The 72089-nt window shown below is 38.9% G+C and overlaps 1 protein-coding gene across 2 annotated transcripts; it reads right to left on the bottom strand.

Moving 5' to 3' along the window:
• Positions 1-22577: 22577 nt before the first annotated feature.
• Rpe65 (retinoid isomerohydrolase RPE65) lies at positions 22578-51836 on the bottom strand. Of its 2 annotated transcripts, XM_060393273.1 has the most exons (14): positions 51826-51836; positions 50487-50569; positions 47176-47326; positions 44122-44229; positions 43889-44030; positions 42250-42397; positions 34026-34107; positions 33685-33817; positions 33456-33595; positions 31357-31486; positions 24779-24893; positions 24595-24689; positions 24380-24491; positions 22578-22729 (listed from the first exon to the last, which is right to left on the bottom strand). In XM_060393273.1, exons 1-14 carry the CDS (start codon positions 51834-51836, stop codon positions 22578-22580), a joined length of 1602 nt encoding a protein of 533 aa, XP_060249256.1. The 2 variants fall into 2 exon arrangements, with proteins under 2 accessions (XP_060249256.1, XP_060249258.1); XM_060393275.1 differs by lacking the exon at positions 44122-44229.
• Between the last annotated feature and the right edge of the window lie 20253 nt (positions 51837-72089).

A 72089-nucleotide genomic window follows, 5' to 3' on the forward strand; every position in this document is an offset into this window, starting at 1 on the left:
GACAAAGAGTCACTTTAAAAATGGCAAGGAAATAGGACTAGTAAACCAAATTCTGAAAAATTATACATATATAATAAATATTATAATGTCTCAAATAGCATCAACTTTGTTACTTTGATATGTGACTACTAGTTTGAAGCCAGGCACATTAAACTGCTCTAATGCTAATGGATTTTTGTTTATAACAGAACTAAAAGAAGATTCTCAACAATTCCTATTACCAAAGGGTAGCCTTTTGAACAAAATAAAACAAAACAAAACAAAAAATGGCATAAAAGCTCACAGCCATTTTCCGTTTTAAATTACTGTTTTATTAAAATAGAATTGATAACTGGCAATTATAATTTAAAGTAGTGAGTCCTCAAATAATGGTAATTATTGCCAATTATTTTTAGTATAATATAAAATTTTTGTGTCCATTTTGTTTTCCTCTATTCAGGAGCCACCATGCTTGGAGTTGTGTTATTCATGACTTAATTATTCTACAGATACTTCATTCATATGCATGCAGATATATCTGGCAGCATTGCATTTTAATGAAGATGCTGAGCAGCATGAAGCTGTAATTTCTAAGAGAGAATCCTGTCAAGTCTGAACAATAGAAGCTCCTGGAAAGAACTAGGAAACAGCCCAATCATAAAATTAAAAACCCATTTGAATGTTTTAATTATAATGATTAAGGAGATTTTTTAAGTCTTTTTTTTAATTTTTATTTTTTTAATATTAGTTAAAGTTTGTTAACTTTGTATCCTTGCTGTATCCCACTCCCTCTTTCCCTCCCAATCACATGCTCCTACCCTCATCTCCTCCCTGCCCCTTTCTTTTTTTTTTTTTTTTTTTCAATGCAGTTTATTCAGGAAACTTGAACAATCCTCGGACCCTGGGGAAAGCCAGCCCACAGCTTAAATAGCCTCTGGGTAGCCAACCCAGGCGTGCCACGTGGGCAATGCAGATAGGTCCACATACATGGAAACAAGCCAGATCCTCAGCCTTAGCCAAATATGGAGTTGTTCGTGACAGAGAGCACTCACCATCGGGAAATGTCCAATTCCCATCCAGAAAGGCAAAGAGGATGGACATCAGAAGAAGAAGAAAACAGGAAACAACCTAGGAACCTACCACAGAGGGCCTCTGAAAGCCTCTGCCCTTCAGACTATCAAAGCAGATGCTGAGCCTGATGGGCAACTGTTGGGCAGAGTGAATGGAATTTTAGGTAAGAACTGGGAAATAGTAAGAGCTGGAGAGGACAGGGTCTCCACAAAGAGAGCAACAGAACAAGAAAATTTGAACACAGGGAACTTCCCAGAGACTCATACTCCAACCAAGGACTATTCATGGAGATAACCCAGAACCCCTGCACAGATGTAGCCCAGGGCAGTTCAGAGTCCAATTGGGTTACATAGTAATGTGAAGAGGGACTGCCTCTGACATAATCTGATTGGCCTGCTCTTTGATCACCTCCCTCTGGAGGGGGGGGGGAGCAGCCTTACCAGGCCACAGTAGAGGACAATACAGCCACTTTTGATGTGAACTGACAGACTAAGATCAGAAAGGAGAGGAGAACCTCCCCTATTAGTGGACTTGGGGAGTGGCATGCAAGCAGAGGGAGGAGGGAGGGTGGGATTGGGAGGGGAGGAGGGAGGGGCTTATGGGGGGATGCAGAATGAATAAAGTGTAATTGATGAAAAATTTAAAAAAAAAGGGAAAAATAATTTAAGAACCTTAAATGACTTTCAAAAGTGGATTTTTTAAGTCTTTAGTGAACGTACAGAGTTCACAATTTAGGAACTGCATTTCTGCTGGAGGAAAATGATTTGAGGAAATTGGCTATTTTCAAGAATATGTGGGGTGAGGAGCCTTCAGGGGAGGAGGTCAGGATCAGTCTTCCTTTTGTTAAAAGTCTTCCTTTTGTGACTTCCTTTTATTAAAGAAGTTCTGAGGATGAAATTATCAATTGGATTAATCTTAGAAAAGGCAATGAGGGGAGGAAGGAGAAAGGTTTTTTAGAGCTTTTTTGTTGTTGTTGCCAGATATGTTCATATGAGTACATGAGGTTTAGAATTTTAGCACTGGCTGACTGTTTCCCAAGCTGCAATTACTGATCCTCCAAAAAGTTCAACTTGACTAAAAGCATTTAAGGTCCTTTTTTTTCTCTTCTTAATTGTAGGAATTACCAAAATTTTATTATGGAGTCTGTCTTACCTTCTCAGAAAGAAAAACAACAAAATTGTCAAGAGCACAAACAATTAGCCAGGTAGACTGCGAAATGGGCCAAGATCCACTGTGATGTTCAAGTGTTTTAGGAAAAATGGTGCTACTATAGTTAGAAATTAACAAACATGAAGATCATGGCAGATGGTTCCCTTCCTAATAATCAGCTTTGGATCCCACCTTCTGACATACTAATTTTAAAAGTGAGTGACCCCAAAAACTCTACCAGGGAACTCCTACAGCTGATAAACACCTTCAGCAAAGTGGCAGGATACAAAATTAACTCAAAAAAATCAGTAGCCCTCCTGTATACAAAAGACAAAAGGGCTGAGAAAGAAATTAAGGAAACAACACCCTTCACAATAGCCACAAATGACATAAGGTACCTCGGAGTAACCCTAACCAAGGAAGTCAAAGACTTGTATGAAAAAAATTTCAAATCTCTGAAGAAAGAATTAGAAGAAGATATGAGAAGATGGAAAGATCTCCCATGCTCATGGCTTGGTAGGATTAACATAGTAAAAATGGCCATCTTACCAAAAGCAATCTACAGATTCAATGCAATGCCCATCAAATTACCAACACAATTCTTTACAGACCTGGAAAGGAAAATTCTCAACTTCATATGGAATAACAAGAAACCCAGAATTGCTAAAACAATCCTCTACAATAAAAGATCTTCTGGAGGTATCTCCATCCCTGATCTTAAGTTGTACTATAGAGCAACAGTTTTAAAAATTGCATGGTACTGGCATAGAAACAGAATGGTGGATCAATGGAACCGAACAGAGGACCCAGAAATAAACCCACACACTTACGGACACCTGATCTTTGACAAAGACGCCAAAACCATACAATGGAAAAAAGATAGCATCTTCAACAAATGGTGCTGGTCTAACTGGATGTCTACATGTAGAAAAATGAAAATAGATCCATACTTGTCACCCTGCACAAAACTGAAGTCCAAGTGGATCAAAGACCTCAACATAAAACCAGACACATTAAATCGGCTTGAAAAAAAGTGGGAAATACCCTAGAACTCATTGGTACAGGGGGAAACTTCCTGAACAGAACACCAACAGCACAGGCTCTAAGAGCAACAACCAATAAATGGGACCTCATGAAACTGAAAAGCTTCTGTAAAGCAAAGGACACTGTCATCAAAACAAAGCGACCACCTACAGATTGGGAAAGAATCTTCACCAACCCTTTATCTGACAGAGGACTCATATCCAGTATATATAAAGAACTAAAGAAGCTGAAAAGCAGCAAACCAAGTAATCCACTTAAAAAATGGGGAACAGAGCTAAACAGAGAATTCTCTGTAGAGGAATACCGAATGGCAGAGAAGCACTTAAAGAAATGCTCAACCTCATTAGCCATTAGGGAAATGCAAATCAAAACAACCCTGAGATTTCACCTTACACCCATGAGAATGGCCAAGATCAAAAACTCAAGTGACAACACATGCTGGAGAGGTTGTGGAGAAAGGGGAACCCTTCTCCACTGCTGGTGGGAATGTAAACTTGTACAACCACTCTGGAAATCAATCTGGCGCTTTCTCAGACAACTAGGAATAGCGCTTCCTCAAGATCCAGCCATACCACTACTGGGCAGTTCAGAGTCCAATTGGGTTACATAGTAATGTGAAGAGGGACTGCCTCTGACATAATCTGATTGGCCTGCTCTTTGATCACCTCCCTCTGGGGGGGGGGGAGCAGCCTTACCAGGCCACAGTAAAGGACAATACAGCCACTTTTGATGTGAACTGACAGACTAAGATCAGAAAGGAGAGGAGAACCTCCCCTATTAGTGGACTTGGGGAGTGGCATGCAAGCAGAGGGAGGAGGGAGGGTGGGATTGGGATGGGAGGAGGGAGGGGCTTATGGGGGGATGCAGAATGAATAAAGTGTAATTGATGAAAAATTTAAGAAAAAAGGGAAAAAAGTAATTTAAGAACCTTAAATGACTTTCAAAATTGGAGGAAAACATGGAGTTAGTCAATTGGCATGGAGCACGTCTCGCCCCTGGGGGCAATGGTCTCCTGAACCTACTCAGACCTCGGACACCACCACTGCTAGTTCTAGAACTGACGCAGGATGTTCCAACGAGGGGTTAAGGCTTCTCATAATATTTCCTATAAGCCCACACCTGTTTGTCTATATCCCCCATTTTTATTCATTATTAGCCAGATAGAGCCAAGTAATTGTGGTAATGATACTTGCTTTTTTGCCCAATGCTGGAATGCTAGTAAAGTTAGGTATGCCCTGGTTACTCGCATGCCTCACTGGGTGCCTATGCCCATTGATGCCCCTCACGCTATGACTCTCTTCAGACAGAAAAGGGATCTTGGAACTACAGCCACCATTGTTACTACCATCTCATTGACGGCTGTTGGAGCTACCACCAGGGCATTAGCCATGAGTCATACTGGGCAGACTGCTCAAACCCTGAATAATCATTTAGCCAATGTAGCTCATGCCTTAGTTGTACATAAAGGAATTAATGCTCAACTAAAAGGAAGCTTGATGGTGTTCAATCAGAGGATTGACCTCTTGCAGGAGCAAATTGATACCCTATGGCAAATCGCTCAACCTGGCTGTCAATGAAAGTATGCTGGACTTTGTGTCACTAGCATACAACATGAGAATTTTTCCTGTGCTGCAAATCTGTCTTAACAATTGTCGAGCTATATTTTAGGTAATTGGACTGGAGAATTCGATACTACGATGGAGCAGCTGAGAGTGGCCATTGTCACAGTAAATTCTACCGGAGTGGACGCAGGACTAGCCAGAGGATTATCAACATGGATTGCTGCAGCCATGAATCATCTGAAGGAATGGGCGGGCATGGGAGCGTTAGCAGGCCTTCTGGTGTTGGTCACCTTGGTTTGCCTGTGGTATATATGCAAGATTAGAGTCTCACAACAGTGTGATGCAGCCATGATCATTCAGGCCTTTACAGCCATTGAAGCAGGACATTCTCCCCAAGTATGGTTGGATACCATAAAAAGCTAAAATGATACGCTCAGGATGAGAGGCTAAGCACTGCACTCAGGGTCAGCCGCTTTGGACCCAGAGAAGAGCATGTCTGATTGCATGCGGGTTGATGCCCCAGGTCCCGCCTCTGAGAAAAAGGTATCGGATGGTCTGATGCTCTTTGGGTGGATGACACCTAAATGAACATCTGTACAAAGTCCCAATTTATTTCTAATATCAGAGATCAGACCTCTACTCTTGCCTGATGCGTCTAAAACAAAAAGGGGGAACTGTAGAGAGCTGCGGAATGCTATGCCTTAAAGATGGAGCTGGTTTCCGCCTCCCACCTTCCCGATGGTGAGTGCTCTCTGTCACGAACAACTCCACATTTGGCTAAGGCCGAGGATCTGGCTTGCTTCCATGTATGTGGACCTATCTGCATTGCCCCCGTGGCACGCCTGGGTTGGCTACCCAGAGGCTATTTAAGCTGTGGGCTGGCTTTCCCCGGGGTCCGAGGATTGTTCAATGTTCCTGAATAAACTGCATTGAAAAAAAAAAAAAAGTGAAAAACAGTGACAGGTAAAGGTGGCTGAAATATGGCTGAAATATCATAGTTATTTTTCTTCAAAATTTAAAATGCAACATAAAAGCATAGCGTAGATTTAAGAAAATAGGAGGGGGAACAGGGTGGAGATAGAAGGGCTTTTTGAAGCCTGTTAAGGAAAGACTACTTTCAATAAAGAATGGATATTTTTAACTAACCCACCAGGCAAGATGTTTCCACTAGAATAATGGTGGCTCTCTTAGCTACTTTTGTATTGCTTTGAAGAGACACCATCATCAAGGCAACAGATATATGTTATATATATGTATATATAAAGCATTTAATTGGGGGCTTGCTTATAGTTTCACAGTGTTAGTACATTTCATCATAGCAGAAAGTGTGGTGGCAGGCAAGTGTGACAAAAAACCCACTCCCTGTAATGTACCTTCTCCAACAAGGCCACACCAACTAATTCTTTCTAAATAGTCTACCAAGTGGGAACCAGATATTCAATTATATGAGTCTATGAAGCTATTCTCCTTCCAACCACTACAGTAGCTCTGCTTTCTGAGTGAATTCAAAGCCTATTCCACAGGAAGAATTACATACTAGCTACTGTAAACCTGGATAAAAACTTATAGCTGAGGATGCTACAGGTTTGGGGAGAGGGTAGAGCTTATTACTGATATTAAGTTAAATAGATATGCCTTTTAAAAGCCAAGCTGCCCACTTCTTTCATAAAATTCCATTCACTCTGCCCGTCAGTTGGCCATCATGCTCAGCATCTGCTTTGACAGTCTGCACGGCAAAGGCTTTCAGAGGCCCTCTGTGGCAGGTTCCGAGGTTGTTTCCTGTTTTCTTCTGGCTTTCCGAGGCCCTCTATAGCAGGTTCCTAGGTTGTTTCCTGTTTATGTAAGAAGTGGGAAATAGTAAGAGTGGGAGAGGACAGGAACTCCACAAGGAGAGCAACAGAACAAGAAAATTTGAACACAGGGAACTTCCCAGAGACTCATACTCCAACCAAGGACTATTCATGGAGATAACCTAGAACCCTGACAATGCAGCCACTTCTGATGAGAACTGATAGACTAAGATCAGAAAGAAGGAGAGGAGGACCTCCCTTATCAGTGGACTTGGGGAGGGGCATGCATGCAGAAAGGGGGGAGGGGAGGAGGGAGAGGCTTATGGGGGGATACAAAATGAATAAAGTGTAATTAATAAAAGTTAAATAAAAAATTAAAAAATAAACCAAGCTGTCTTCCAAAAACTTATATTTATATCCTTAGGCTGGTGCTACTATCTGGCTCAGCCAGAGAATTTTCTTGCAGTGGGCAATAGTTAATACAGAGACTCTTTACTTTTTTTTTTTAAATCTTCTTTCATATATTACATAATACAGAGACTCATAATTGTTCAAAATACTGAGAATAAATGATTGTTGAGTACTCAGCCCTAAAAGGGACATCTATATTACCTCCTCCAAAACACAGGGAACATCACTTAAACAAGACATGCATAATGGCAACACCAGTCAATATGTCAAAGTGGGTAGGAAAAATTTCACAGGGCCTCCTGATAAAGAACCACAGGCAATTAATGGTTGCTGAGAAGTGGAGATTCAACTTTCTTCAGGAATAAGACCCATGATAAATATAATTCCAAGTGGTCAGCCTTAATATCAGCAACTCTGAACAGACCTAGCAGGAAATATTACAATAATAAAGAAGAAGTCATGAATTTGAGAGAAAATAGAGAGAGAATTGGAGGAGCTAAAAGGGGGAGTAGAAGGGGTACAAAAGGTGTGCCTACAGTAAGCATGTAAGAAGTTCTCAAAACAAAGCAAAGCAAAATAAAACAAAGTGAGTCTTTGAAGGCATTTCTAGAATTGGCCGGACCCCACTCATTAAACTCTCAAGGGCATGAAAAACTACAAATTTGAAAACTCTCCTTAAAAAGGAAGTTTGTTTTCATTACAGTTTTTTTTTGTTTACTTGTTTATTTTGTGTTTGCTGCATAGGCACCACATATGCATGTGGAGGTCAGAGGATATGAAAGATTTGGTTTTCTCTTTTCACCTTGTGGAACTCAGGACTGAACTGAGATCATCAGTCTTAGTAGCAAACACCTTTACCAGGTGAACCATTTCACTTCCCCGAAAGACTTCCTTTTGAGAAAAGAATATGTTGGTTGCACAGGCTTCCTGGAAAATTGCTTGCCCATGATTGAGTAGTTTAGTTGTTCAAGCACTCACACATCAATAATTGTGGTTATGGTCCACGGTGGCTTTACTGCCTCTTGAGTTGGTGGCATATCTTGGTGCAATATGCACAATGCTATGTTTTCAGACATGGGAAACCAAGGAGTTAAAAAATTATAGTTTCTACCAGATTTCAAAGGAAAGTTTAATAGCTCAAGTAATAAGTAGCAGGGTTCCATACTACTTTTCTCATATGTGTACTTAAGTTTTGTTCTTTATTTTCTTCTCTTTTTTTTCTTTTCTTTTCTCTCTCTCTCTCTTTTAAGTCAGGGTTTCTCTGTGTAGCCTTGGCTGTCCTAGATTTACTTTGTAGACTAGGCTGGCCTTGAACTCACAAAGATCAATCTGTTATGCCCAGTTCGTAAGACCCCCAAAGACCACCAGGAATCGACTCAGCTGCAAATACATGAGGGTTTATTGTATATGTGCTCAAGCCTGGGATCCAAAATTTCCTGTAGAAGCAGGAAAGGAATGAGGCCTTGTGGTCTAGGGGAACAAAGTTTTTAAAGGAAAAAAATGCAAATGGGGAGTTGCATGCCTTGGCATTACATGATTGGGAAGGGAAATTGACTTTTGAAATGATTGGTTTACTTTAGGAGCCTAGACCACAAAAAGTTCTGGCTTGACCATCTAGACTGGTTTCCTAGCAACTGTATCTCTAGTGGGCAGGAAAAGAATGCAGTAAGGCTGGTTCCCCCTCCTGCCCCCTCAGGTGGTTGGACATGTCTCCACCTGCCTAGCCTTCCTTTGTTCAGACTTGTGCTTTAAATTTTAAACAAATACCCAAAATTCTTTGGTCTCTCACATCTGCCTGTACCTCCCTGAGTGCTGGGATTACAGGCATGTACCATCCTGCCCGACTGTGTACTTAAGTTTTAATGATGAGCAAAGTATAAGAGGTTCATGATCTAGGAAGGGCTGAGCATAAGTAGGTAAGGCCCTTACCTACTTTGATTTAATTTAAGGCTCTTACGTACTTTACATTTAATCTCTGGATTAAATGGTAGGAAGCATCATTAAATATTGAAAATGTCTAATATAGTTTGTGGCATAAACTAACAATTCAATAAATGATGAGGCTATTGTTAATTGTTATTACAATTATTTGTTGTTGTTAGTACTGGAATAATAAGTGTGAAAAATAATAAAACTTCAGTAATTGAATAAGTATAGGCTCCAGCTATTAATTCTAAGTGGGGAAGAGAGGGAGAGAGAGAGAGAGAGAGAGAGAGAGAGAGAGAGAGGAGACAAAGTTAGAGACACAGAAAGAGAACAGAGCATGTGAAATGTTTCAATTTAATATTTCCAAATTGGAATGACAAATGACTTAAAATAATGGCAGAATTATCCTAGCAATCTAGGATGCATGTGGGCAATGTACATGGGTCACTGGTATGGAAAACACCAAAGGAGGCATGGCTAGAGATTGGGTTGTTCATTTTTGGTGGTATGCATCTTTCTGTATGATAGCACCATTAAAGGAGATAATTTCAAGTGGTAACATCTCTATTACAAGTAGGAAATACCTAGGCTTTTGTTGGCACGTTGTTCCAATCTAGAAGTGGCACTGAATCCTGTGGTTACAGCAGATGGCCTAGAGTTCCCTGTAGCATCTAGTTGTAGGAAGTAGCTTTTCTCATGAAAATACCAGGTAGCTGTCAGGGGATGTATTGGTCATGTGCTGCCTGTTTAGGATATATGTACTGTGTTGTCCCCATTCTTACAGTCCAGACAAACCTTCCTAGTTTTGGAAAAAAGAACCTGTAGGATTTCTAATTTAGAATGCAGAGACTCATGTGGTGACTCATACATTTAGAAAGATCAGATTAAATAGGGATGATCTCAACAGTGATTCATTGATGGAATCTGAAAAATGAGTAATCTCTATGGATTTGTCCTTGGGAGTCACCAGGCTTAGAGATCTTTAATATCTTTTAAAGAAACTTCTGCTCTCAAAGAAAGAATGAGCCCTCCTGTGGTAGCATTTTGGTAACTACACACAGCCATTTACAACATTTAAAAAAAAACATAAGGTCATTACTTTTTAGTTCCTTTTATACTTGTCTGTAGTTTGTAAAATGCTCCTGTGTTGTGGTGACTCTTGTTAACAAATTATGGAAAGAATGATGTTTTCAGCACCAAAGTGGATATTCATTCAGCGAACCACAGATATTATTCACTATTTTGTAATCTCTGGAAGCTGTTTTTCTTCAGTATCTATTTGTTAGCAAGAACTAACAAGTTCTTAGGAAAAAATGTTTCTAAATTAATTTTATGTGACACAGGAAATAGTTAAAAGTGAGGATGATTTATAATGTAAAAGACCCTCAGATACAATGATTAGTGTATCTCAGTAACAGTTACATGTGGATATAAGATCTACACCCATCCCCCCAAATGGGAATGGTGATGGACCCTTGTAATCTCAGCATAGAAACAGGGGCAAGAAGATTTTGAGTTTGAGGCCAGTCTGGGGCTGCATAAGAAATTCAAAGCCAGTCCAAGTACATAGTGAATACCCTGTTTGAAAATAAATCAAAGGTTAGGTCGATGAGATGGCTCAGTCAGTAAAGGCTCTTGCTGCTTAACCTGATGACTTGAGTTTGACTGGGAAAACATTGTCTTTAGTGTGACTTCTCTGTCATTCCTTTTGTTTCATCAGTGAATCTTAGCTAATATCAGTTATCAAAAGAACTTTTTAAAAAATTCTGTCACCAAACAGCCTGTACCTCATCTCACAGCACTTAATACTACCCCAAATTATTTAATAGCAGGAATATCTCAAATAATTCAGTAAAGCTTCCTGTGTTCTGCTCAATGTTTGGTTGTGGGTCTCAGTTTCTGTTTTGATCTATTGCTGTGTAGAGCCTCTCAGAGGATAGCCATTCTAGGCTATCCTGCAAGCATAGCAGAGTGTCAATAATATTGTCAGGAGTTGACTCTCTCCGTTGGGATAGGTCTCAGATTGGGCCAGGTATTGGTTGCAAATTTCCACACTCTCTGCCGTGTCTTTATCCCTGAACATCTTGTATGTAGGGTAAATTCTGGGTCAAAGTTTTTGGGTGGTTGGTGTTCCCTTCCCTCTACTAGGAGTCCTGTTTGGTTAGAAGGTGGTCTCTTCAGTCTCCTTGACCCCCCCCCACTATGATATCAGCTAGAATCACCACTCCCATATCCTCCCAGGAGCCTACTCTGTTGTAGGTCTCCATCTTGTCTCAGAGATGTCTTCACCCACAGTTTCTCTTCTTTCTGAAGGCCTGCTACCTCCCGCTTCTGGTCTCCCCACATCTGATACCTACCCTCATTTCCCACAGTGTTCCCTCTCCTATCCTGTTCCTTCTCTTCAACCACTTTGACTGTCTCTTCTATTTTCCTTTCTAAGTGAGAGTCAAGCATCCTCCCTTGGACCCTTCTTGTTGCTTAACTTCTTTGGGTATGTGAATTGTAGGATGCTTATCCTGTACTATATAGCTAATATCCACTTATATGTTAGTAATACCAAGTGTGTCTTTCTGGGTCTAGATTACCTCATTCAGGATGATCTTTTCTAGTTTCATCCGTTTGCCTGCAAATTTCATGATTTCCTTGTATTTAATCGCTGAGTAGTATTCCATTGTGTAAAGGTACCACATTTTCTTTATCCATTCTTTGGTTGAGGGACATCTGGCTTATTTCCAGTTTCTGGCTATTACGAATAAAGATGCTATGAAAATAGTTGTGCAAATGTCCTTGTTGGATGTGGGGCAATTCTTGTGTATATTCCCAGAAGTGATAAAGCTGGGTCTTGATGTAGAGCTATTCTCAATTTTCTGAGAAAGTGCCAGATTGATTTCCAAAATGGTTGTACAAGTTTGCACCAGCAATGACAGGTTTAAGATGCAATCTTGGAGACATTTTTATTTGCATTTCCCTGATGACTAAGGACATTGAAAATTTCTTTAAGTGCTTCTTAGCCATTTGAGATTTCTCTGTTTAGAATTCTCTGTTTAGCTCTGTACCTCATTTTTTAATTGAATTATTTGGTTTGTTGATGTTTAAGATCTTGAGTTCTCTATAGATTTTTTTTTCAATTTGTAGGCTGCCATTTTGTTCTGTTGACAGTGTCCTTTGCCTTACAGAAGCTTTTCAGTTTCATGAGGTTCCATTTATTAATTGTTGATATTAGATCCTGAGCCAATGAGGTCAAGGCTCTTCCCTGCTTTCTCTTCTAATAGATTTGGAGTTTCTGTTTTTGTTGTTGTTGTTGTTGAAGTCTTTGATCCAGTTGAACTTTAGTTTTGTGCAGGGTGACAAATGTGGATCTATTTGCATTCTTTTACATGCAGATATACAGTTACACCAGCACCATTTGTTGAAGTTGCTTTCTTTTTTCCATTGTATGGTTTTGACTTCGTTGTCAAAAATCAAGTGTCTGTATGTGTGTGGGTTTAAGTCTGGGTCTTCGATTAGATTCCATCAAACAACCATTCTGTTTCTATGCAAGAACCTTGCAGTTTTTATTACTATTACTCTGTAGTACAGCTCAAAGTCAGGGATGGAGATACTTCTAGAATTTTTTTTATTGTATAGGATTGTTTTAGCTATTCTGAGTTTTTTTTTTATTTCTATATGAAGTTGAGAATTGTTCTTTCAAGGTCTGTAATGAATTGTGTTGATATTTTTTTTTTCAATGCAGTTTATTCAGGAACATTGAACAATCCTCGGACCCCGGGGAAAGCCAGCCCACAGCTTAAATAGCCTCTGGGTAGCCAACCCAGGCGTGCCACGGGGGCAATGCAGATAGGTCCACATACATGGAAGCAAGCCAGATCCTCGGCCTTAGCCAAATGTGGAGTTGTTCGTGACAGAGAGCACTCACCATCGGGAAGGTGGAAGGCGGAAACCAGCTCCATCTTTAAGGCATAGCATTCCGCAGCTCTCTACAGTTCCCCCTTTTTGTTTTAGACGCATCAGGCAAGAGTAGAGGTCTGATCTCTGATATTAGAAATAAATTGGGACTTTGTACAGATGTTCATTTAGGTGTCATCCACCCAAAGAGCATCAGACCCGTCCAATACCTTTTTCTCAGAGGCGGGACCTGGGGCATCAACCCGCATGCAATCAGACATGGTCTTCTCTGGGTCCAAAGCGGCTGACCCTGAGTGCAGTGCTTAGCCTCTCATCCTGAGCGTATCATTTTAGCTTTTTATGGTATCCAGCCATGCTTGGGGAGAATGTCCTGCTTCAATGGCTGTAAAGGCCTGAATGATCATGGCTGCATCACACTGTTGTGAGACTCTAATCTTGCATATATACCACAGGCTGTGTTGATATTTTGATGGGATTTGCATTGATTCTATAGATTGCTTTTGGTAAAATGGTCATTTTCATTATGCTAATCTTACTGATCCATGAGCATGGGAGATCTTTACATCTAATGATATCTTCTTCATTTTTTTTTAAAGACTTAGACTTTCTTGTCATACAAGTTTTGGCTTACTAGGTTAGAGTTACACCAAGATACTTTATACTATTTGTGGCTATTGTGAAAGTTGTTGTTTCCTTAATTTCTTTCTCAGCACATTTGTCATTTGTATACAGAAGGGCTACTGATTTTTTGAGTTAATTTTGTATCAAAAAATGAACTCTTTATTTCCCAAATTTATTGGAAAATTTGTTGCACCGAGAAAACAAATCATTAATACAGACTGATAATGATTGGATTGCTGAAAAGTGCTGATGAAAAAATGAGGAAGGCATGCCAAATAAGCCAGGACACAGTCACAGCTTTTATGGCTCCCCAGTTGGGAGAGAGATATAGGATTCATCCTAAGCTAGAAAGCCATGCTGAGTCCTCTGCTAAAATTTTGGGTGTCAGTTTTGATTACTATCATATCATCCACGGGTAGGAATAGTTTGAATTCTTCCTTTCCAATTTGTAGCTCCTTCATCTCCTTGAGTTGTTTTACTGCTCTAGCTAGAACTATGTTTAAGAGGTATGGAGAGAGTGGGCAGCCTTGCCTTATACCTGAATTTAGTTGGATTGCTTTGATTTTTATCTTTTTTTAAATTGATATTGGCTATTGCCTTGCTGTATATGCTTTTATTGTGCCTGATCTCTCCAAGGTTTTTATCATGAAGGGGTGTTAGACTTTGTCAAAGGAGTTTTCTATATCTAATGAAATGATCATGTGTTTTTTTTCTTTCAGTCTGTTTATATGGTGGATTACATTGATGCATTTTCATAAGTTGAACCATCCTTTTATCCCTGGGATAAAGCTTACTTGATCATGGTGGATGATGTATTTGATGTGTTCTTTGATTCAGTTTGCAAGCATGTTATTGAGAACTTTAGTATCAATGCTCATGAGGGAAATTGGTCCCAAATTATTTTTGTTGGTTGAGGCTTTTTGTGGTTTAAGTATCAGGATGACTGTGGCTTCATAGAATGAGTTTGACAATGTTCTTTCAATTTTTATTTTGTGAAATAGTTTGAGGAGTGTTGGTATTAGCTCTTCCTTGAAAGTCTGGTAGAATTCTGAGCTAAAACCATGTGGCTCTGGGCTTTTTCTTTGTTGATGTTTTGTTTTGTTTCTTGTTTGGGAGATTTTTGATGACTGCTTATATTTTCTTAGTGGTTATAGGGGTGTTTAAACTGTTTGCCTGATCTTGATTTAACTTTGGTTTAACTTTGATTTAACTTTCCTTTAGATTTTTCCAATTTTGTGGAATACAGGCTTTTGAAGTTAAGACCTAATGATTCTTTGGTTTTCCTCAGTATCTGTTGTAATTGTTCTTGTTTTCATTTTTGATAAAAAACCTAGTGGGAAAGTCCATGTCAGATTCAGTCTCTGCTTTACTTACTTGAGGAACCTGCTTTCTTACTTGAGGACCCACATTATGCCTAAGCTGCCCATTGGCTACATTTTGTAAGGGGCTTTAGGTCCTGTGCATGTTCTTTGATGCTTCTGCCTCAGCAAGACCCTCTGTACCCTGTAGAGTTGGCCCTCTTGTTCTTCTTGTGAAGCTCCTGTCAGCTCCAGGTCCTTTTTTGCTCAATGTTTTAGGCTGTGAGTCTCAGCATCTGTTTTGAGGTGTTGCTGGGTAGAGCTTCTCAAATGATAACTATGATAGGCTGCTGACACAATACTACATCTTTCAGGCCTTTTCGAATTAGTGATTCTTTCTTTCCTGAACCCCTTATATTAAAGAGACCAGCCATTCTTTATTCTTTTTAACTCTATGAAAACGTTCAATTCTAGTCTCTGTGTCTCAGACTTTTTTTTTTTTCTCAATCAATGCAGTTTATTCAGGAACCTTGAACAATCATCTGACCCTGGGGAAAGCCAGCCCACAGCTTAAATAGCCTCTGGGTAGCCAACCCCAGCATGCCACGTGGGCAATGCAGATAGGTCCACATACATGGAAGCAAGCCAGATCCTCAGCCTTAGCCAAATGTGGAGTTGTTCGTGACAGAGAGCACTCACCATCGGGAAGGTGGAAGGCAGAAACCAGCTCCATCTTTAAGGCGCGGCATTCCGCAGCTCTCTACAGTTCCCCCTTTTTGTTTTAGATGCATCAGGCAAGAGTAGAGTTCTGATCTCTGATATTAGAAATAAATTGGGACTTTGTTCATTTAGGTGTCATCTACCCAAAGAGCATCAGACCTGTCTGATACCTTTTTCTCAGAGGCGGGACCTGGGGCATCAACCCGTATGCAATCAGACATGCTCTTCTCTGGGTCCAAAGCGGCTGACCCTGAGTGCAGTGCTTAGCCTCACATCGTCTCAGACTTTTTAAGATCTGATTTTCTCTCTCATGTGTGTGTGTGTGTGTGTGTGTGTGTGTGTGTATCCCTGTGTCCATATGTGTGGGTGCCTATGGAATTTTAGACTCTCGCATTCATTTATATAACTGCAAATACTACATTGTGATAACTTGACTTTGGCTTTTCTAGCCTTCCTTGGTCATGCATTTCTGTGTCCTTGCCTTGATCTTATTTTCCTTTACTATGATCCCTATGAGTTTCTGACATTCTATCTTACAACTTGTAGTTTTTTTAACTTTACTCTAAAAAGAATCTGACAACACACAACAATCCACCAACCTTCTTCTATGATCTCTTCCCCTTAAATTCCAAAATCATTTATTTTGGAATAAGTTATTTTCCATTTATGTGTGGACTGTCAACTTCATGAACCTATCTGACATGAAAGTCGTTAAGAGAACATCCAGATCCCACTCTCTTTTGTCCATTTGATACTGTCCTCCAAATCTTCCTCTTTTTCCTTATTTTCTTTGTCAATGGTATCGTCCTTATCATATAAACAAACGTAAGTTTTCATCTTAAAAAATAACTTTTGGATTACGTCTTCCTCAGCCACTCCACTACCATCTTATTCCTCATCAGTTCTTTATTGAAAAGAACATTTAAGACATTTTTGGTCTTAATGCTCTGTTTTCCGTTTTCCTCTTCCTTCTTTTTTGGACTGATTATTAATCCGCCTCTCATTTGGCTTATTATAGCTTTTGCTGTAGTTGAACCCATTTTAAAAATGCATTGTTTGCAGCCACTTCTGATGAGATCTGATAGACTAAGATCAGAAGGAAGGAGAGGAGGACCTCCCCTATCAGTGGACTTGGGGAGAGGCATTTGTGAAGAAGGGGGAGGGAGAGTGGGATCCGGAGGGGAAGAGGTAGGGGCTTATGGGGGAATACAAAGTGAATAAAGTACAATTAATAAAAAAAGGTTAAAAAATAACTAAAAATTAAAAAAAGGATAAAGGAAAAAATGCATTGTCGCCATAATTTTTTGAATATATTTTGCTTATATTTATGCTTTGCTCCTCTTTGTAAACTCCTTCCCATCTCCCTGACACACCCAATTACTGTGTTTAAATGTCCTGGGGAGTCAGAGATGGAGTTGGAGGTGCTTGTGCTTAGCATTTGAGACTTTTATTCTATTTTTTCAGGTCTTATTTTGTTTCATGGCTTTAAATATTTTTTGCTTGATGTGGAAACTTAGCCAATCTGTTCAGTTTTGCTGAGCTTCAAATTTTCTTGCAAAATAAGAACATAGAGTGTATGAGTAGGACTTTGTAGAGCTCCAGCATGATACAATATTTGGAACAGGGAAACTTATTTATTTATTTATCTATCTATTTACTTATTTATTTGACAGTGTTTCTCTGTGTGTATTCATGGCGATCCTGGAACTTATGCTGTAGACCAGGCTAGCCTCAAATTCACATCCACCTGTCTCTGCCTCCAAAGTTCTGGGATTAAAGGCATGTATCACCACCACCCACCATTATTATTCATGGAGGTTTTACAAATCAATTGTAGAAGTTAGTGAGCAGTTAAAAATTTTGTATGTACTCAGACGTGGTACCTAAATAGTATAATAGTGGTGTTATTTGAAATGAAAAAGTAAAGTAATTGGAATATTTTGGGTGTTATCAGAGCCAAGTATTCTAGGAGAAAGTGTTTTATTTCCATGTAGATGTTAACCAATGCTTTATTACTTTTTAAGAAAGCAACTAGGCATCACTGTCTCATCTTTATACCATAAGTGTGGGAATGAAAGAGCTTAGTTCATAGTATGTATCCCATAAGTATTAATTTATTTGTGGCTGCTTTTAGAGATTACCCATATTAAATTTTAATAGATTGGGTGCTCTTCAGGGGATGCATTTAGATTTTTCCCATCTTAGTCATATTTTATTACTAGGAAGAGATACCGTGACCACACTCTGATAAAAGAAAACATTTAATTGGGGCTGGCTTACAATTTATTTTGTTTAGTCTGTTATTGTCATGGCAGTAAGTATGGCAATATGCAATTCCATTCAATGGAAAAAAGACAGCATCTTCAACAAATGGTGCTGGACCAACTGGATGTCTACATGCAGAAAAATGAAAATAGATCCATATTTATCACCCTGCACAAAACTAAAGTCAAAGTGGATCAAGGACCTCAACATAAAACCAGATACCCTAAATCAATTGGAAAAAAAAGTGGGGAACAGCCTAGAACTCATTGGCATAGGAGACAACTTCCTGAACAGAACACCAACAGCACAGGCTCTAAGAGCGACAATCAATAAATGGGACCTCATGAAACTGAAAAGTTTCTGTAAAGCAAAGGGTACCGTCATCAAAACAAAACGACTGCCTACAGATTGGGAAAGAATCTTCACTAACCCTTTATCTGACAGAGGACTAATATCTAGTATATACAAAGAACTAAAGAAGCTGAAAAGCAGCAATCCAAGTAATCCAATTAAAAAATGGGGAACAGAGCTAAACAGAGAATTCTCGGCAGAGGAATATCGAATGGCAGAAAAACACTTAAAGAAATGCTCATCCTCATTAGCCATCAGGGAAATGCAAATCAAAACGACCCTGAGATATCACCTTACACCATCAGAATGGCCAAGATGAAAAACTCAAGCGATAACACATGCTGGAGAGGTTGTGGAGAAAGGGGAACCCTGCTCCACTGCTGGTGGGAATGTAAACTGGTACAACCACTCTGGAAAGCTATCTGGCGCTTTCTAAGACAAATAGGAATAGTGCTTCCTCCAGACCCAGCTATACCACTGCTAGGTATATACCCAAAGTTTGTTCAAGTACACAAAAAGGACACTTGCTCAACCATGTTTATAGCAGCTCTATTTGTAATAGCCAGAACCTGGAAACAACCCAGATGTCCATCAACGGTGGAATGGGTACAGAAATTGTGGTATTTTTATACAATGGAATACTACTCAGCAATCAAAAAGGAGGAAATCATGAAATTTTCAGGCAAATGGTGGGATCTAGAAAAGATCATTCTGAGTGAAATATCCCAGAAGGAGAAAGACAAACATGGGATATACTCACTTATATAGACCTATAAGATATGATAAACATAATGAAATCTATACACCTAAAAAAGATAATCAATTGAGCGGACATGGGGTAAGATGATCAATCCTCGTTTAGAAAGACAGATGGGATGTGCATTGAACGTATGACAGGAGTCTACTGAGCACATCTGAAAGACTCTAACTAGCAGTGTTTTCAAAGCAAAGACTCATGACCAAACCTTTGGCAGAGTACAGGGGATCATAAGAAAGAAGGGGAGTTAGTCTGATGGGGAAAGGATAGGAGCTCCACAAGGACCAAATATATCTGGGCACAGGGTCTTTTCTGAGACTGACATTCAACCAAGGACCATGTATGGATATAACCTAGAACCTCCACTCAGATGTAGCCTGTGGTAGCTCAGTAACCAATTGGTTTCCCAAAGTGAGCGGAACAGGGACTATTTCTAACAGGAACTCGATGACTGGCTCTTTGGTCTCCCCACCCCCGAAGGGAGGAGCAGTCCTGTTAGGCCACAGAGGAGGGCTTTGCAGCCAGTCCTGAAGATACCTGATAAAACAGGATCAGATGAATGGGGAGGAGGTCCCCCCCATCAGTGGACTTGGAAAGGGGCACGGTGGAGATGAGGGAGGGAGGGAGGGACTGGGAGGGAATGAGGGATCGGGACACGGCTGGGATACAGAGTTAATAAAATGTAACTGATAAAAAAAAATAAAATAAATAAAAAAAAGGAAATAAAAAAAAAGTATGGCAATATGCAGGCAAATGTTGTGCTGAAGATATAGCTGAGAGTTCTATATCTGGATCTACAGGCAGCAGGGAGAGAGAGAGAGAGAGAGAGAGAGAGAGGGAGAAACTATCCCAATAACAGTGATATACTTTCTTCAACAAGGCCATACTTCCTCCAACAAGACTACACTTTCTCCATCAAGGCCATACCTACTCCATCAAAGCCATACCAAATCTCTCTCAAGTAGTACCACTCCCTAGTGACCAAACATCCAAATATTGGAGCTTATGGGGGCCATTCCTATTCAAACTACCACACTTCTTATCAGGCCAAATTTAAAAAGCATAGCGTTTTATTCCTTAGATTGTGGGGTATTGGAGTCACACTACCTCAGAAGATGATCTCTCTCTGATGTCTGTTTGCATTTTCTACTTTAGAATGTAGTACAGAGATTTTGTAAAAATTGTCTACAAGGAGAAAATAATTTCCTCTTCCTTTCTTCCTTTCCTTACTTTTTTCTTTTTCTTTCTTTTTGTGATGTTTATTTGATACAGTGTCTTGCTATGTAGACTAGCTGCCTTTAAATTTACTGAGTATGCGTAATAAATAAATAAAATCTTAAAAAATTTTACTTTATATGTCCAGTTGGCTTTGAATTTGTGATTCTCCTTCTTCAGTTTTCCAAGTGCTAGGATCACAGTTTATCCTCAGCTGACAAGTAGCCTCTTGAACATCAGAAGTTTTGTTGTATTATTCCATTGGCTAAGGTAAGTATAAGATACCCAAAATGGAAAAAAAAAAGACCTTACATGTAAGCGGACTGTTATTTTAAATATAACTGTTCATTATCATGTAGAGTTATACTAATTCAAGTGAAATTTTCCTTCTTAAAACAAATTCATTTGTTGCCAGAAGAATCATGGTTCTCTCAGTCTCTCAAGTGGGTAGCTTTTTCTTAAAAAGCAACCTTTTAAAATTAATTTAATCTGAATGTGTTAATTTATCTTACTTTATTATATATATGTACTTCTATCAATTCTGCTCCTTTAGAGAACTTTGAGTACTACATTACCATATATACTTTCATTAATAAAAAGCCTTTAATATTTAACTTAATCTTAGAGACATTATTTGATGGGAGGTCCCATTCATCTACACACAGATTTTTTCATTAAAAAATCAGAAGTAATCATTGCTTACTTTAAATGGAATAAAGCATAGTATGGAATAAGAAAGTTAAAGCTTATGAGCTTGAGAATTTTTAGCCATATATTTATTAGCATATATATGCTAATAATTTAGCAATTATATATAAAAGTAACCATATATATATAATTTCTAAAGAATATATACACAAAGAAATTGTTATGTTGTCCTTGATGGCATTCCAGGTCTAAGAAAAATGTTTATTTTGACACTAAGTACACTTTCTCTTCCTTCACTGAGCAATGTTACAGAGAAATCAAGAATTGAAAGCTTTCTTTTTTAATGTTAAAGAGCAATGTGAAATATGTATGCATATAGCATCCTAAAATCAACTTTCATTATAGAAAAGGCAACTTTTTAATTTTTATTTTTTTCTTCACAATTTATTCACTATATTGCAGCCCCCTCCCTCATCTCCCTTGTCTCACCCTTTCTCCTCTTCCTCTCATACCCTTCCTCTATTCCAATGAAAGGGGGAGTTCTCCACTATTGCCATTTGTCCATAGCTTGTCAAGTCTCATCAGGATTGTTTGAATTCTCTTCCTCCATGGCCTGACAAGGCTGCATCATCATAGAGGAGTGATCAGAGAACAGTCAACAGAGTTCATAATAGAGGCATTATTATATCTGCTTCCCTCACTCAAGAGATCCACATGGAGACTGAGCTGCCAATCTGCCACATCTGAACAGAGGGTCAAGGTCCTCTCTATGCATGGTCTTCTGTTGGTGCATCAGTCTCTGCAGGACCCCTGGGCTCAGATTCTTTTAGTTTTGTTGGTCTCCTTGTGGGGCTTCAGTGCCCTCCATGTCCCTCTAATCCCACCCACTCTTCCTCCATAAGACTCCCTGCACTCTACCCAAAGTTTGACCCTGAGTCTCAGCATCTGCTTAGATCCTCTGTTGGGTGAATCATTTCAGAGGACCCTCTATAGTGACTCCCATCCCGTTTCTTCTCTTCCACCACTTCTGGTGTCTATCCTGTTTGCCATTCTGAATGAGACTTAAGCATCTTCCCTAGCATCCTCCTTAGTGCTTACCTCCTTTAGGTCTGTATATGGCTATCCTATATTATAAGGCTAATATATGTTTATAAGTGAGTGTATACCATGCCTGTCTTTCTGTTTCAGGGTTACCTCACTCAGGATGATCTCTTCTAGTTCCATCCATTTGCCTGCATTTCCTTGTTTTTAATATCTTAGTAGTATTCCATTGTGTAGATGTACCACAATTTCTGTATCTGTTTCTCCATTGAGGGACATTGTTTCCAGATTCTGGCTATTACAAATAAAACTGCTATGAACAAAGTTGAGCAAGAAAAGGCAGCTTTAAAAGTCCATATTCCTTTCCTATGTGATTAGTAAGTGCTTAAAATAGCATCCCAGTTTGTTTATCGCTCAGAGAAAGTCTCATCATATAAATAATCATTTAATTTTTAAAGGAACTACTTGCTCAACTTAGTGATTTCTGAAAAACACCACAAAATTATGTATATCTTCAACAAAAAGCCATGATAGACAGCAAGCTAAAATAAATGGAAATTAATTGTAGATTTGGAGCCAGCTGGCCTTCTTAGTGTCTTGTTAGAATATGTTGATGGTTTTCTTTATTTTTTTAATTAAAATTTACATTTATTTAGTACATGTGGACCTGTAAATACCATGATGGGTGTGTAGAGGTCAAAGGACAACTTCCTGGAGTAAGTTCTGTCCTTTCACAATGTGGCTTACAGAGACTGAATCAGGTTTTCAGACCTGGCAAAAATTGACTTTATCCGAAGCCATTTTTTTCTGACCTGGAGTATGTTCATGATCTTTTGAACAGTCCATGGAATGTAACAGGGATATTAGTCTCCACTTCAGCCCTGGCAATTTCACTCAAGTCTTTGGCATTTAGAATCAGGAGATATGCAGGCTTTTGTCCTACCCCAGGGCTCACCACCACGCTCAGAACCACACCTGTTAATTAAGGCAATTTTGAGAATTTAAAATCAGATCTTGATACAAGTGAATGTATAAAATTATTTAAAAATAAAAAAAATTATTAAAAAAATAAAGATTCAAAATAATCAGGTCTTACGATTATCTGACATTGAAATTATGCAGGTAGCAAGGTGCTATTACATTAACAAATATAGAAAAGCATGTGCCTTAGCTTGTTCTGGTCCTTTAATTATCTGGCCATGTGACCACTTGAAAGAATCCTCTAAAGTCTATCTTCCTGAACTAGCACTATTCCCAGGAAGGGAATGGCTTTGTCTCTCTTACAGTTGTACCACAGTATCTTACTACAATATCAAAGTAGTAACTCATCAATGTTGACTAAGTTAATGGATCTACGTTCTTATCTGTAATATAAGACTAACAAAAAAAGTTATGATCAAGAAAAAATGTATTCTTTAAAACGTTTAAAGCAGAAGGGTGTGTTATAACTGTAATTTTCAAGACCATATTATATGTAAGTTTACTTCTTTTAAACAAAATGAAAACATACCTTTTACTCTTTTTGAAAGAGTGGTGTAAATGTAAAAACTACTAATCAGAAAATGCTCCCACATTTTTTTTTAATTTCATCTTTCTAGAGTTTCCCATATTTTAATCCTGCAGAGTATAATAAATTTCCATGTCCTTGAATTAATGTTTTTAAATCATTTTATTATTTTTATGCACATTGGTGTTTTGCCTGCATGAATATCTGTGTACCACATGTATGTCTGGTGCCCACTGAGGCCAGAAAAAGGTGCTGGATCACCCTAACCTAGAATTGTGAGCTATAATGTGGGTGCTAGAAATTAAACCCTGTCTTTGACAAGTGCAGGCAGTGCTCTTAACCACTGACCCAGCTTTCCAGACCCTCTAACATTAATGCTTAATTGAGAATGATGCTATGTAATAAAGTTGCTCCACTATGTGTTAAGACTCTGGATTCTTTCTTAGCTCAAACTTACTAAAACAGACAGACAGACAGACAGACAGACAAAACTAGAGTCCCAGATGTGTACATTCATTGATTTGCTAGAACATTCTATTTTCTTTCTTAGCATTCCATCTACTTATTCAGAAATACATTTTGGTAAAGAAAGGCAAATATCTAGAATTCTTGCTGTTATGCCCTTTTCTCATCCCTTCTACTCAGAGTTTTACTTTGACACATAAGGTGTTTTACTGTGGTGTTTTGTTTTTGTTCGGTTTGGGGTTTTTTTGTTTGTTTGTTTGTTTTTCATTTTTTTTTCTAGTAGCAATCAATAAGAACTGACCACACATGAAAGTCACTTTCAAAGAAATTTCAGTTCTTGAGTGCTATACCACTCAGCTTAAGAATCATTTTTGAAGCTGGGTGTGGTGGCACATGCCTATAATCCTCGCACTTGGGGAGACAGAGGCTGTCAAATCTCTGGGAGATTGAGGCCAGCCTGGTCAGCAAATTGAGTCTGGTACAGCCAAGACTACACAGAGAAACCACGTTTTAAACAAACAAACAAACAAAAAATAAAAAAACCCACACAAACAAATCACTTTTGAAAGTTAGTGAGTAATTAGACTAATAATAGTAAACACACTGAATTTTGACACAAAGAAAAGTTCAAAAACACTCATTACTTTCATTACCATCATCTTCTTCCAGGCCATCTGGTTGAGAAACAAAGATGGGTTCAGATGGGTAAGAATCTGGCTCTTGCCACATCCAGATTTCTTTAGTTTTGACATTCAGCTTACAGAGCTGCTTATCCCCAAGAAAAAGCAATTAGTTAATTAATAAATTGCTTTACTCAATTAGTACATAACTCAAAAATCTATTGGGTGTCAGTAAGGTGTGTCAGTACCTTGTCTGGAACAAAGTGATTCAACCCAAGTCCATATGCATAGGTGTAAGGTTTTCCTCCACATTTCTGGTAATTGATTTGAGGAAATTCAAAGGCTTCAAAACAGAGTACAGACAGGAAAAATTCAGTATCTTCAAGTAAAACATCAATTCCCTTCTTAGTGATATTTTCTAGATCCTCTTACCTTGACGGGGCCCTGAAAAGAGAACCTCAGGTTCCAGCCAGATGGTTCCGTCACTGCACAGAATGGCTGTTGCAGTTGTATGGGGGAGTGTGACTAAATTCTTGCCTGTGTTGGCCTAAGGAAGAACAGAGACTTCAATGAGCAGGAAAGGAAATTCAAGTATTTATAAATGCTGCCTCTTTTCATAGGTCACCATGAAAGGAGGAACAACAAAAGCAAAGTCTTGAAAGTCTCTCAGATGGTATATTGGTAGGTTATAGGTATCTTGCTGGAAATGCATTGTTCAGGGTTAAATACCTGCCTCTACTTTAATGTGACTGCCATATTGATTAGTTTAAAATTCTGGATAATGGTCTTAGACCTCAGAAAAGGTGGCATGTGACATTACCCTTTCCCAAAAGTCTATTCTTCCATACAGTCAATCCATAAAGTAAATCAGTTACTTGTGTGTTAGGCACCATGCTAGGTATTAGGAAGGCAGGTATATTTAGGGATTCTTTACTCATCTATAAATTTTCTATTACAAATGAAGCTGGCATGACTGAAATCATCTCAGTCACTTAACTACTTCACAAACACTTACTGAGCATCTCCTGTAGACCATGGGTTATATTAGATGTTGGGGAGACAGTTATAAGAAGGGCTTAAATGGCCCATGTGGTATGTGAATGTAGAATTTAGGATGCCCCATAAAAACATTATAGTCAAGGGCTTTTATAATGTTATGGGATAAAAGAGATAAAGTAAGTGGCACTTACTTGTGGGTAGAAAGGACAGGACATTACAGTGGGCTCAGAACACTACTGAGTATGTCACTGTTAAGTGGGTGGAGGAAGGTTTCTGTATTTTTTAAGGAGTCAGAAAAAGACAAAAGCCTGAGAACAGCCTAAAGTTGAAATTTGGCTTCATATTAAAACAAGAACAGGACTTGAAAACTCACAAAGAAATAAGGGCTATCCAAGGAGTAATAGTAATAGTGATAGAGCTACTTAGCATGTTAGAGTAAGTAAGCAGGTGTGTGTGGAAGTGTGTTCCTCTGACAGTGCGGAACAAGTTTGGAAGCCTTGGTAAAATTGGAACCTAAACTAGAGAGAGCAAGACTGTAGGGCTGGAGCTATACCCTGGAAGCATGGAGCATGGCTTCCTGGTTCTACCCCTTCAGAATTTCTGAAGGCTCTGAATTTTAAAGAAGATGGCATGACTTCATGCAGGGGAAGTCAGGAAGAGTGCAATGGAGGAAAGGTGAGCTCAGAACTGACTGCAAAAACTCTATACATACAATGGAAAAGCCAAACTTAGTCAAAAGGAATAGGACTATGAAGGAAAGGCAAGCAGTGATGACTTCATTCACAGAACTGTCACAATCACACCCATCACATACGATCAAGGAAGACTGGAAAAAAAGCCAACTAGTCAGTTTCTGTCTGACACCTCCTTTTACCACTGACCCGAATACAGAACACTGATACAACATCATGGCAATGTTAATGAACAGTAGTAGCAGTTTTTATTTAAATGCCAGACACTGTACAGCACCTTTGATATACACCATATTCATTAGGTTCTCACAGCGGGTAAGTCCTGTCCTTCCCCATTTTATACATGAGGAAACTGAGCTCAAGAGGAAACATCATGCTGAAGTCACAGATCTAGGGTGTGCCTCCATCCCAGTCTTAACAAACTGCCTGCTTGGTTACCAGCTGAGTTAGGACTCTAGACCCATGGGGAAGTCACACAGGATCTTAGGGGCTCAATTTGTTTATTAAGGAGATGAAGCTGTTCACAGAAAAAATTGAGGGTTTGAGGAAGGACAATATGAAAAAGTAAATTTTTTTAAAGTACAGTTTCTGAAGAACAACACATGTTAACTCCTGAAGGTAAAGGCATTTATTATCATCTAGTTAGGATATTTGAAAATGACATGTATTTTTATTGTCAAAGAGAAAAGCTACTAGGCTAAATTAGAAAAATGACATTTATCTCATCACATATGTATACACACAGAATTTTTAAAGAGATGATTGCATGAAAACAGCAGGAAACACTTTTGGATCATATTTTACTCTCTTCTAAGTAGTGAGGGAAATTTCACAAGGGGAGTGAACCTTACGTTCCATTTGGAGATTAACAAATATACCTAATTTGTATACAGAGTACCAGGAATGTAGGAATAAAAATATAATAGCAGAGGGATCCAAAGTATGAGGTATTTGTGGGTTGAATTTTTTATTTTGTTTTATTTTTTAATTAATATTTTATTTTTTATATTAATTACAGTTTTCTCACTTTGTATCCAAGCTGTAGCTCCCTCCCTCATTCCGTCCTAATCCCACCCACCCTCCCTTATCTTGTCCTATGCCTCTCTCCAAGCCCACTGATAGGGGAGGTCCTCCTCCCTTTCCATCTGATCCTAGCTTATCAGGTCTCATCAGGACTGGTTGCATGGTCTTCCTCTGTGGCCTGGCAAGGCTGCTCCCACCTCAGGGGGATTGTGGTCAAAGAGCCTGCCACTGAGTTCATGTCAGAGACAGTCCCTGTTCCCCTTACTAGGATACCCACTTGGATACTGAGCTGCCATGGGCTACATCTGAGCAGAGTGTTCTAGGTTATCTCCATATATGGTCCTTGGTTGGAGTATCAGTCTCAGAAAAGACCCCTGTGTCCAGATATTTTGGTTCTGTTGCTCTACTTGTGGAGCCCTTGTCCTCTCCAGGTCTCACTATCTTCCCCTTCTTTCATAGGATTCGCTGCACTCTGCCCAAATTTAGTTATGAGTCTCAGCATCTGCTTTGATACACTGCTGGGTAGAGTCTTTCAGAGGCCCTCTGTGGTAGGCTCCTGTCCTGTTTCCTGTTTTCTCCTTCTTACATTTTCCATTCCGTTTGTTTTCCTGAGTGAGGATTGATCATTTTAGTGGGTTGAATTTTTAATAGGGAGTCTGAGCCCCTACCCAGACCCCACGTCCTTTTAAGAAAGAAAAAAATATCTTAGCTTATCAGTTTTCATAAGTATGCATAAACTTATGCATAAACTTGGAATTAATTACAGCTCTTTTTCAAGGATAAAGCCAAAACAAGTTCACAGATTTGGCAAAGATACAAATACTAGTGAAGTTAAAAATAATGGTATAAAAGTTAATAAATATTATATACATGTTGTTTTGTCACTTGTCATGTTACTATGGACTGAGTACCTCAGCACAGGAAGTCATCCTGCATGTGTCGCCATAAGCTGCATATGATTTCCTCTTCATCTACCAGTTGTGCCCTTCCCCTGTTATATCAGCCTGTTTTCCAGAACTAAACAGAAATGATTGAAATTTTTTATCTTAAATTTTGTTTTCTCAAACATGTTTATTATAAAATTAATTTTCTATAGGCAAAGGAAATGGGTGAAGGATTGTGTGGTGTATTGGTACTTAAACTGACTAAATACATAAATAAATGCAAATTTCATTGAAGGGTTGTCATGCCAGGCCATGGTACAGTAAAGAGATATTAGAACCAGCGCTTTCAACTTGTGGGTTGAATTTTTATTAGGGAGTCAGAGTAAGCTTCTTTGTAAAAGTGGCATTTGATACAAAACTTTTAGATGAGGAAACTTGCAAAGTATCTAAGCAGGGAGAGAAAAAACTGTCCTAATCGAGGGGAAGAGTCATGTATGTTCCAGAGTACTAGGGACCAGTGATATACTTAAGAGAACTGACTCCCTAATAAAAATTCAAGTTGAGAGGACTTGGTAAAAATAGTATTTGTATTAGTTATAGTACATTAAGAATATCAGGGAATGATGAACTGGGAGGGAATGAGGGAAGGTTGAGGGAATTGCTGGTCTAACGTGTCTACTGCAAGAATAAGAAAGATTAGCTTCACTTAGGTAGATAGATATTCAGGATATAGGTTCAGATGATAGTGGGTGGTAGATGAGGCAGCAAGAATCTTTGACTCTTTTCTGATTACTTTCATTTGTTTTAGATGAAGAGAAAGAATCATCATCATTACATATAAAGTTATAAAAGTGGGAGGTATATAAAAGTGAGGAGAGGAGAATTTGGAATATTTAACTAGCAAAGTAAGACAATATGTGAAGTTAGAAAATGAAGCCATAAGATTTGTGGTCAGACATTTAAAATTGAACCAACTAACATGACAGTGTGTTTGCAGCACTTAAATTTAGACTCAGAGGTACAAATATGGAGAGGATAGATTTGAGCTCTAATATGATTTTGATAAGTTTGATAAAGAAAAAAGTTAAAGGAGTGATTATCTACAGGGATGTTCATAATTGTTCACCTTGGAAAATGAATTGAGTGTGAAGCAAATGTGAGTTTTTCAAGGTAGTAAAGGATATGCTCAATGAAAGAAAATTTATAGTAAGGGTGGTAGCAGGGCAGGCAACATTGAAAGACAAAAGGTACAGGTAGAGCATGGAATGAATGGGATTGAAAGACCATTGAAATTACAGAATAAAAGAGGTTTTAGCTTTAGACTGTTACCCAATCTGTTCTGCATGCCATTGCCAGGGGGAGCCATGACATACACACACCACACACATTTGAACTCCCTCAGTAATACCTTACTGATTTTATGTTATCTAGAGACTTATAAAGAAAGTCCCTTTATAATCTCATTCCAATCTATTCTTCCCACCTGTTCTTACAAACCTACATCTCTCCTCTGCTCCCAATGAAGCAAAGCATCCCAACTATCTGTTATACTTCTGTGTTAAGTCTCATTTGCTATCTATCTATCTATCTATCTATCTATCTATCTATCTATCTATCTATCATCTGTCTATGTCTGTATATCCATATCTCTATATCATCTCTCTCTGTATCTCTATCTCATCTCTATAATATTTACATCTATATCATCTATCTCTATCTATCTATCTCTATCTCTATCATCTATCTCTAAATATATAATCTCTATCTGTATCTCTATCTTTACCTCATCTCTATATCCATATCTATCTATCTATCTATCTATCTATCTATCTATCTATCTATCTATCTATATCTAATCTTTGTCTTTGCAGAAGTTATTTTTCCTATCTGTAGAGCCCAGTTTCTCCCAACTATTATTATTTATCAGCTTGTATTCCATGCTTAAAGGCAAAATGATCAAGTTCTAAGCTGTGTTTGCTTTCTACTACCTCTGATTTAAGTCTTTAGTTCAATGTATCTGCCTTAATAACTTTTGTCAAAGCATGTAACATATACACAAAAAAGCATGTTGTTCATATAATTATTTGAGAAAATTATATTTTTTCTTGGCTTTGGTATTTTTTCTTTCTTTTGTTCTTTTAAAGATTGATTTATTTATTATTTATACAGTATTCTGATGGCATGTATACCTACATGCTAGAAGAGGGCTCCAGATCTCATTATAGCAACCATATGGTTGCTGGGAATTGAACTCAGAACATTTGGAAAAACAACCAGAACTCTTAACCTCTGAGCCATCTCTCCAGCCCCCTAGATTGGTAGTTCTATTTCATTAAAAATTCTGGATGTTGCTGATGTTATTATAAAACACTGGAGAGACAAAAAATATAGAAATGAAAAGATGGTTATGTAGGGTTCAGAAAGCCAACCCTTCAAATATTCATGATAACCAGATTTTCTGATTCTAGATCTGCTGTTCTTTCAGTCACAAAATCCCTTTAATAGCATACTTTCTTAATGGTAGTGTAGATCCAATGATTACTACATTTTGTAGATGGGTAACAACAAGTTCAGAGTGGGGTTTCTTATAAGTCACATTATCTATTCAAGCAGAGTCTCATAGTCACCTTCAAACCTTTCATTTCCAAAGAAAGATTAAATTCACATCACAGAGGTAGACACACCTGGGGCACAGAGGATATTTGTTTCAGATATCATCTACTCTCCAGGTTGTTAATTGTTTCTGAAAATCACCCCTCTTGTTTAGTGTTTATGGATCCTTACTTTTCTTTAAAAATTTTATCAAAAGATTATTTAAGACTCAACTTTGAGTTTCATGGTTTTATTTAGGCTCTTATTTCTATATTAATAAATTTGAATGCTATTTCTCTTGCCAGTATACCTACTGCATTTATTTCAGTTACCAGATCTTCAGAGGAATATTCTGAACTCCTCCCTGCTGTCTAATATTACTAAAAAATTTTATTGTCTAATATTGCCTTCAGATTTATAGAAAATCAAGTTTCCTTTGTTAACAGACTGAGTACCTGCTTTCTGATTCTTCATTTCTCCATAACTTAAAATTATTTAGAGTATTTATATAACTTACAAAGGATGTTAGGAATCACTGGGTCTGTAGTCATTAAGGAAGTATGCTTTCAAAGGGACTTTGTGAATGAAAAGGTCACAAATTTAAAAATCAAGAAAACTATATCTCATCTGGGTTCTATGAAAGTCATTTTTTCTAAATCACACAATTCTTTTGAGCTTCAGCTTCTCCATTTTTGAAATGAAAGATTTAATTACTATTTTTAAAGCTCCTCCCAGATCTGAAATTTCAAGATTATACATATAAACATTACAGTTTTCAAGAGAGATGAAACACTCATGAAATCCTTGTAAAGGAAATTACCTTGTCAATTGTCAAAGGAAGTACATATCTCCTGACTTCAGGCTGAGGAGCCATCATGGCATTTTTCTTTACTTCTTCCCAGTTCTCACGTAAATTGGCTAAATATAAGTAATTATAAACAAATTCAAACCTGAAAAACAAGAAGCCAATCATGAACACAATTACAAAAAATAAAGCGGGATCTAATGTAGCACAATCTGGCTTTGAACTTAAGATTTTTCTGTCTCATTCTCCCAAATGCTGGGATTTAAGGCATGCACCACCACACCTAACAATTACAGATGATTTTAGAGATGATTCATGACTTTGAAAGCATATATGTCTGGCTGTTTCTTAGGCCACAACCCATTATTTCTGGCTGTTGACAGAAATAATGTTAAAGCCATTTCCTCCTACTCAGTGACGGAAATAAAGAGGTTTGCCTCATGACTATATTGCAATAACAGCTACCTTACATACTCTTTGTCTGCCCCATTGTTTATACTCTGTGTGTTTAGGAGTCAATGACTAGCCTGCGAATAGCATGTTTGTTTCTATTATTCAGAATAGGAAAGGGTTTAAGGCATCTTAAAGACCTTGAGATGGTTAAACTTTTCAAGTCACAAAACCTTCCATTTTCAGGCTTCATTTCGATCTGGTGAGTTTTCAGTATCAACTGTAATTCTGATAGTCAGTCTGTCTCTGATTTTCTAAACTCTCTGCTCATTATCATCATGCTTTTGCTATTTCATACCACTTCCCTTTTCATAGGTGACTCACATTAAACAACAAGGAATTGCATATTTATTAAAGCACTGTTTTTTTGTTTTTTGTTTTTTTTTTTCTCAATGCAGTTTATTCAGAAACCTTGAACAATCTTCTGACCCTGGGGAAAGCCAGCCCACAGCTTAAAATAGCCTCTGGGTAGCCAACCCCAGCGTGCCTCGTGGGCAATGCAGATAGGTCCACATACACAGAAGCAAGCCAGATCCTCAGCCTTAGCCAAATATGGAGTTGTTTGTGACAGAGAGCACTCACCATCGGGAAGGTGGAAGGCGGAAACCAGCTCCATCTTTAAGGCGCGGCATTCCGCAGCTCTCTACAGTTCCCCCTTTTTGTTTTAGATGCATCAGGCAAGAGTAGAGGTCTGATCTCTGATATTAGAAATAAATTGGGACTTTGTACCGATGTTCATTTAGGTGTCATCCACCCAAAAAGCATCAGACCTGTCTGATACCTTTTTCTCAGAGGCGGGACCTGGGGCATCAACCCGCATGCAATCAGACATGCTCTTCTCTGGGTCCAAAGCGGCTGACCCTGAGTGCAGTGCTTAGCCTCACATCCTGAGCATAACATTTTAGCTTTTTATGGTAGTCAACCATGCTTGGGGAGACTGTCCTGCTTCAATGGCTGTAAAGGCCTGAATGATCATGGCTGCATTATGCTGTTGTGAGACTCTAATCTTGCATATACACCACAGACAAACCAAGGAGACCAACACCAGAAGGCCTGCTAATGCTCCCATGCCCGCCCATTCCTTCAGATGATTCATGGCTGCAGCAATCCATGATGATAATCCTGTGGCTAGTCCTGCATCCACTCTGGTAGAATTTACCGTAACAATGGCCACTCTCAGCTGCTCCATCATAGTATCGAATTTGAAAAGGGATCTTGGAATTACAGCCGCCATTGTTACTGCCATCTCATTGGCGGCTGTTGGAGCTACCACCGCGGCATTAGCCATGAGTCATACTGTGCAGACTGCTCAGACCCTAAATAATCTTTTAGCCAATGTAGCTCATGCTTTAGATGTACAAAAAGGAATTAAAAGGGAGGCTAAACTAAAAGGAGGCTTGATGGTGTTCAATCAGAGGATTGACCTCGTGCAGGAGCAAATTGATACCCTATGGCAAATCGCTCAACTTGGCTGTCAATGGACTTGGAAGCCAATGGACTTTGTGTCACTAGCATACAATATGAGAATTTTTCCCATGCTGCAAATCTTTCTAAACAATTGTCTAGCTATATTTTAGGTAATTGGACTGGAGAATTCGATATTATTAAAGCACTGTTTACAGAAGAAACTGGAAGTGGAGAATTTATTCAACATTTTATCTTACCCTTTCCAACAACAGAGATCCGCAATCAGAAACCCGTTGTCTTCATAAGTATTGATATGATGGAAGAGATTGAAAGGGGAGGTTCTATATTTATTATTAAAATATTTTCTTCTTTTTTTGTCAGCAACATGAAGCCAAACCTGGATACATACGGTAATGTTTTGATAAGTTTATAAAGGAAAAAAATACTTTCCTCAGAATTAGAACTTAACAAATGAATCAGACATACCCCCATGCTTTCATTGGATTCAAAACAGTCCATATAGTTAGCTTCCCAAATACTCCATGAAGAAAGAAACTTGAAGAGGTTAATTTTGACCGGAGTCTCCACAAAAACGATATAGTTGGGTGTCAGACCAAAACTGAAACACAAATAAGCTTATGAATAGGAGGGCTATTTCTCAGTTACACACACACACAGTTTTCAGAAAGTGTAATTAGATTCTCAGATCTAGAATGCTTACAGGAAATTAATTTGTTTTAAACATAGTTTTCTACAAAGAACTGTCTGGATTAAGGTCGGTATCAAAGGTAGGCAAGAAAAATCTTTAAATATGAGCCTGAAGTTACCTATGTACATAAGATGGCTTGAACCGATCACTGCAGGGGAACTGAACAACAATTTCTGACTTGTTTACTGGATCTTCCTTATCTGAAATAAAGTGGTTTTAAAGGCTTTAGGAGAACAATTAATTCTTCCTCCTCTTTCTCTTTCTCTTCCCACTTCTTCATGCAAAGCATTTAAAACAGCTTATACAAGCAAAAAATACGTTTTCAGATGTGAAATTTTTTTTCAGAGATTGTTTGTATCTTCTCAGTCATTGGGATATCTTAGTGGAATTTCATGTTGTTAATGAGGTCTTGAATGAGGGGTGGTTACCAAAGGGTTCCACTGAGTTTCTTCTGGGGTAATGACAAAGAATTGTATGTCTTAGAAAGAAGACTCACTCAGGAAAGTGAAGTGACAGTTGAAGAGCAGGGAGCCATTGATGAACTGTCAGCTAGAAAATTGAGATGGAAGACAAGAAAGTGGGAGCTGAGGGTCCCGGACAGAAAGTGACAGGTGTAGATCCAAAGACATCTGATAGAATGGAAGTAAGTTATGGGATGACACAGGAGTAAAGATGCACCAGACACAGACAGAATTAAAGAACAATACCCCACTCCCCAACTTGATATTAACAGGCAAGCTGCTCCTATTGAGGGCAAAAGAGAGACTCCAGAGGTCAAAATCTACTCTGGGGCTTTGGGCAGGCCTTTCTATAGGCTTTTGGGGGTCCTCAGGCTTCCCTTTCTTCTCTGATTGGTCCCATACTGAGTATCCTCTCTTTAATAGGCTCTTTTTCGATTGGCCTGTCATTTAGAGTTAAGAACAGTTTCAGTCTCTTCGAGGGAGAAGGATCTCCCCCTACCCCAGGAACCCAAAATAGTTCTTCCTTTAGAAGCCAGCCTTGTTTTCCCAGATCCGCCCATTTTCTGCTGAATTCCCTTCATTGTGAAGCTGCACTAACCTAGGAAAATCCAAACAGCCGCAATTAGAGAAAGCACATAGGGAAGAGTACTATGGAGTCACATCTTACAATAAGCAGAGGTCAGGTTTAGGTTCAAGGTAGTAAAGCAGTGCTTTATTATGGGCTAAATCCTCTCATGGGAATGCAAAGCTCCTCAAAACTATAGTGTGGATGAGCAATATCAACAGATCTGTCCAACAAATACTATGCATGCTAAAGTTCATGTCTGATAAAATAATATAAATTACTTTTTAAGTAATGGCAGTGGCCTCATTCACAAACTTTTCAGTCTATACAAAGAGGAACTCAAGATTTTGCTTGGCATTCAAAGAGAAATTTAGGGGACCCAAGATGGCGGCGACCAGCCCGCATTCAGAGGAGCTGAAACTCCGAATTGGTGAGTCGAGGGGCTGTGGAACCAAAAACAACGGTATGAGGAGTCCGGGGAGAAGGGACAAACCCTGATCTGAGTCAAATAGGACACAGGCCAACCGCGGACATCTCTGTGGAGTTCTCTTGGGGAATCGATTCCTGGGCACTTCCCCATAACGGGCGGGCAGAAGCAGCAGTGGAAGTGGCCAAGCCTGCAGTATAGCAGCCAACAGGGAAACTGCAACAGAGCTAAAGAGCAACTAGCAGCTGAAGCAGAGGAGGAACCCCACAGTGCACACAGCTCACCTGCACACAGTGCTGCCTGCTCCAAGCACAGATCTCCCTCCTTGATATTTGAGGCTGAGAACACTCAAACCCCCGCGTTTCCACCCACAACCTCCGATCTCCAGCCTTGCCGGAGGGGGAAACAGCAGAGGAAGCACATAGAGCTTCCCAAATTAGAGAGCAGAGCCCAGCCTGCTGTGCTCACAGCTTCTAGCACAGAGCACAGGGCTGAACACAGAGAGCCCATTACAGTGTAATCGTCCGCAGCGTCAGCCACAGACCCCAGAGTCCAGCCTGCAGAGTCCTCCGCAGACCGGAGACCACGGGGTATTCAGGAAACCAGTGCAGGCGCTTTGTGCCCACAATCTGCGCTTGCTAACTGCACCAGCATCCACATCCCCTCCTGCATTTGCCCCCAACCCCCAGATCCCAAACACCTACACTCTCTAGCACTCCCTGTCAAGACACACGCACACACGCACACGCTTACTCCCCCACAATAACGAATCTGCGCCAGTGGTTTTCCTTCCTTAGGTACAACCTTAGCAGCAGCACACACTCTCAAACAACTGGACCTTCCTGATCTTCCTGAAGAATACTCCAGAGACCAGAGAAAGACCACTCCAGTCTGAAGTTCAGACTCAAGGATAAAACAGTGAAGATCACATATAAGCAAATGGCCAAAGGTAGGTATAAGAACTCACCCAACAAAAACCAGGACACCATGGACCCACCAGCAACTCCCAAAATAAATGGATATTTTAACTCAGCGGAAACACAGGAAAATGACTTTAAAGCTATGCTTATGCAGTTGTTAGAGGAACAAAAAGAGGAAATTAATAGAGCTCTTAAAGAAATACAGAAGACTATAACTGCCCACGTACAGGAACAATTAGAGACATATAGAAAAGAAACAAACAAAAAAATAGGAGCCACATTCACTCAGATGCAGGAAATGGTCCAAAGCATGAAAACAGAACTAGAATCTATAAAGAAAACACAAACAGAGAAAATCCTGGAACTGGAGAACTTAGAGAAAAGATCAGAAACCACAAAGGTAAGCATCACCAATAGAATACAAAAGAAGGAAGAGAGAATCTCAGGTGCTAAAGATACACTGGCTCAAATTGATTCCTCCCTCAAAGAAAAGGTAAAATCAGAAAAGTTCCAAACACAAAAAATACAAAAAAATTAAGGACACTATGAAAAGACGAAACCTAAGAGTAATAGGAATAGTTGAAAGAGAAGACTCCAGGCTCCAAGGATCGGAAAATATTTTCAAGAAAATCATAGAAGAAAATTTTTCCAACTTAAAGAAAGAGATGTCTATAAATATACAAGAAGCTTACAGAACACCAAATAGACTAGACCAGAAAAGGAATACTTCACGTCACATCATAGTCAAAACTCTAAACCTACAAAACAAAGAAAAAATATTAAAGGCAGCAAGGGAAAAAGGTCAAGTAACATATGAAGGTAGACCAATCAGAATCACGCAAGACTTCTCATCAGAAACTATGAAAGCCAGAAGGGCCTGGGCAGAGGTCATGCAGTCTTTAAGGGAACACAGATGCCAACCCAGACTACTATACCCAGCAAAGCTTTCAATCAACATAGTTGGAGAAAACAAAATATCCATGATAAAACTAAGTTTAAGCAATATCTACATAGCAACCCAGCCCTACAGAAGATACTAGAAGGAAAACTCCAATCCGATGAAAACAACTACACCAAAGAAAATATAGGATACAGATAATTTCCCAACATAAATTAAAAGAAAAAAAAAGCAATGAATCATAGTAAGACCACCAACTCTACAATAAAAGGAACTAACAGTCATTGGTCATTATTATCTATCAACATAAATGGTCTCAACTCTCTAATAAAAAGACACAGACTAACAGAATGGTTGCGAAAAACAGGATCCAACATTCTGCTGAATCCAAGAAACCTATGCAAAAAAGATAAACACTACCTCAGAGTAAAGGGCTGGAAAAACGTTTTTCAGGCAAATGGACCCAAAAAACAAGTGGGGGTAGCTATCCTAATATCTAATAAAATAGACTTTCAACCAAAATTAATCATAAAAGATAAGGAAGGGCACTTCCTACTCATCAAAGGAAAATTCCAACAGGAGGACATCACAATTTTGAACATCTATGCACCAAATACAAGAACATCTACATTTGTAAAAGAAACATTATTAAAGCTGAAATCACACCTTGATCCCAAAACCTTAATAGTGGGAGACTTCAACACTCCACTCTTACCAAGGGACAGGTCATCCGGTCAGAAGCAAAACAGGGAAACAAGGGCACTTACAGAGGCCCTAAACCAAATGGACCTAATAGATGTCTAAAGAACTTTCCACCCCAAATCAAAAGAGTATACCCTCTTTTCAGCACCTCGTGGAACCTTCTCCAAAATAGACCATATAGTTGATCACAAAGCAAACCTCAGCAGATACAAGAAGATTGAAATAATCCCTTGTATTCTATCTGACCATCATGGTCTAAAGCTGGACCTCAACCACAACAGAAACAGCAAAAACCTGCACATACATGGAAACTGAACAACTTACTACTCAATGACAGCTTGGTTAGGGAAGAAATAAAGAAATTAAAGACTTCCTAGAATTCAATGAAAATGAAAGCACAACATACCCAAACTTATGGGACACAATGAAGGCAGTGCTAAGAGGAAAGCTCATAGCACTAAGTGCCTCTGAGAAGAAATTTGAAACATCACATACAAACAACTTAATGGCCTAACTGAAATCCCTAGGAAAAAAAGAAGCAGATACACTCAAAAGGAGCAGATGGCTGGAAATAATCAAACTCAGGGCTGAAATCAATCAATTAGAAACAAATAAAACTATTCAAAGAATCAATGAAACCAAGAGTTGGTTCTTTGAGAAAATCAACAAGATAACAAGCCCTTAGCCAAACTAACAAAAAGGCAGAGAGAAACTACCCAAATCAGCAAAATCAGAAATGAAAAGGGGGACATAACGACAGACACCGAGGAAATCCAAACAATCATTAGGGCTTACTACAAAAGCCTATATGCCACAAAATTTGAAAATTTAAATGAAATGGACAATTTTCTTGATAGATTCTATCTACCTAAATTAAGTCAAGTTCAAGTAGAAAGACTGAATAGTCCCATATCCCCCAAAGAAACAGAAGTAGTCATCAAAAGTCTTCCTTCCAAAAGAGCCCAGGGCCAGATGGTTTCAGTGCAGAATTCTACAAGACCTTCAGAGAAGACATAACTCCAATTCTCTTCAAACTGTTCCACAAAACAGAAACAGAAGGAACATTACCAAACTCATTCTATGAAGCGACAGTTATCTTGATACCTAAACCACACAAAGATCCAACAAAGAAAGAGAACTTCAGACCTATCTCTCATATGAATATTGACGCAAAAATACTCAATAGAATACTTGCAAACTGAATCCAAGAACACATAAAAGATATCATCCACCATGACCAAGTAGGCTTCATCCCAGGCATGCAAGGGAGGTTCAATATACAGAAATCCATTAATGTCATCCACCATACAAACAGACTGAAGGAGAAAAAAAACATGATCATCTCCTTAGATGCCGAAAAAGCATTTGACAAAGTCCAACACCCATTCATGTTTACAGTCTTGGAGAGATCAGGGATACAAGGCACATACCTAAAGATAGTAAAGGCAATATACAGCAAGCCTATAGCTAACATCAAACTCAATGGAGAGAAACTTAAATCAATCCCACTGAAATCAGGAACAAGACAAAGCTGCCCACATCTTTTCAACATAGTACTTGAAGCCCTAGCGAGAGCAATAAGACAACTAAAAGAGATCAAGGAGATACAAATTTGAAAGGAAGAAGTCAAAATATCACTGTTTGCAGATGATATGATAGTATACATGAGCGACCCCAAAAATTCAACCAGAGAACTCCTTCAGCTGATAAACACCTTCAGCAAAGTGGCCGGATACAAAATCAACTCAAAAAAATCAGAAGCCCTCCTGTATACCAAGACAAAAGGGCCAAGAAAGAAATTAGGGAAACAACACCCTTCACAATAGCCACTAATAACATAAAATACCTTGGGGTGACTCTAACCAAGCAAGTGAAAGACCTGTTTGAGAAAAATTTCAAGTCTCTGAAGAAAGAAATTGAAGAAGATATCAGAAGATGGAAAGATCTCCTGTGCTCATGGATTGGTAGGATTAACATAGTGAAAATGGCCATTCTGCCAAAAGCAATCTACAGATTCAATGCAATTCCCATCAAAATACCAACACAATTCTTTACATACCTTGAAAAAAAGATTCTCAGCTTCATATGGAGAAACAAAAACCCCAGAATTTCCAAAACAATTCTGTACAACAACAGATCATCTGAAGGTATCTCCATCCCTGATCTCAAGCTGTACTACAGAGCAATAGTAATAAAAACTGCATGGTATTGGCATAGAAACAGAAAGGAGGATCAATGGAACTGAATAGAAGACCCAGAAACAAACCCACACATCTATGAATACTTGATTTTTGACAAAGAAGCCAAAACCATTCAATGGAAAAAAGACAGCATCTTCAACAAAGATGCTGTCCAACTGAATGTCTATGTGCAGAAAAATGAAAATAGATCCATATTTATCACCCTGCACAAAAGTAAAGTCTATGTGGATCAAAGACCTCAACGTAAAACCAGACACATTAAATCGGTTAGAAGAAAAAGTAGGGAAGACCCTAGAACTCATCGGCACAGGAGACTACTTCCTGAACAGAATACCAACAGCACAGGCTCTAAGATCAACAATAAATAAATGGGACCTCATGAAACTGAAAAGCTTCTGTAAAGCAAAAGACACTGTCATCAAAACAAAACAACAGCCTACAGACTGGGAAAGGACCTTCACCAACCTTACATCTGACAGAGGGCTAATATCCAGTATATATAAAGAACTCAAGAAGTTAAAAAGCACAAATCAAGCAATCCAATTAAAAAATAAGCCATGGAGTTAAACAGAGAACTCTCTGTAGAAGACTGTAGAATGGCAGAAAAACACTTAAAGAAATGCTCAACGTCCTTAGCCATCAGGGAGATGCAAATCAAAATGACCCTGAGATTTAACCTTACAACCATCAGAATGGCTAAGATGAATAACTCAACTGACAACACATGCTGGAGAGGATGCAGAGAAAGGGGAACCCTCCTCCATTGCTGGTGGGAATGCAAACTTGTACAACCACTTTGGAAGTCAATCTGGTGCTTTCTCAGACAAATAAGAATAGTGATTCTTCAAGATCCAGCTACACCACTCCTAGGCATATATCCAAAATATGCTCAAGTACACAACAAGGACATTTGCTCAACCATGTTTATAGCAGCTTTATTTGTAATAACCAGAACCTGGAAACAACCCAGATGTCCCTCAGTTTGGGAATGGATACAGAAATTGTGATATTTTTACACAATGGAATACTACTCAGCAATTAAAAACAAGGAAATCATGAAATTTGCAGGCAAATGGTGGGACCTAGAAAAGATGATCCTGAGTGAGGTATCCCAAAAGCAGAAAGACACACATGGTATATACTCACTTATATTGACCTATAAAATAGGATAAATATACTGAAATCTACACAACTATAGATTATACAACTATAAAGAAGATAAGCAAGAAAGAGGACTCGGGGTAAGATGGCCAATCCTCACTTAGAAAGACAAATGGGAGGAACATTGGATGTAGGAGAAAACAAGTAACAGGACAGGAGCCTACCACAGACGGCCTGTGAAAGACTCTACCTAGCAGTGTATCTACGCAGATATTAAGACTCATAACCAAACCATCGGCAGAGTGCAGGGAATCATATGAAAGTAGGTGGTATTAGTAAGACCTGGAGAGTATAGGAGAGCCACAAGGACCAAATATACCAGGGAACAGGGGTCTTTCATGAGACTGTTCTTCCAACCAAGGACCATGTATGGATATAACCTAGAACCCCTGCTGGGATATAGCCCATGGTAGCTCAGTGTCCAAATGGGTTCTCTAGTAAGGGGAACAGGGACTATTTCTGACATGAACTCAACCACAAGCTCTTCCACTCACCTCCCAGGAGGGAAGAGAAGCCTTAATAGGCCACAGAAGAGGACATTGCAGCCAGTCCTGAAGAGACCTGATAAGTTAGGTCAGATGGAGGGGGAGGAGGTCTCCCCCCTGTTAGTGGACTTGGAAAAGGGCAGGGAAAAGACACCGAAACGGGGGGAAGATTGGGAGGGAATGAGGGAGGGGCCTACCGGCTGGGATACAAAGTAAATAAATTGTGATTAATATAAAAAATAAAAAAATGTAACTAATTAAAAAAAGGAAAAAAAACAAAGATAAATTTAAATTCAAAAAATTAAATACATGCATGTGGTAGCTCATGAAACAGTAGAATAAAACCTGGCCACTTGCTTTCCAGATTTTGAGGCCATCATTGTTTACTGTTCTGCCTCTTGACACTAGTCACCTGGTAGGACAGGATTGACAGCAAGTCTTATCAAGTCCTTTATTTCCACCAACTTTCTTTTTTCAGTAATAGTAACACCCTACCCCACTGGAGGAAAAATATAGCCTCACCTGCCCTCAGTGGAGGGATCTTAATAATGTTGTAGGCAACTGAAAAATTTTTCCCAAAGCAATTGCCAATGTTGTAAACAGTTCCATCACTTTCAATATGTGGATGTGCGGTGGCACCATTGACTGAAACATAGTTGCAAAGATCAACCTGTGGAATGAAAGATGAATCATGGGTGCCCCGTCAGTTTTAGTTGTACACTATGAATAGGACATTGGATATGGTATTGAAATTGAGGTTGTTAACAAACTAATTGCAGGATATGTCAAATCCTTTATTCTAACTCTTTGAAATAAACATCATATTAATGCTATTTATAGTCCTGAATTTCATAACTGGTTCCCTAGATAGAGCTTATTGCCTTTGTCCTCCCATTCCCAAGTAAACACTCTATAGTATAACTGGTTATACTATAATTTCTTTGCTCAAAGACGTTCAGTAATTTTCCACAAGAAAACAGATTATTCCAAATTTCTAGCTTATTATTCAAGCTTTCACTTTCACCCGTTTCCCACTGCTCCCTTTTAAACCATCTACACTTCTAGATGACTAGTTCTCAGTTTAAGGTATTATTGTCCCCTACCTGAAATATCAGAGCCATTTTTGACTTTCATGGTGATCAAGGACATTTATAGTATTTAGTAGAAAAAGTCAGGCCCATCAAACCTTTGCAGCTTATGGGCCAGCCTACAGTGATCAGCTCTCTCCTGTCTAAAGCTTCCACAGAGAACTGTTGCCCTAAAATAATTATTTTCAGTTTCTGCAAACATGTCCACTATTTCCTCATCTCTGTGACTTCAGTCATTCAACCCCTCACTTTAGAATGTTCTTTGATCAAATTCACTGAAGTTACATGCATTCTGATGAAATGCAAATGTTCGAACTTTGATCACATGTTTCTCTACTGTAAACAACTGCCTTGACACATACTTTTGTATCTGCTTTTCTTAGATTTACATTTTCTTAAAAGATTTATCACATTCTGAATTCTACTATTGTCTGCCTCTTTGATTTTCCTATCTAGAAGTTTAAGCCTACTAAAGTCAAGCACAATACTTTTCAAAAATATGTTAAAACATACTTATTTGAGATTATTTAAGTAATACTCATGAAGATTGCATGTGTTCTTAGCAAAATTATTATTTTTTAATATTTTGATCAATATTATTCCATTAAAACATAGTTTTATTTTTAAAAGGGAGACAAATTGGTGAAACGAAAATGCTTAGAAACACCAATGGCAGGTTTAAATATTAATAGCTGTAATTTTTAACACTGGTACATACAATCCAAGCTAGTCTATTATACTTTAAAGGTCAGAGACAGTGCTGTGCTACTCATTGTTATATCCCTTGTATCTTACTAAAGTTTTGATACATGAAACAGTCTCAGAAAATATTTGTGTTACGATTGAATGAATGGTGTTTTAAGTTATTTCCTCTCATCTATGTAGGTATTTAAAATGTCATAGATTAAGAAATAAATTTCATCCTATGTTACATATCTAGTAGTTGGTGACCAGCTAGAAGTTGAAACTTAATTGGCCTCATATTTTCTTTCTGTCAAATTTATCCTAATGTTTTAATTCTAAGTTCGCAATTTTATGTGTTTGAGCCATGTCCCCTGAGCACAGTGTCCTACCTGTTTAATTGTCTCCAAGGTCTCAGGGTTAATCTTTGTGATAAAGTTGGTCTCTGTGCATGCATAGTAATCTTCTCCCACTGGGTAGATATTTACAAGGGCGTTGTCAGTAACCTCTACCCCTCGAAAGTAAGAAAAAAACCTGTAGAAGCAAATGTTTTTTTGCAGTTCAATAACCTTTAAGCTACATAAACAAAAGGGGCTGATATTAAATGCAGTTTGGTTTCATTAACCTGGAAAATATATTCTTGCAGGGGTCTGGGAAAGCACAGGTGCCAAATTCTGTTATGACAATCCTCTTCTCAGTCATTGCTCGAACATAAGCATCAGTGCGGATGAATCTGAAGAACATTGAGAAATGGGGAAGGACACAAGTGGGTTATCTATGCAAGACAGATGAAGCTGGGAGTCACTCAATGTGTTTTCATCAAAATGGAATCATGAACCCAAAAAGAATAGAAATAACCATCAACTCCCTTTATTGGGATAACAAAAGGAATTAGCTGAAATTGAGTCTTCTAAACCTAGCTGTGATTGATAGGGAAACAGAGACACCCAAAGTTAAGTGGTTGATATATGTAATTGTGACATTGCCTAGAGTCAGACAAAGTAAGTGTCACATATATCAGACCCCCACAGTGTGGTGGGAGTTTTTGTCAACTTGACTTAAATTAGAATTCTTTGGGGGAAGAGAAAACTTTCATGAAAAGATGCCTCCATCAGATTTTCTGTAGGCAAGTCTGTGGGCCATTATTTATTATTATTAATGATTGATGTAGGATTGACCAGCCCATTGTGGTTGGAACTACCACTAGGCAGGTGAGATCAGAAAATAGGCTGAAGACTGGATTAATGGCTCAGCCATTAAGATTACTGGCTGCTCTTCTAGATGACTTCGGTTCAATTCCCAGAACCCATGTTTCTGACTCACAACCATAACTGCACTCCCAGGGTATCTGACACCATCTTCTGGCTTCTGCAGGCACAGTATGAATGTGGTACACAGATATTCATATAGGCAAACATACACATGAAATAAAATTTCGAGGGAGAGAGGAGAGAGAGAAAAAAAGAGAGAGGAAGCAATATAAAAAACCTGTAGGCCATACTCATGGTTTATATTCCATCCTGACTCCTTCTTGCCTGCCTTGACTTCCCCTGGTGATGAAAGGTGTGTAAAATAAAATACACACCTTTCTTACCCAAGTTGCTCTTGGTAATGACATTTATTACAGAAATGGGAAACAAAACTAGAACATATGAGTACTTTGCACATGTAGCTCTGTTGGTATAATGTTCTTTTAAAATGTATATGCCTCACCCTTGTTAATTCAAATGCTGAATTCACCACCCCCAACTCTCTGGTTTCAATCTGGATATTGCATTGTGATACTCACTATAAGCATCCTGTCTCAACTCTTGTGTAAACAGGACACAAATAAAGCAACTAGATACAATGTTGTGCAATGGGAGGAGTCAGAGGACAGGAAAGAGGGGAGGAGCTAGAGAAGGAGGAGGAGCTCGAGGAGAGGAGAGCACCAGGAGAGTGGAGCTGGAGGAGCGATCTTGGAGGATGCGGAGCATGAACCAGACCTAAGATTTCACAAAAAACAAGTATAATGTGGGAAATCTAAATGTTAGGAAACTGAGGGCTTAGAGGTTTAGGAGGGAATAAATATTGCCCAACATTGTGTTCTAGGTTAACTAAAAACCCAGTCTCTGTGTGGTGATTTGGTTATACAGCTACTGAGGATTAACAGCAGCGTTACAAGAAGATAAAACAATAGTAAATATTAATCGCCGACTACAACATAGCTCATCACATTAGAGGGCACAACATGATGGATTATATTCCTTTCATTAATTCGACCCTATGTCTCTCTTTAATTTTAGAATTTATTGTACACTTTAAAACAGTTATTTTTGAATTTTGTTTCTTCCACAGGCTGATCTGCTGAGCCATTTCCTAAACTACATAGCCAATGCTGCCTGAAGTTTATCGCATGGAGGGCAAAGTAAATTCTGGTGTTGTGCTTTTATGAAGAAGAATGTATATGAAAGAATATATTAGAAGGTTATTAGAAAGCTTTGTCTGAAATCCAAAATTGCTTTCCTAGAAAAACTTAGGCTTGGGAGGCAGGCCTTGCTTCTCTTTTTACCACAGTTCAAATCCTATTACACTTTTCCCTTACTCTTCCTTTGATTTATCTCCAATATGCTTGAAATTCAGGGTGATCATACTACTAACAGGCCCGAATATTCAAATAGGAATCAGGATATATCTTGTGCTGGTGTGCGGTCTTTTTTGAATGATAGCTTTAGCAATAACTCTTTATTGTTTGTTATTATTATTAAATTATTATTACTAATATTATTACATGTATCCATGTATGTCTGTGTACTACATGTGTGCCTGTTTCCCACAAAGGCCAGAAAGAGCATCAGAATTGGTATAGAATTGGTCTAGAATTGCAGACAGTTGTGAGCAGCAGCTACCATGGTGGTCAAAATTGAGTCCTGGATCCTTTGGCAGAGTATCTGCTGAGACCATCCCCCTCCTTTTCTCTCTCTTTGTTTCTCCTCCTATCCTTCTCTCTCATTTCTGTGGCATACTGGGGTCCTCCCTCCTTTTGTGGAATACTTTCTCTTTCTGTGTGTGTGTGTACAGAGCATGTGCATGTGTCACATAAAGATTTCAGAGGAAAACTTGCTGGAGGCAATTTTCTTCTGTTTTGTGGGGATTGAGTTAAGGTAGTCAGGCTTAATGGCATATACATGTACATGATGAGCCATTTCACAAGCTGGCTCTCAGACCTTTCTGATGATTAATAATGAAAGAAACCAAGATAACCAGTAGTCTAACAGTCGCAACAGTAATCACAGCTTTTGTTTCTAATGCATTATTACTATGAGTTAAGTATTTTATTTTCACTTAGTAATGAGTAGATTCTATAGACTATATCCTACCATTTCTTTCATTTTACAGATGACAAACAAAGAGTGGCCAATTTCCTGTCAGAAGTCATCAATCAAGACAAAGTGGTACCTAGTGAATTCAGGATTTGAAGACAGCCATGTTTGGCTCTAAGCTCTTGACTCCCATTATCTTATTTTAGCATTCTCAGGTGACTTTGCAAATATATAGACCTGGGTAGACCATGAAGAAAGAAGAAAAAAATGAGTTTGGAGCTCTGTTCTGGCTTCAGAAAGGTGAAAGTTCACACAGGAGGAGAATTGAGATATGGTTACTCTGGTGAGGCCAGTCATGGAACAGAGTGCTGACTTACCTTCTGTAGTATGTGACATGGCCTTCCTTAAAGTCAAACTTGTGCAAAAGGGCTTGTCCATCAAACAAGTGATAAAAAGGCTCAGATCCAACTTCAAAGAGCCCTGGCCCACATCGAAGGAGACTGCCAGTAAGCCAGAGGGGAATCCTGCCTGCAGCAAAGTGAGATAGCAGGCGGAACCAATTACTATATTGCCTAGGTGCCTGTTCATTTGTTGTTTGTCAGTGTATCTTTGGATAGAACACCAGTTTTCTTAAGCAATTTGGTGGGTTAAAAAGTAGAGGGATAGATTTCAGAATCATGGGTCAAAAAACTAAAACTAAGTATGTTGATATAATTTTTTTTTTAATTTTGAGACAGGGTTTTTACTATGCCTCTTTCGATGACTTTTCCTCAGTTGACAGACCAAGCTAGCCTCAAACTCAGATGCACTGCCTTTGTGTCTTGAATGGTGAGATTAAAGGTGTGTTACTAGTAAGTCCATCTAGAAGAAATCTTTTAAATGAAGCAACAAGAATGCTGAGTTCTTAAAATATGAAATTCCCATTTCTCTTAAGATGTGAATGAGTACTCTTTATGAAATTCAGTCTATGTGACAGAGAAGATAACAGGGCTAGGTATCAGGACCTGGATTCAGATGTAGGATAACTTTCTGCCCTTTCTAAGAGCCTTAGTTTCCTCATTTCAAAAATGAGGAGCACCCAAAATTGTCATTGGGTTCTCCCTTCTTCCACAGTGAACCTTGGCTAAACCTCTTATTCCTAGAAAAGTACAACATGTTTGCTCAGTCCTTACTAAGTCTTTATCTTCAAACAAATTTATTGTTGTCTATAAATCAAGTTCAACAGCCTAGCAGACATTAGATAAAAATTAGGTAACAATGTTTGCCTTGTCTGAAAGTTGATGTTTGAAACTAAACCTAGATTGTAGTACTACCAACTAGCTTAGTGTTGACTGGACTCCGCTTTCATAGAGCAGAAAGCAGAGAAAAGATGTGCCCAACCACTGACATTTCCATAGCATCTAGTTATACCCAGCCAAGCCTGTGTGAGTCATATGGGGTCTTTGGACAGAGTTGATAATAGCAATAGTAACTGTTATCTTATTGCTTATTTGGCATCTGATATTGGATGAGTCATTCTATCTTAATTACCTTAGCCTTCACAATATTCCCACAAGATAAATGCTGGTCTTTAGCAAGTGAGGAAATTGAAATCCAAAACAATTTAAGACACTGATAGGATTCACAGATGGTGAAATAATAGGACTGTAACAACACTGTCACCTGCAAATACTTCTGATGTAACAGGTACTACACCACCACTCTTCAGTGCAAAACTCTCAGAGACTTGACACCAGGCTCTCATTTAAGATTTTTGTGACATTTTCTGTATGGTAGGTATTGAGCAAGTCACTGTCAGATTGAAGATAACAAAGCTATAGTCTTTATTCTCAAGGAATTTCAGTTAAGTAACATATAACTACTCTGAAGAAATAGAGCGAAGATGAATGAGAGGAGATTTTTTTGAGAGATTTTCTAATTAAATTTTTATTTTTATATATTAACTACAGTTTATTAATTTTGAATCCCAGCTGTAGCCCCCCTCCTTCATTCCCTCCCTCATCTTCTCCCATGCCCCTCTCCAAGTCCATTGATAGGGGAGGTCCTCTTCCCCTTCCATCTGAACCTAGCTTATCAGGTCTCATCAAGATTGGCTGCATGGTCCTCCTCTGTGGCTTAGCAAGGATGCCCCCCACTTCAGGGGGATTGCCACTGAGTTCATGTCAGAGACAGTCCCTGTTCCCCTTACTAGGATACCCACTTGGATACTGAGCTGCCACGGGCTACATCTGAGCAGGGGTTCTAGGTAATAACCATGAATAGTCCCTAGTTGGAATGTCAGTCTCAGAAAAGACCCCTGTGTCCAGAAATTTTGGTCTGTTAATCTCCTGTGGAGCTTCTATCCTCTGCAGGTCTTACTATCTCCCCCTTCTTTCCTAACATTCTCTGCACTCTGCCCAGTTTGGTTATGAGTCTAAGCATCTGCTTTGATACAGTGCTAGATAGTCTTTCAGAGGACCTCTGTGGTAGGCTCCTGTGCTGATCCTTTTTTTCTCCTTCTTCCAATGTCCACACCATTTGTCTTTCTGAGTGAGGATTGATCATCTTATCCAAGATCCTCCTTCTTGCTTAGCTTCTTTAGGTGTACAGATTTTAATATGTATATCCTATATTATATGTCTAATATCCACTTATCAGTGAGTATATACCATGTGTGTTTTTCTGCTTCTGGGATATCTCACTTAGGATGATCTTTTCTAGATCCACCATTTGCCTGCAAATTCCATGATTTCCTTATTTTTAATTGCTGAGTAGTATTCCATTGTATAAATGTACCACAATTTCTGTATCCATTGAGAGGAGATTTTTTTTCTTTTTCTTTCTTGTATCTTTCTTTCTTTTTTCTTTTTTCTTTTTTCTTTTTCAAGACAGGGTTGGCTGTCCTGGAACTCACTCTGTAGACCAGGCTGGTCTCGAACTTACTGAGATCCACCTGCCTCTGCCTCCTACACCCTACGATTAAAGGCACATGCCCGTACTGGCAGGCAGGAGATGCATTCTTAATCTAAAAACTCGAAGTTCAAAAGTAACACTAGAAGCAAATTCAAGCCCTGAATGTCTTAAGTCTTATCTTTGTTCTCCCATCTTACTCTTCACTTTTCCCCTAGGTTCAGATCCTCAGAAAATTTAAAATCATTCTCTCGGTGTTTATGTATAAGCATGTGCCAAAGCAGGCATTTTGAGGCCAGAAGACAACTTGCCATTGATTTTCTACCTGTGGTAGAAAGGTTGAGAGTCAAACTCAGGTTTTTCAAATTTGGTGCCAAGAGCCTTTGTCTTTACCTGTTGAACTGTCTTGTTTACCTCATGAGTATTTTTTTCTTTAATGAACTAATAAATCTTAGGCTGGTAAAAACTCACTGGTTACACTGGACTGGTATACAGATTTATTTGATTTCATTTTATTTAATAAAAAGAAATTTACAAAAAGGCAAAACAAACAAATGAGCTCCATATTTCCTTCCCTGTGTTGTAGAAAACAGAACCAGTACAGAGAGACTTGAATGAATATGAAACCTGAGAAAAATGATCTTGACTGAGAAGAAAGGTTTCAAAAGAGTTATATTGTGGTAGCTTGAACCCAGTACTTAGAGGCTAAAGCAAGAAGAGTTTTACACAAACCTAGGCTCTAGAGCAAGACAACAGTTTATACACAATCAATAAGCAAGCCAAGATCAATTAGACCAACCTGTGACATGAGCTGTTAGTGGTGAGGACATTTCCTCCACAGTTTCAAATAGTTTCTTGTAGCCACCAGCAGGATGTTCAATTCTGAAATGTTAGGGTTATGAGAAAGGAATAGGTTAATACTCGAAGTGTCCAGGGACTCAGAGTCAATGCCCTTGGAGAAGGGTGCATTGAGGAATCTTTCCAGTTTGCATGCATCTTATTCTTTTAGGGTATTATGGGTGCTGTTCAAGCCCTTCCTGTCATGTCGGACAGAATATTCCTACTTTTAGTAAAGGTGTTCATATGGTCCTAATCCTCCCTCTGTAGTTTTTCATGGTCCTGAAAACATATCAACTAATCCTGCTGTGTTCACTTCTCTTCCTGAGTTGTGACAGTCACAATTCTCAAAAACTACTTGCCCTAGATACCCAGCTGAGGCACTTCTGACCTTCTTGTGGACTCATTCATTCAAAGAGAATGACATAAGCAGTCAGGGTCAGGTGTACCACCCCTTGTTATTTACCATATCATGCTATTAGTTCTTCCCATCATCTCATATCTTTACCAATCCTCAAGAGCTCTAGTACTTTCAAGAAGTAGTTCAAGAGATTCAGGTTCATCTCGGTGCACTGGCACATGTCTGTATTCCAGCGCTCGGGGAGGGCAGAGACAAGTGAATCTGTGTGAGTTCCAGGCTAGCCTGTTCTACAGATCTGTGTAGCTAAGGCTATACAGAGTAACCCTGTGTTTAAAACAAACAATCAAACAAGCAAAACAAAACGAGATTCAGGTTCTATACTTGTTTGTGTGTATGTATTTCTTATGTCTTATCTTTGCTCTCACTTTATAACTTCTTAAAGAACAGTCTTAACTAGACCTCCTAATTATAACTACTTTTTATCCAGCACTTATTGTTAGACACTTTATAAACTTTGTATACAATATTTAAATTTCTCAACACTCTCCCACAAAAAAATAAATTTCTCAACACTGCAGTAGCATTAAGTAGTATTGTGATATCACTTCCAGAGTTGGAAAACCTTCAAAAGTTAAGTAATTTAGACTTAAAAGCATATGTAATTTACCAAAGACACACAGGTGGTAAATGACCAGGCAAGACATGAAACTCATATTTGTGTTCACAACTGCCCTCCAGGCCCATTGCAAGTCATACAGATCTCACCATCATCTAAATGAGAACTTTGTATATTCAGTTCACTGTTGGGAAAAAGATCTCCAGCCAGGCCTGAGGGCTGTCTTTAGCAAGCCATAACCCAATACTATTTCTGTAGGACATCCTAAAATACCCTTATTTACCATCACAAAGACATGATAAAAGGTCTGCCAGAGATACTTACTGGATAGACATTTTTCTCCCAGCGAAGATTAGAGAGTTCTAGTCCCAGCTGCAGGATGAGAAAGCAAGTCCTCAGCCAGGGCTTTTTTGTATCCTATCTAATCCCCATTGAAGGAATCTAGCTCTGGGAACCCCCACTATCCCTCAGCTGATTCAGGGTAACAATAGTGGCTTTCAGCACTTTAGATGCTTGCTCATTATTTGGGCTTGGTGTTCTCATGACATTGTTTTGGCTGTTTTCCATAGACTTAGATCCTTCCCAAAGAGAATGAGAAGTGAGATGGATAGAAAGGAGCTGTGTGGGTTTGTCATGTCAGTCCTGAGCTGACCTCAGTCACCACACTTTCTCTAGTGTTCACCTCTGTCCACTACCTTTTTGCTCTCATCCTCATTGTGATTCATTTACTCAAGTATTAAAAATATTTATTATACCTGATAGAGAACTGGTTAGAGACAGCTCAGTCACTATCATTATGTTGTAACCCTCATAGTGATAGGGCACTGTTTGATAAAATTTAGCTATTGATAACATTAGAGGTGTACAGGGTGCTGTCATTGCATGTTTTAGCACTGCTATTCTTCTTTGGCATAGTTTAGTACCCAGGTCATTTCAACAAAGCTGAGAATTTTAGCTGTCATTTTTTGTTGTTGAGGATGAAACACTACATGTTCTTGCTTGTCACCATTGCTTGCCTTTTGTCTACCACTGACCTGACCATTGCTTTTGTTCTGCATTCAGAGACTGTAAACAATATCATGTTATTCACATGTCCACACTCATATTAAGATACTGTTATTCTTAAGGACAGACATGTACTGTCCATAGGAGTCCTAGGAAAACAGACAAGATAGAGACAGTGAGGTAACTTGAAGGATAAATTTATACATAGTTATGACTACTTACCTTTATAAAACAAGACTATAGAACAATCAAAGTACTCAGAAAGATACTAGAAACTTTCACAGTTACTTGCATCAGGGTCACTAGCCCAATCAGAGAAAGAAAGAGAGGATGGTGGTAGCCCCAGTTCCTGGCCTCATTGGGGGTTCTGTTCATTCATGATAGTCCTAAGACTACTTAAGCCACTATATAGAGGAACTAAGGTAATAACTGTACAGTTAATTCCCCAAGCTTCATCTTTCAACTCTCCTAGCAATTATGTTAGCTTCCTAATATTCAAACTACTTGTGCTCTGCTTTTAGTTAAAGTTGGTTTCACCATTTACAATGAAGGGTTCAATTTCTATAAAATGATGGTGGCACTCAGGAGGAATGTCTCTATTAGCTTAGAAAGTCCTAGAAGAAAAAGAGAGCAAGCTGAGCTAAGAGGACTATACAAAGTGCCACTCAAAGAGCAAGCAATACAGACTTGAGGCCAAACTTAAAAATCTTATAAACTTTAGATGGGAATGTAATACAGTGAACTAGAAAGGGGTAAAACTTGTTGCCCAGGTTGGTTTTAGTCAACTTGATATAAACTACCATTACCTGACAAGAGGGAACCACAATTGAGAAAATACCTCAATAAGACTGACTTGTAGGCAAGTCTGTGGGGCATTTTATTAATTAGTGATTGAAGTGGACACAGCCCATTGTGGGTGGGCCATCTACGAGAAGGTAGGTGGCCCTGGGATTTATATATATAATTTATATATAATTTTTATTTATACATATATATTTTTATAATGTATTCACTTTGTATCCCCACTGCAGTTCCCTCCTTCATCTCCTCCCAGTCCCACCACCCTCCCTCTTCTCTCCCTATGCCTTTTCCCTAGTCCCCTAAGAGGGGAGGACCTCCTCCCTTTCTATTTGACCCTAGCTTGTCAGGTCTCATCAAGGCTGGCTGCATCATCTTCCCCTGTGGCCTGGCAAGGCTGCCCCCCACCCCCAAGAGGGAGGTTATCAAAGAGCTGGCCACTGAGTTCATGTTGGAGACAACTCCTGGACCCCTTACTAAGGAATGCACTTGGAAACTGAGCAGCCAATGGGCTTAATTTGAACAGGGAGTCTAGGTCCTCTCCATGCATGGTCCTTAGTTGGAGTATCAGTCTCTGTAGGCCACCCTGGGCTCTGTTGTTCTCCTTGTGGAGCTCCTGTCCCCTCCAGGTCTTTCTATCTCCCTCATTTACTTTTTATTGAACATCATTTTCTTCTGAGTCTTTCTTTCGGTCAATGTATGGTTCATATCATAGTACTGTACACTTCCAAGGAAGTAAAAATTTATTATTCATTGTGCTCCTTCATGCCCCAAATGTCTTTCTTTGGTATTTCTGGCCTGATTTTGGTGAGTGAAGCCTTATGTTTAAGAACAGGAGCAAGAGTTTGTTGTTGGTTGTGGTAGTGCTGTTATTCTTGTTGTTGGTGGTGGTGTGTGTGTGTTGTGTGTGTGTTGTGTGTGTTTATTGTGTTCAGTATTTGGCACCCTTTATATTTCTATCTGTATGGACTCTATAAATTAGCACATTGAGGAATGTAAATGTAAAAATTATGGTACTCATTTCTGGAAGGTTTATAGGTTAAGATTTCATGTGTGTTAAGTTAACGTGCTTGAATAAAGTCAAGGTGAAAATTAGTTTCTAACTAGGGCTGGTGGTGTAGGTCTATAATCTCAGGTACTTGAGAGGCACAGGCAAGAAGATTCTATGTGTGAGCCAACTTAATGAGACCCACCCCACCTAATTCAAAATAAAAAGTAAAAGAGCCTGAGAATGTAGCTTAATAGTAGATTAGTTATTTAGTACATGTGAGATCTTAACTTTAATCCTTAGTTCCTCAAACAAATAGCTAACAAATACACACATACACACACACACACACACACACAAACTAGCTCTGAAAAAGCACTTTTTACTTAGTTATTTTAGCCATAAATGCTAATATAGATATCAAGTAATATCTGCCAATGTTCACTTTCAGGAGGTTTGATTTTATGTCTAACGTTTTATGGATAACCTATGTACACCTAGTCTGTTATTGGTATAAAGTTAAAGATCAGCTGCACTCATTCTTCCGTAGTGTCATTTTTGCCTCTTTGCCCATAACATCCAGATCTCGACTTCTCTAGAAACCTATCTTAATCTTTCTCAAATATATTGCTATTTTTTAAATCCATTATCTTCTCTTGTTAGCTCTCTTAACTTTTTATTATTTTGTAAAACCAAATATTCATGTTCAACTATATCAACTATTTCATTTTGATACAATTTGGTATATTTACCAAAGTAATTAATAATTCCCTAACTTAAAGTACAAAACCTTTACATGAAAGAAGATAGTATATTTCTTTGAAAAGTCATTATTGCAAATGAAATTGAAGTTGCTGTTTTGTCTTGGGCAGACTTCACTGGGCCTGTGACTCATAGTGGGAGTGAAGACTATATTCTGAAAGCAGGGATGATGCTAGAGGGTGTTATGCAGGAGAATGGCTCATGTAGTCATTTATTTATAAGCAAGCCACTAACAAATATCTGTATATGAATAGAAATGCAAGTATCAGATTATGATGGAACAATTCACATAGGAAACAAGATGGTGGAATTGAGATGCTTTACACGTGGAAGCTACAGAACTTTCACTGTAGATTGCCCTGTCTGAGCTTTAGAAAATTAGGGTGAAAGGCATGTCACTTCTCTGCTATCAACACTATAGCATAAAATTAGTATCAAATGCCAGTGCCATCCAATAGTAAGAGGAGGCAGTTGACTGTATGAATCTTCTGATATAACTGGTCTTGTTCTTATAACCAGAGTTTGTAATAAGCTGTTGGCTGATCTGGGTCTTAGCTGAAATAAGTGGTGTGACTGTACTTTGCTAAATGTGTCTCCTTTGCCACAAGCCAGTGTAAACAATATTCTTACAAGAGATAAACAAATGAAAACACAAAAATATCATTTAAGATCTAGGCTCAGTAGATAACGGATCCAGTTATATAGGCAGTATTACATTTAAGGTATTACCACAAGTATTCAAAACTTATTTGCTGAACATACTTAATAGCTACTGAATATTGCTTTCACAAACTAAGCAGGCAAGAAAAATGTTTATAAATAAGTGCTTAAGAATTTGGCTTTTTTCTACTAAAGAATTTGAAATATCTTACTTAAAGTCTTGATTATACTTGAATTTTAATTAATCAGCTCTAGTCACACTCTAAAAAAAAAAGCATACAGGAAAAAAAAAGAAAAAGGATTCTGAGTCAGCCTTATTGGATTAGTGGTGGCTTAGCCAGGAAAAGCTTGTGGTACTCTTGAACATTTCCTGGCCCTGCCAACCAGGTGACAGAACTAGTTCATTAGATGAAAGAACTTCAAATATGGATTAAAACTACCTAACCTCCTTCTGCAGGCATCAAACAAAGAGCTATTCTGGTATCATTAAAAATCTTGTTGGTGCTGGCACAGTTTATGGAATAAATGTATTTCTTAATAGGTCTTTCTCACAAATAGAAGACTGGGTTTCCCAACAAAGACAGAATCTAACAGAATTATCTAAACTTACCTCTATTGCTTATTAGAGTATGTTATTTGTTTTTGTTATAGTTGTTTGTTTCTTCACTTAGAAAATTTCGTGAAGGCAGTGGTTCTGTTACATGTCTCTGTAACAAAATTTCATTATTTAATAGTAATTATTAGATATTTTAGGACAGTATAAATGACCTTGCCTTTTAATTTGAAGTTATGCTTTTTTTTGGATAGTAGTGTATTGAAATAAATTTGACTTATATACCCATCTTGTATCTGTACCCTTTTGAAACTTTTATTTTTTATTTTATTTTTTTCAAATCTGAGTTCAGTATTTCTTTTCAAGTGCCTATGTCTTGTAGGATTACATGTGAGAATATATATTTTTTTTCTTAAATTTTTCATCAATTACATTTTATTCATTCTGCATCCCCCCATAAGCCCCTCCCTCCTCTCCTCCCAATCCCACCCTCCCTCCTCCCTCTGCTTGCATGCCACTGCACAGAAGTAGCCCAGGGCAGTTCAGAGTCCAATTGGGTTACATAGTAATGTGAAGAGGGACTGCCTCTGACATAATCTGATTGGCCTGCTCTTTGATCACCTCCCTCTGGGGGGGGGGGGGGAAGCAGCCTTACCAGGCCACAGTAGAGGACAATACAGCCACTTTTGATGTGAACTGACAGACTAAGATCAGAAAGGAGAGGAGAACCTCCCCTATTAGTGGAAACTTTTATTTTTTTTGTTCTCTTTTTGTGAATTACATCAGAGAGTATACAGAGATAATCTTGTCTATAAACAAAGACAGTTTTACTTATTTTCAATTGTAGGTGTCTTTTATTCCTCTTATTTTTTTTATCTTATTGCACTGGCTGGAAATTCTAGTACAGTGTTGAGAAAGGACACTTTTTTAATGACCTTAAGATCAAAGCATTGAATCTTCCATCACTAAATCTAATCTTAGCTTTGTTCTTTTATAAATGTGCTCTACATGGTTAAGGATTTTTCTTCTATTAAGAATTTTTAATTAGGAGTACATGCTCTAATTTTTTAAAAATAAAAATACAGTTTTAGTAAATATTTTAGTGTATCTACATGTTAATATTAACATCAATTCTAGGTAAGCATTTTTCGATTTTTGTTTTAATTATACATTATTTAAATAATTAATTCATTAGTTAATTAAACATGTAAAGACATGTTTGATAAATTTTAGTTGGATGACAGACATTTCATTTTTTATATCATTGGTTGCTGAGTTGAACTGTATTCCTTGAATAGTTTTGAGATCCTATCAGGGACTTGAAACAGTTTGAACTTTTAGGTTTTTACTCTAAAGATTTGCTAGGTGAAACTAGAGTAGTAGTCATTTTAATACTCCTTTTCCCAATACTGTATTTCTCCTGAGACTCTTGTGTATTCAAATTGTCCATGAAACATGGAGATTTTCTTATCTCTTCAAAATCAGGATTGGAGAGATAGCTCAATAGTTAAGAACACATGCTACTCTTCCAAATTATTTAGGTTTAATTCCCAGCATATGCATGGCAGTTCACAGCCATCTGCAACTCCAATTCTACCTGATCTGATTCCCAATTCTAATGTCTGTGGGGTCTGGGCACAAATATGGTCTATAGGCATACATACACGTAAAATACTTACTCATAGGATAAAAAAAATGAACAAATTGTAATACATATTTTTGTTCTTTTTCTTTCTGGCTAGTCAGAACAGGTACTAATGAGAAATACACTTATAAGATCTCTGAAATTTTGCTCTCTATTGTAGTCTTTTCTAAAAAATTCTAATTATTTTTTCTCCTGCAGATTTTATTTTTTTAATTTAAATTTTTAAAAAATGTATTCACTTTATATCCCAATTGTAGCCCCCTTCCTTATCTCATCTCAGCCCCACCTTCCCTTCCTTTTCCTCCCATATCTTCCTCCCCTAGTACTCAGAGAGGAGCAGCTCTTATTCCTTATCCACTGACCCCAGACTATCAAGTCTCTTCAGGACTGTGGCATCCTCTTCCTCTGTGGCCTGATAAGGCCACTCTGCAAGGGGGAAGTGATTGCGGAGCAGGCAACAGAGTCCTTGTCAGAGACAGCTCCTGTACCCCTTACTAGGGAACCCACATGGAGACTGAGCTGCTTATCAGCTACATCTGAGCAAGAAGCTTAGGTCCTCTCCATGCTTGGTTCTTGGTTGGTGCAGCAGTCTCTGCAGGTCCTCCCACCCCAGGAACAGATTTGTTGGCACTGTTGATCTTCTTATGGAGCTCCTGTCCCCTCTGGGTCCTCCTATCCAACCCACTCTTCCAGAAGACTTCCTGTGCTCTGCCCAAAGTTTGGCTGTGACTCTCAGCATCTGCTTTGATCCCCTGATGGGTGGAGTCTTTCAGGGACATATATGGTAGGGTACAATCCTGTTCCCTCTCTTCAACAGTTTCTGGTGGTATCTATTCTACTTGCCCTACTCAATGAGAGTTAAGTATTCTCCCTAGGGTGCTACTTGTTACTTAGCTTTTTTAGGTCTGTGGATTGTAGTATAGTTATCCTGTATTATATAGCTAATATCCACTTATAAGTGAGGATATACCATGCTTGTCTTTCTGGATCTGGGTAGCCTCACTAAGGATGATCTTTTTCTGATCCATCCATTTGTCTGCATATTTCATGATGTCGTTTTTTTTTTTTGTTTTTTTTTTTCAATGCAGTTTATTCAGGAACCTTGAACAATCATCTGACCCTGGGGAAAGCCAGCCCACAGCTTAAATAGCCTCTGGGTAGCCAACCCCAGCATGCCACGTGAGCAATGCAGATAGGTCCACATACATGGAAGCAAGCCAGATCCTCAGCCTTAGCCAAATGTGGAATTGTCCGTGACAGAGAGCACTTACCATCAGGAAGATGGAAGGCAGAAACCAGCTCCATCTTTAAGGCACAGCATTCCGCAGCTCTCTACAGTACGCCCTTTTTGTTTTAGACGCATCAGGTAAGAGTAGAGGTCTGATATTAGAAATAAATTGGGACTTTGTACTGATGTTCATTTAGGTGTAATCCACCCAAAGAGCATCAGACCCGTCTGATACCTTTTTCTCAGAGGCGGGACCTGGGGCATCAACCCGCATACAATCAGACATGCTCTTCTCTGGGTCCAAAGCAGCTGACCCTGAGTGCAGTGCTTAGCCTCTCATCCTGAGCGTAACATTTTGGCTTTTTATGGTAGCCAACCATGCTTGGGGAGACTGTCCTGCTTCAATGGCTGTAAAGGCCTGAATGGTCAGGGCTGCATTACGCTGTTGTGAGACTCTAATCTTGCATATATACCACAGGCAAACCAAGGTGACCAACACCAGAAGGCCTGCTAACGCTCCCATGCCCGCCCATTCCTTCAGATGATTCATGGCTGCAGCAATCCATGATGATAATCCTGTGGCTAGTCCTGCGTCCACTCTGGTAGAATTTACTGTGACAATGGCCACTCTCAGCTGCTCCATCGTAGTATCGAATTCTCCAGTCCAATTACCTAAAATATAGCTCGACAATTGTTTAGACAGATTTGCAGCACAGGAAAAATTCTCATGTTATATGCTAGTGACTCAAAGTCCAGCATATTTTCATTGACAGCCAAGTTGAGCGATTTGCCATAGGGTATCAATTTGCTCCTGCACGAGGTCAATCTTCTGATTGAACACCATCAAGCTTCCTTTTAGTTGAGCATTAATTCCTTTTTGTACAACTAAGGCATGAGCTACATTGGCTAAATGATTATTCAGGGTCTGAGCAGTCTGCCCAGTATGACTCATGGCTAATGCCGCGGTGGTAGCTCCAACAGCCACCAATGAGATGGCAGTAACAATGGCGGCTGTAGTTCCAAGATCCCTTTTCTGTCTGAAGAGAGTCATAGCGTGAGGGGCATCAATGGGTACAGGCACCCAGCAAGGCATGCGAGTAACCAGGGCATACCTAAATTTACTAGCATTCCAGCATTGGGCAAAAAGGCAAGTATCATTACCACAATTACTTGGCTCTATCTGGCTAATAATGAATAAAAATGGGGGATATAAACAAACAAGTGTGGGCTTATAGGAAATATTATGAGAAGCCTTAACCCCCTCGTTGGAACATCCTGCATCAGTTCTAGAACTAGCAGTGGTGGTGTCCGAGGTCTGAGTAGGTTCAGGAGACCATTGCCCCAGGGGCAAGACATGCTCCATGCCAATTGACTAACTCCATGTTTTCCTCCACTTTTGAAAGTCATTTAAGGTTCTTAAATTATTTTTTCCCTTTTTTTAAAAATTTTTCATCAATTACACTTTATTCATTCTGCATCCCCCCATAAGCCCCTCCCTCCTCCCCTCCCAATCCCACCCTCCCTCCTCCCTCTGCTTGCATGCCATTCCCCAAGTCCACTAATGGGAAGGTTCTCCTCTCCTTTCTGATCTTAGTCTGTCAGTTCACATCAAAAGTGGCTGTATTGTCCTCTACTATGGCCTGGTAATGCTGCTCCCCCCCAGAGGGAGGTGATCAAAGAGCAGGCCAATCAGATTATGTCAGAGGCAGTCCCTCTTCACATTACTATGTAACCCAATTGGACTCTGAACTGCCCTGGGCTACATCTGTGCACGGGTTCTGGGTTATCTCCATGAATAGTCCTTGGTTGGAGTATGAGTCTCTGGGAAGTTCCCTGTGTTCAAATTTTCTGGTTCTGTTGCTCTCCTTGTGGAGACCCTGTCCTCTCCAGCTCTTACTATTTCCCAGTTCTTACCTAAAATTCCATTCACTCTGCCCAACAGTTGCCCATCCGGCTCAGCATCTGCTTTGATAGTCTGAAGGGCAGAGGCTTTCAGAGGCCCTCTGTGGTAGGTTCCTAGGTTGTTTCCTGTTTTCTTCTTCTTCTGATGTCCATCCTCTTTGCCTTTCTGGATGGGGATTGGACGTTTTAGTTAGGGTCCTCTCTCTTGCTTAGTTTCTTTAGATGCACAGGTTTTAGTGGGTTTGTCCTATGTTGTATGTCTATATGAGTGAGTATATACCATGTGTGTCTTTTGCTTCTGGGACAACTCACTCAGGATGATCCTTTCCAGATCCCACCATTTACCTGCAAATTTCATGATTTCCTTATTTTTCATTGCTGAGTAATATTCCATTGTGTAGATGTACCACAATTTCTGCATCCATTCTTCAGTTGAGGGGCATCTGGGTTGTTTCCAGCTTCTGGCTATTACGAATAAAGCTGCTACAAACATGGTTGAGCAAATGCCCTTTTTGTGTACTTGAGCCTCTTTTGGATATATGCCCAGTAGTGGTATGGCTGGATCTTGAGGAAGCGCTATTCCTAGTTGTCTGACAAAGCGCCAGATTGATTTCCAGAGTGGTTGTACAAGTTTACATTCCCACCAGCAGTGGAGAAGGGTTCCCCTTTCTCCACAACTTCTCCAGCATGTGTTGTCACTTGAGTTTTTGATCTTGGCCATTCTCATGGGTGTAAGGTGAAATCTCAGGGTTGTTTTGATTTGCATTTCCCTAATGGCTAGTGAGGTTGAACATTTCTTTAAGTGCTTCTCTGCCATTTGGTATTCCTCTACAGAGAATTCTCTGTTTAGCCCTGTTCCCCATTTTTTAATTGGATTACTTGGTTTGCTGCTTTTCAGCTTCTTTAGTTCTTTATCTATACTGGATATGAGTCCTCTGTCAGATAAAGGGTTGGTGAAGATTCTTTCCCAATCTGTAGGGGGTCCCTTTGTTTTGATGATGGTGTCCTTTGCTTTACAGAAGCTTTTCAGTTTCATGAGGTCCCATTTATTGATTGTTGTTCTTAGAGCCTGTGCTGTTGGTGTTCTGTTCAGGAAGTTTTCCCCTGTACCAATGAGTTCTAGGGTATTTCCCACTTTTTTTGAAGCCGATTTAATGTGTCTGGTTTTATGTTGAGGTCTTTGATCCACTTGGACTTCAGTTTTGTGCAGGGTGACAAGTATGGATCTATTTTCATTTTTCTACATGTAGACATCCAGTTAGACCAGCACCATTTGTTGAAGATGCTATCTTTTTTCCATTGTATGGTTTTGGCATCTTTGGCAAAGATCAGGTGGCCATAAGTGTGTGGGTTTATTTCTGGGTCTTCTGTTCGGTTCCATTGATCCATCATTCTGTTTCTATGCCAGTACCATGCAGTTTTTATTACTGTTGCTCTATAGTACAGCTTGAGATCAGGGATGGAGATACCTCCAGAAGATCTTTTATTGTAGAGGATTGTTTTAGCAATTCTGGGTTTCTTGTTATTCCATATGAAGTTGAGAATTTTTCTTTCCAAGTCTGTAAAGAATTGTGTTGGTAATTTGATGGGAATTGCATTGACTCTGTAGATTGCTTTTGGTAAAATGGCCATTTTTACTATGTTAATCCTGCCAAGCCATGAACATGGGAGATCTTTTCATCTTCTCATATCTTCTTCTAATTCTTTCTTCAGAGACTGGAAATTTTTTTCATACAACTCTTTGACTTCTTTGCTTAGGGTTACTCCGAGGTACCTTATGTCATTTGTGGCTATTGTGAAGGGTGTTGTTTCCCTAATTTCTTTCTCAGCCCTTTTGTCTTTTGTATATAGGAGGGCTACTGATTTTTTTGAGTTAATTTTGTAACCGGCCACTTTGCTGAAGGTGTTTATCAGCTGTAGGAGTTCCCTGGTAGAGTTTTTGGGGTCACTCACGTGTACTATAATATCATCTGCAAATAGTGATAATTTGACTTCTTCCTTTCCAATTTGTATCCCCTTGATCTCCTTCAACTGTCTTATTGCTCTAGGAAGGACTTCCACAACTATGTTGAAGAGATATGGAGAGAGTGGGCAGCCTTGTCTTGTCCCTGATTTCAGTGGGATTGCTTTAAGTTTCTCTCCATTCAGTTTGATGTTGGCTATAGGTTTGCTGTATATCGCCTTTACTATGTTTAGATATGTGCCTTGTATCCCTGATCTCTCCAATACTTTAAACATGAATGGATGTTGGATTTTGTCAAATGCTTTTTCAGCATCTAGGGAGATTATCATGTGGTTTTTTCTTTCAGTTTGTTAATATGGTGGATCACATTGATGGATTTCCATATATTGAACCACCCCTGCATACCTGGGATGAAGCCTACTTGGTCATGGTCGATGATATCTTTGATGTGTTCTTGTATTCGGTTTGCGAGTATTTTGTTGAGTATTTTTGCATCAATGTTCATAAGGGAGATTGGCCTGAAGTTCTCTTTTTTTGTTGGGTCTTTGTAAGGTTTAGGTACCAAGGTGACTGTGGCTTCATAGAATAAGTTTGGTAACCTTGCTTCTATTTCGATTTTGTTGAATAGTTTGAAGAGAACTGGAGTTAGCTCTTTTTTGAATGTTTGGTAGAATTCTGCGCTGAAACCATCAGGTCCTGGGCTTTTTTTGGATGGGAAACTTTTGATGACCACTTCTATTTCTTTGGGGGATATAGTACTATTTAGTTGATTTACCTGGTCCTGATTCAGCTTTGGTAAGTCAAATTGATCAAGAAAATTGTCTATTTCATTTAGATTTTCAAATGTTTTGGCATATAGACTTTTGAAGTAAGTCCTAATGATTGTTTGGATTTCCTCAGTGTCTGTAGTTATATCCCCCTTTTCATTTCTGATTTTGTTGATTTGGGTGGTGTCTCTCTGCCTTTTAGTTAGCCTGGCTAAGGGTTTGTCGATCTTGTTGATTTTCTCAAAGAACCACCTTTTGGTTTCATTGATTCTTTGAATTGTTTTATTTGTTTCCAATTGATTGATTTCAGCCCTGAGTTTGATTATTTCCAGCCGTCTGCTCCTTCTTGGTGTGTCTGGTTCTTCTTTTTCTAGGGTTTTTAAGTGAGCCATTAGGGTGCTTGAATGAGCTGTCTCGAATTTCTTCTTGAAGGCACTTAGTGCTATGAACTTTCCTCTTAGCACTGCTTTCATTGTTTCCCACAAGTTCGGGTATGTTGTGTCTTCATTTTCATTGATTTCTAGAAAGACTTTAATTTCTTTCTTTATTTCTTCCCTGACCCAGCTGTCATTTAGTAACAAGTTGTTCAGTTTCCATGTGTGTGTAGGCTTTTTGTTATTTCTGTTATTGTTGAGGTCCAGCTTTATTCCATGGTGATCAGACAAGATACATGGGATTATTTCAATCTTCTTGTATCTGTTGAGGCTTGCTTTGTGACCCACTATATGGTCTATTTTGGAGAAGGTTCCATGAGGTGCTGAGAAGAAGGTAAATTCTTTTGTGTTTGGGTGTAAAGTTCTGTAAATGTCTGTTAGGTCCATTTGATTCATGACCTCTGTCAGAGACATTGTTTCTTTGTTTAATTTCTGTTTTGTTGACCTGTCTTTTGTTGAGAGTGGGGTGTTGAAGTCTCCCACTATTAATGTGTGGGGATCTATATGTGCTTTAAATTTTATCAATGTTTCTTTCACAAATGTGGGTGCCCTTGTATTTGGGGCATAGATGTTCAGGATTGTGATGTCTTCCTGGTGGAATTTTCCCTTGATGAGTATGAAGTGTCCTTCCCCATCTCTTTTGATTAATTTTGGTTGAAAGTCTATTTTATCAGATATTAGAATGGCTACTCCTGCTTGCTTCTTGGGTCCGTTTGCTTGGAAAGTCGTCTTCCAACCCTTTACCCTCAGGTAATGTCTATCTTTGTGTCTTAGGTGTGTTTCTTGTATGCAACAGATTGCTGGGTTTTGTTTACGTATCCATTCTCTTAATCTGTGTCTTTTTATTGGAGAGTTGAGTCCATTGATGTTGAGAGAGATTAATGACCAGTGGCTGTTAGATCTCTTGATTTTGATGTTGGCTGTGGTCATCAGGTTGTGTGCTTGGTTGCTTTTTGTTTTACTGAAGTGAGGTTATTTATTTCCTGTGTTTTCTTGAATGTAGCTAGCTTTCTTGGGTTGTATTTTCCCTTCTAGTGTCTTCTGTAATGCTAGATTTGTTTGTAGGTATTGTTGAAATTTGTTTTTGTCATTGAATATCTTGTTTTCTCCATCTATGAGGACTGAGAGTTTTGCGGGGTATAGTAGCCTGGGCTGACATCTCTGTTCTCTTAGGGTCTGCATGATATCCGTCCAGGCCCTTCTGGCTTTCATAGTCTCTGTTGAAAAGTCAGGTGTGAGTCTAATGGGTTTGCCATTATATGTTACTTGGCCTTTTTCCCTTGCAGCTTTTAGTATTTTTTCTTTGTTCTGTATACTTACTGTTTTGATTATTATGTGGCGGGAGGATTTTCTTTTCTGGTCAAATTTGTTTGGTGTTCTGTAGGCCTCATGTATTCTAATTGGCCTCTCCTTTAGCTTGGGGAAATTTTCTTCAATGATTTTGTTGAAAATATTTTCTGGGCCTTGGAGAAGGGAATCTTCTTTTTCCTCTATACCTATTATTCTTAGGTTTTGTCTTTTCATATTGTCTTGCATTTCTTGGACGGTCTGTGTCAGGAATTTTTCAGATTTAACATTTTCTTTGACAGATACATCGATTTCTTCCATTGTATCTTCTATACCTGAGATTCTTTCTTCCGTCTCTTGTAGTCTGTTGGTTATGCTTACCTCTGTAGTTCCTGTTTTCTTTCCTAGATTCTTCCTTTCCATTATTTCTTCCATTTGTGTTTTCTTTAATTTTTCCAATTCTATCTTCAGGTCTTGAGTTGTTTTGTTTACTTCCTTCACCTGTCTGATTGTACTTTCCTGTTTTTCTTTTAGTTCCTTCAACTCTGTTTCTTTTATTTCATTCAGTGCTTCAAGCATTTCTTTTCTAAAGGCCATAAACTGTTTGGCTGCAGCTTCCTCTATTTCTTTACGGATGGCAATATTCTGTTTGAGTTTATCTTCCTCTATATCTTTACGCATCTTATTTGTTTCCTCTGTTATCATCTTCATGAGCATAGTTGTTAGGTCATCTTTTTGGATTTCAGTTATGGTGTGGTGTCCAGGGCTACTTGCCCCTGGGTAACTGGGTTCTGGAGATGCCATATTGCTCTGTCTTTTGTTGCTTGAGCTTTTACGCTGGCCTCTACCCATTGTGCTATATTAGGTGTTTGGGGTTATTTTCTGGTGGTTCCTGGGGATCCTGTGGTGGAGAGAATCCCCTTTGCACAAAGCTGGTTTTTCCTGAAGGATGTCTTCTCAGCTTTTTGGGTATAGTCACTGGGTGGCTGGTGTTTTTTCAGGAGTTGTTCACCTCAGGGATATAGACCTGAGTGGTAACTGTCGTCTTTGTTAGTCGAGAGGGTTCTCCTCTCACTTAGGGAAGTCCTGAGGGCAGCTGCCCTGTTTCTGGGTTTCTTGTTGTAAATTTAATGATCAGCTTGCTGTGACCCAGTTGGACATCACGCGCAGCAACTGTTTGTGCCTGTGTCTGGAGCACAGCTGAGTGCTGGCGCCTCGGCCCCACTAGTCTGCTAGACTTTTTCTAGGGAAGGATTGGGTGATTTAGGTCAGTACAGTTTCCTTCCTTCCCTGTGGATTCTCTGGAGACACGGACTCCCAATGTCTTTTTTTGCCCTGGTGCACACTGCTCAGTGTCCGCCAGCTGGCTGGCCGCAGAAACTGCCTGTGCCTGGAGCACAGCTGTGTGATGGCGGCTCAGTCTCTGCCAGCTGTCTGGTGCGCAGAAACTGCCTGTGTCTGCCTTTGCGGCCTTTGGGAGCCTGGGTGCCTCCCGAAGCTGGGTAATTTTCCGGGGACCTTTTCAGGTTGGGGGTGTCTCCTGAGTGCTCTGAGATCAGACCCGCCGTTTCCCTCCCTGTGTGTTTGCACCAGACAGTGGAACTCATTCGCTGGTGCCCTGGTGCCCACAGTTCTATCTCAGGCGGCGAGTCAGGCGCGCAGGCAGTCAGGGCTCAGTGCAGGAACCTGGGTCCCTGGCTCTGGCTCCGGGTGGCTCCTGGGGTGCCCGTGGACCCCAAATCTTTTCCAGGGGATGTCTGGGTGACCTAAAGCCGGTCCCCGTCGTTTCCTGTACCCTGGGGTTATCTCTCGACTGAAAATTCCAGTCTCTGATAGTGTGGTGCACATGGTTCAGTCTGGGACAGTGACCAGAGTCACTGGCTTGTGGCTCTGGGCTGGGGCTGGGGCTGGGGCTGGTGGCCAGCAGCCAAGCGTCTGGCAGAACCAGGATCTCTTCAGCGGTTTAGCCTGGTGAGTTAAAAGCTGATTGACTCCACCACAGTGGGGTATCCTCTCTCACCTGGGAAACACAATGACTGTGTTTTATGGCTGTGAGTTCTGATTACTGGTCACTGTGCTGATCCTGCTGCTGCTGCTCAGAATGAGAGTCCTCCCTGCACTGCCATCTTGCCCCTCCTCGATGTTGTTTTTAAAAGCTGAATAGTATTCCACCATGTAGGTGTACCACAGTTTCTTTATACATTTTTCAGTTGAGGAACATCTAGATTGTTTCCTGTTCCTGGCTATTATGAATAAACATAGTTGAGCAAGTGTCCTTGTTGTATAGCACAGCATCTTTTGGGTATATGCCCAGGAATGGTATAGCTGGGTCTTAAGGTAGAGCTGTTCCTAATTTTCTGAGAAAGCTCCAGATATTTCCAAAGTGATTGTACAAGTTTGCACTCCAACCAACAATGGAGGAGGATTCCCCTTTTCTCCAGATACTCTCCATTATGTGTTGTCACTGGAGTTTTTGATCTTAGTCATTCTGATAGGTGTAAGAAGGAATCTCAGTAATTTTGATATGCGTTTCCCTAATGACTAAGGATGTTGAACATTTCTTTAAGTGGTTCTCTGCCTTTTGAGATCCCTCTGTTGAGAATTCTGTTTAGCTCTATACCTCATTTTTTATTTGGGTCATTTGATTTATTGGTGTCTAATTTCTTGAGTTCTTTACATATTTTGGATATCAGCCCTCTGTCAGGTGCAGGGCTGGAGAAGATCTTTTTCCCCATCTGTAGGCTGCCATTTTGTTTTGTTGACAGTGTTCTTTGCCTTACAAAAGCTTTTCAGTTTCATGAGGCCCATTTATTAATTGTTTGTCTTAGTGTCTAAGCTGTTGGTGTTCTGTATAGGAAGTTGTTTCCTGTGCCAATGAGTTCAAGGCTCTTCCCCACTTTGTCTTCTAATAGATTTAGTGTATCTGGTTTTATGTTGAGGTCTTTGATCCACTTCGATTTGAGTATAGTGCAATGTGATAAATGTGGATCTATTTCCTTTTTCTACATGTAGACCAGCACCATTTTTTGAAGATGCCATCTTTTTTCCATTGTATGGTTTTGGCTTCTTTGTCAAAAATCAAGTTTCTGTAGGTGTGTGGCTTTATTTCTGGGTCTTCAGTTCAGTTCCATTGATCAACCAGTATGTTTTTATGGCAGTATACCATGCAGTTTTTATTACTATTACTATTGCTCTGAAGTACAGCTTGAAATCAGGAATGGAGTGCTTTAGTTGTGCAGGATTGCTTTAGTTATTCTGGCTTTTGTTTGTTTGTTTATCCATATGAAGGTGAGAATTGTTCTTTTAAGGTCTTTAAAAAATTGTGTTGGTATTTTGATGGGAATTTCATTGAATCTGTAGATTGCTTTTGGTAAGATGGCTGTTTTTACTATGTTAATCCTACCAATCCATGAGCAGGGGAAATCTTTCCATCTTCTGATATCTTCTTCACTTTCTTTTTTCAGAGACTTGAAATGTTTTTTATACAAGTTTTTTACTTGCTTGGGTAGAAGTTCACCAAGGTACTTTATGTTATTTGTGGTTATTGTGAAGGGTGTTGTTTCCCTAAGTTCTTTTTCAGTCCTTTTGTCTCTTGTATACATGAGGGCTACTGATTTTTTTGGGTTAATTTTGTATCCAGCCACTTTGTTCAAAATGTTGGTCAGCTGAAAGAGTTCTCTGCTAGAATTTTAGGGTATATATATATATATATATACATACACACATATATACACACATATATATACATACATATATATGTATGTATGTGTGTGTTTATATTATCATATCATTTCATATCATCTCATCTGCAAATAGAGACACTTTGACTTCTTCCTTTCCAATTTGTATCCACTTGATCTCCTTTTGGTCTCTTCTTGAACTAGCTAGAACTTCAAGTACTATGCTGAATAGGTATGGAGAGAGTGGGCAGCCTTGTCTTGCCCTGAATTTAGTGGAACTGATTTGAGTCTTTGCATTTAATTTGATGTTGGCTATTGGCTTGCTGTATGTTGCCTTTATTATGTTTAAGTATAGGTCTTGTCTTCCTTATCTTTCCATGACTATTATCATGAAGGGTTTTTGGATTTTGTCAAAGGATTTTTCAGCATCTGATGAAATGATCATGTAGGGTTTTTTTCTTTCAGTTTGTTTATATGGTGAATTACATTGGTAGATTTTCATATGTTGAACCATCCTTGCATTCCTGGAATGAAGCCAACTTGATCATGGTGGATGATGTAGTTGATGTGTTCTTCTACTTAGTTTGTATTTTATTGAATATTTTGCATCAGTGTTCACAAGGGATATTTGTCTGAAATTTTCTTTCCTGGTTGTATCTTTGTGTGGTTTTGGTATCAGGATGACTGTAGCTTTATCAAATGAGTTTGGCAATGTTCCTTCTGTTTTCTATTTTTTGGAAAAGTTTGAGGAGTTTTGGTATTAGCTCTTCTTGAAATTCTGGTAGAAATCTGTGTTGAAACCATTTGGCCCTAGGCTTTTTTTGGTTGGGAAACCTTTAATGACTGCTTCTATTTCTTTAGGGACTATAGGACCGTTATGCTTTTAACCTTGTTCTTGAATTAAGTTTGGAAAGTAGAATCTACCAAGAAAATTGTCTATTTCATTTAGATTTCCAAGTTTTGTGGAGTATAGGCTTTTGAAGTAGGACCTAATGATTCTTTGGATTTCCTCAGTGTCTGTTGTTATATCCCCCTTTTCATTTCTGATTTTGTTAATGTGGATACTGCCTCTCTGCCTTTTAGTTAATCTATTTTGTTGATTTTCTCAAAGAACCAGCTTTTAGTTACATTGATTCTTTGTATTATCTCTTTGTTTCTAATTTATTGATTTTATCCCTGAGTTTTACTATTTCCTGCTGTCTACTCCTCTTGGGTCTTTGCTCCCCCCTCCCCCAAGGCTTTCAGGATAGTATGAGATCTCTCCAATTTTTTTATGAAGACACTTTGTGCTATGAACTTTTCTCTTAGCCCTGTAGATATTACAGCTCCTGGGTTTAGTAGGTGGGACCTATAGTCAGGGAGTTGAGTTGGGGGAGGGGTCTCACATGGTATTCTCCAATGGCTACTGTCTCTGTGATAGCTTGTAAAGTGTAGAACCTGGAAACTTGCTTAAACTTTTCTTTTTAAGTGGCATTTGAGTTTTCTCTACAGAACATTCTCTATTTCTTTACCCCATTTAATAAAATCTGGGTTATTTTCTTGATATCTAGTCCTTAAATTTATATATTTTGGATAATATCTCTCTATTGGATATGTAGTTGGCAAATTTTTTTCCATTCTATAGACTGCTACTTTGTCTGAACCATGTTGTGCTTTGCTGTGCAGAGGATTTTCAATTTAATGAGGTTCCAATTATTAATTGTTGATCTTAGTGCCTGTGCTAACAGTGTTCTGCTCAGAAAGTATTTTTCTGTGCCAATAAATTCAAGGCTGTGGCCCACTTTCTCATCTGTCAGGTTCAGTGTATCTGGTTTTATATTTAGATCTTTGATCCATTTAGGGTTGAGTTTTGTATGAGTGATAAATATAGATTTCTTTAGATTCTTCTACATACAGCTAAACAGTTTTGACCTGTATCCTTTATTGAAGATGCTGTTTCCCCTGCTTCCCAGTGTGTATTTCTGTATTCTTTAAAAAAATCAGATGCCCATATGTTTGTGAATATAGGGATTCCATTGATCATTATGTCTGTTTTTGTGCCAATACCAAGCTAATTTTATTACTATAGCTCTGTATTATAACATGGGAAGTAAATTCAACAGTAATGGATACAGACATCGGATATCTTTAGGGGCACACACAGAAGATCTACTAAATAGGGCTGTTGATTCCTTAGCTAAGGACTAAGAAAATAGTCAGAGGTATAGTATAGGAGGGATTGAAAAATGTTGCTATGAAGTAGACACAACAGCATCATAGATGCTAACAAAGGCTAATTAATTTGATTCAGGACTCTTTAGAAATAGAAGGTAAAATGATAATTGTCAATTTTCTTGCCAGTATTTTTCAGAAAACATGTATCACATCTTTTCTAGCTCAGCCTGTACTGTTAAAGATCATAGTATAATTAAGGCAAACTAGGTCTTAGTTGATTTAGTAGGGACACCAAAGATTTTTCTTGCATTTATCAATGCAGCTGTAATTTGGTTTGCTTTAGAGATAGGTGGTAAGCTCCCTCAAGACAGAGATTTTGCTGAGCACTCTATAGGAAAGTGTGTGAATAAAACCACTGCTACTATGGACAAGTTGCCTAGCAGGTAAGCATATCTCTCTCAGCCTCTGATTCCTGAAGTGGTGTTAATATTGTGGCAATCCTCTTGCTTTACCTAGATTGCTGAGATTATAGACTCATCTGAGATAGTCATTTAAGCTTTACATGGTTCATTAGTGTTGCTTCAATTTAGATCTACTTCTGCTTGACTTTAAGAAAAAAAAACATTTTATTGATTCTTTGTGAGTTTCACATCATGTACCCCAGCTCTACTCATCTCCCTGTTGCTTCATACCTGACTCCACCCTTGCAACCTTTCCTCCTCCCCACAAATTCTAAACACACACACACACACACACACACAC

This window comes from Meriones unguiculatus, chromosome 10 (genome assembly GCF_030254825.1).
Source record: "Meriones unguiculatus strain TT.TT164.6M chromosome 10, Bangor_MerUng_6.1, whole genome shotgun sequence".
Classification (NCBI taxonomy): domain Eukaryota; kingdom Metazoa; phylum Chordata; class Mammalia; order Rodentia; family Muridae; genus Meriones; species Meriones unguiculatus.

Coding starts and splice junctions, on each gene's coding strand:
- Rpe65 (XM_060393273.1), bottom strand. Junction 33,596..33,684: donor AATCCAATGAAAGCATGGGG/GTATGTCTGATT, acceptor GTATGTATCCAG/GTTTGGCTTCATGTTGCTGA. Junction 31,487..33,455: donor GATCTCTGTTGTTGGAAAGG/GTAAGATAAAAT, acceptor CTTGTTTTTCAG/GTTTGAATTTGTTTATAATT.